General features: G+C 30.1%; 2 protein-coding genes and 1 long non-coding RNA gene across 8 annotated transcripts; all 3 read left to right on the plus strand.

Moving 5' to 3' along the window:
- The first annotated feature begins 1,607 nt into the window (after window positions 1-1,607).
- Window positions 1,608-9,638, plus strand: LOC112278363 (uncharacterized). 2 transcript variants are annotated; one of them, XM_024511714.3, is made up of 19 exons: window positions 1,608-1,828; window positions 2,305-2,324; window positions 2,947-3,353; window positions 3,561-3,722; window positions 3,915-3,980; window positions 4,196-4,345; window positions 4,599-4,712; window positions 4,883-4,984; window positions 5,118-5,303; window positions 5,533-5,622; window positions 5,793-5,927; window positions 6,101-6,223; window positions 6,374-6,459; window positions 6,852-7,242; window positions 7,372-7,593; window positions 7,733-7,810; window positions 7,958-8,347; window positions 8,548-8,926; window positions 9,063-9,638. In XM_024511714.3, the coding sequence occupies exons 3-19, from the start codon at window positions 3,060-3,062 to the stop codon at window positions 9,359-9,361; spliced, it is 3,267 nt and encodes a 1,088-aa protein (XP_024367482.1). In that variant the 5' UTR covers window positions 1,608-1,828; window positions 2,305-2,324; window positions 2,947-3,059; the 3' UTR covers window positions 9,362-9,638. The 2 variants fall into 2 exon arrangements, with proteins under 2 accessions (XP_024367482.1, XP_024367491.1); XM_024511723.3 differs by lacking the exon at window positions 2,305-2,324.
- Window positions 9,639-19,337: 9,699 nt separating this feature from the next.
- On the plus strand, window positions 19,338-24,162 carry LOC112294173 (LIM domain-containing protein HDR3). 5 transcript variants are annotated; one of them, XM_024544419.3, is made up of 12 exons: window positions 19,338-19,568; window positions 20,400-20,574; window positions 20,719-21,019; window positions 21,225-21,366; window positions 21,552-21,687; window positions 21,832-21,915; window positions 22,072-22,191; window positions 22,348-22,560; window positions 22,679-22,741; window positions 22,972-23,087; window positions 23,281-23,339; window positions 23,487-24,162. In XM_024544419.3, exons 2-12 carry the CDS (start codon window positions 20,440-20,442, stop codon window positions 23,771-23,773), a joined length of 1,656 nt encoding a protein of 551 aa, XP_024400187.1. In that variant the 5' UTR covers window positions 19,338-19,568; window positions 20,400-20,439; the 3' UTR covers window positions 23,774-24,162. The 5 variants fall into 5 exon arrangements, with proteins under 5 accessions (XP_024400187.1, XP_024400164.1, XP_024400178.1 ...); XM_024544396.3 differs by having other exon boundaries at window positions 19,547-19,721; XM_024544410.3 differs by lacking the exon at window positions 19,338-19,568 and adding an exon at window positions 19,630-19,798.
- A 1,107-nt stretch (window positions 24,163-25,269) lies between these two features.
- On the plus strand, window positions 25,270-28,408 carry LOC112274571 (uncharacterized). The gene is made up of 3 exons (XR_002967468.3): window positions 25,270-25,609; window positions 26,552-27,606; window positions 27,797-28,408. It is a non-coding gene; the product is annotated as an uncharacterized LOC112274571 (long non-coding RNA).
- The last annotated feature ends 43,681 nt before the right edge of the window (window positions 28,409-72,089 follow it).

The raw sequence follows: 72,089 nt of genomic DNA on the forward strand, positions 1-72,089 counted from the left end.
AATAAAAGAGAATAGGACCAAATAGAACATAATGAGAAAACCAAACTTTACTAAGAAAAATAATCTGAAGCTATACTTGACCAAATGTCCCAAATGGCCTTAGTCAGTCCTATTATACTTTGTTCAACTATTCTGGAACTTTTTAGGCCTGAGAGAGAATGGGCACCGTCGATTCTTGGCAACGGAAGTTCGATGGCCAGGATGAAGCCACACCTGCTGGGAACGGAGTGCGCTGTGGATTGGACCGGGCAGCTTAACAACGGGCAGGGATACTGAAACAAAACCGGCTGTGTCCGCTTTCCGGCTGTAGCTCTTCATTCTCCTGCTCTCTCTTGCATGCTCTCTCACTCTGGCTGTGTATGTCTTTGTGTCGTCATAGGATTTCGCTAGTGTCTCTGGCTCTCGCCTTCCTATGCATGGTAAAGCCAAATCAGTCGTCAATAAGGTGTTGCGCAATGCAATTAATGTGGCACTTCGTAAATTGTACTAGTCTTATGGTTGAGTAAACGTCGGTGTTCTGAGGTACTATGTGGTGCTCATCCTTGATTCCGGTTAGTCATGGTAGAGCACCTGAACGAGACTGACGACACTGAGTTTGTATGAGAAGCTTGAATGTTAGATTGACACGTGGAAGTAAAATTTGAAGAGTGTTAAGCTTTGATTAACATTTCCAGCAAATTGTATGAAAAGCAGTTTTCAACTTGCGTTCATGTCTTGCTCTTCTCCGCCCAGCATCTGCTCCTTTCAATTCTGTTAGCTGCCTCAGATCTCTGGAATTCAACCATACCCGCTACGCCAGATAGTTTTTCCTTCAGGTGTTGAAAATACAGGACTTCTAACACAGCCTATACATGGCACTGATGAGGTTTTGCACACGATGGTGGCTCTTAGTGGTGTAGATGTGCATCTCAGAGATGATGATTTTTGAACTAAACAGGAGGTCAATCTTTTCAGCATTAGGGATTATCTCATATGTGAAGATTTATTAGAAGAGTTTACGCACATACAAACAAACAAACAAAGAGGGATTGATAGAGACAGCCTTGGTGATGATGCACAATTCAGCATCATGTACACTAAATCAAAGGTATGTACAGTTAATTTGCTAAAACAATTGCAGATAATGAAATCTTTATCTACAAGTATTTCAACTCTGTGTAATTTTTTTGCCATTCACAATGGCTGAGCATCGCATGATTTATTTCATTTTACGAAACAAAAAAAATACTGTCCATATATCTAAGCAATCAGTTTGGATGTTGTAATTCTCGGTACGCATGCTGTTACTTTTGAGTGAAAAAAGTAACATGAAAAGCGGCATTAGTTAATATAATTTGACGTGAAGTGAACAATAGACACCTATTACTATGGAGCTGACATCGAGAACGCGCGGGAACCGGTCGAAGCCGTTGCCCGCGACCTGTTCCCGTAGCGTCGAATTACTGAAGGAATTTCAAAGGCAGCCGGATGCCGTCCCTGCGATTCCGGGAGATATTGCCCGTCGATTATGTCTTTTCCCAATCGACGGCCACGAGTCTCTTTCCCGTGCGTTCTGGCTTCGCCAATTTCGGAGGCTCTCGATGCCAGCTCCCCCCATGTCTCTTGCCTACACTGCCTGCTTCCATTGATCGTTCGTTGAACGTGTTTTCTTCGATAGCTTCTCATTAATCGTCCGTTGTAGGGTTTCCAACGACCGAACTCCACCTTGCTATTTTCTTCTTTGTCCCGCTAAGGTCCGCGTTGGATTGCTTTGGAGCTTCGAAGTTACGAGGACTGTCTCGGAGCTAGTACCTCGGAGCTTGGTTTGTTAACAGGAAAATTTGAGAAGGTGAGTTGAGCTGTGGGGTTTTAAAATTATCATAAATATCGAGCGCAATATTATTGTGTCTTGTGTTGACATTAGAATGGATTTTCAATGGTACTCTAGCAGCTGCATGGGAAGAGCGTCTGTGTTCAGCTGCTTTTGTTGCCGTTGACAAATTTCTGTTTGTGTTTTTAGTACGAAGAGAAACGTGTTATAGAGCTAGTCATTAACAAGGGATTTTTTGTCCTTTTTCGGATGGTTTAGTTTGAGGGTGTAACGGAGGTTTTAGGTCGGTTCGAGTACTTTGCCTTCGAGAGAGGGTTTCCCCAGGGTTGTTCATGCACATGCATTTGATCGTGATGAATTGCCTTAATTTTTCTTGGTTCCTTTGGAGCTCCTTTTGATGGAATGTACGTTCGTAGGTTAGCTTGGGGCGAGGTTCATGAATCCCAGAGTTCATTTATTTCGTGTTTTTAAGGTCTTGTCTTCTCACAATGCAGATTTGGGATCGAAAGACAAGGTAACGTTTCAGATGAAGGCTTAATGCTGTTGTTGCATACATTGATTATTTCCTCTAGCGTTTTGCCGTCCTCTCAAATGCTGAGTAGGCATGAAGCGGTGGAGCTGGTGAAGTGGGGTTAATTCTTTTTTTTTCTTTCTCGACATGTAATAATGATTTTTCCCTAATCAGCATCGTCAAGAATATTACTCACAATGTTAAATTGAACAAAATATATTGCCAAGTTCAAAATGCGGAGTAGAGCAAACTTTTGTGTCTTTTTTGTGATGCAAACTCATGCTTGAGTTATTATCACGCCTTAAATTCGAGTATTTGAATCTCGCCTCACGCCTTTCTTCGACGGATTACGGCTTTTCTGCGAAGTGATCGAACTCTCCTGTTTGTATTTAAAATTTTGTTAGTGATGAAGGGGTTGTTGTCACTGTCATCTAGTATCACAGTTGTTGTCTGCAGTAGACAACTACTTGGTATCCATTTCAGAGAATCTTTCAGGTCCAGCAGCATTTGTTACGCGTCTTCACTTATTGATCAAATGTGTTCAAGCTTAGCTGATGCTGTTACTTGCCGTCACATAGTCTGTGGTTTTGGTCATTTACTTCTAAAATGATATTTTCTTGTGCAGGTTAATGAAAGATCTAATACAGGAGCTCAACTCACTGAATCGGGTGGAGTTTTGAGAGGGGCTCATCAAACTCCATCCACTGTTAGTACAGGAGAATTGGTTAAGCTAGCAAGATGATGTCCAGATTTGGTTTTCGGACTCCCCAAAAACCGCCCAAGCTCGATGAGCCTGAACCGGAGCCTGAAAAACCAGTTGTTATACAAATGAAGCGGCCGCAATATGCAACCCCCACCATGAGTGGCGCAGGTGGTCCAGCTCGCCCTCTAAGGTTGGTGTACTGTGATGAGAGAGGGAAGTTTAAGATGGATCCTGAAGCGGTGGCGGCCCTACATATGGTGAAAGGTCCGCTTGGTGTAGTAGCTGTGTGTGGACGTGCTCGGCAGGGGAAGAGTTTCATCTTAAATCAGGTTTGTTTTGCGCGTCGTCTCTGATACATAACAGGGGCACCGCTGCATTTTGTACTCCTGTGTATGTCTATGTTTAATCCGATCATAAAAATAGTACCCTCCCAGTTTCTTGACCCTGTCACATCCTTATGTATTTCAGTTCGTAAATCTTGATATACTGTAGTAGTTTCTATTAGTGAATACGTAGCGTTGTTTGATTCTTTACAGCTTCTTGGACGGAGTAGTGGTTTCACTGTCGCACCCACACACAGACCTTGTACAAAAGGTTTATGGATGTGGAGTTCTCCTTTGAAGAGGACAGCACCTGATGGTAGTGAGTACAGCTTGTTACTCCTGGACAGCGAAGGGATAGATGCTTATGATCAAACGGTAAAATTTTCCTTCTAGACTCGATTTTAGTATTTCTGACTTTCCTGGCTTGATCCGATTCGTTGGAAATGGTTCTATGCATTTCTTTTATGTTAATATATTTTTTTGTTTCCATATGAAGAGTGTTTTGTACATGAAGTTTGTTTTTGATTTGGAGTTCTACTCATTGCCGAGCTTGTGTACACTGGACAGGGAACATATAGCACACAGATATTCTCCTTAGCAGTCTTATTGTCGAGTATGTTTGTTTACAATCAGGTAAGTCCTTTGCACAGTGATCATATTTTTCCTCAGTGATTTCCGTTGTTTTCTATATTTGTTCAAGTACCTTCTCATACATAACCTGGACGATCTTCTACAAATTCTGGCGGAATCACATAGCATCAGCATGTTAGGGACTCTGATATAATTTTCAGAAGCTTTTGTTTAGGTTCATGCAATTTTTACCTGATGTATTACTCTGGCTTCAATAGATGGGTGGAATTGATGAGGCAGCACTAGACAAATTATCTCTTGTGACGGAGATGACCAAACATATCCAAGTTCGAGCATCATCATCTTCTCAAGCAGCTTCAGCTTCTGAGATCGGACAGTTTTCTCCTCTTTTTCTATGGTTGCTTCGGGTGAGATATTTGTCTTCTAGTATCTTAGGTTTTCTGGATCTGATGGATAACTCACAGTCAGCAATGGCTTTGAATGAAAACACTTCTCTCGACTGTAGAAAGATGCATTGTTGTGTTTACATTGTGGTAGTTGTCTTTGGTTCATAAACTTGTTGGTTTTTCTGTTATAGATTATTTATTTATTTATTTATTTCTTTACTTTTGTCGTTTTTCTGATAGTGACATAATTGAGAACCATGTGTATTCTGCGCAGGATTTCTATTTGGACTTGACTGAGGATGGGCGTCGTATCACTCCAAGGGATTATTTAGAGTCAGCTTTGCAACCCATTCCTGGATCTGGAAAAGCCATTGCTTCAAAAAACGAGGTTAGTTCAGTTCATTCATATTTGTTAGCCTTTGTACTGTTGCAATCAAACCCAAGCCCAGGCCTCTACGGCTGCTGAATACGTTTAATTTTATGGTCCATTTGAAAAATCCAGAGTTAGTCGTGTTCATTGTAAAAGAAAATTAATTCGTTGCTTGGTGATATCTTCAGATACGAAATTCTATTCGCGCTCTGTTTCCTGAGCGTGATTGTTTTACACTTGTTAGGCCCTTGAACGACGAGAAAGAGCTGCAGAAACTTGACCAAATAAATGTGAGCTTGACTACACTTTCCTGATGTCTGTAAAGGGTACCATATTAATCTTTTTAGGAACTCTTGAGACTTTGTGATTTCAAGTTAATGCTGTAATGTAGCAGCAGTTTTTCTTATGGTGCTGGTCGTACAGATGGAGAAAATGCGGCCTGAGTTCAGAGCAGGACTAGATGCTTTGACGAAATACATATTTGAAAGAACGAGACCAAAGCAGCTCGGCTCTCTTGTGATGACTGGACCCATGTTTGCTGGGCTAACACAATCCTTTTTGGATGCGATTAATGCTGGTGCTGTTCCCACCATAGCAACTTCTTGGCAGGTTAGTCCTTATGGTTTTAAAAAATGTCGTGGATCAGTTTTTTCAGTATACTAATCTACTGTCTTTATTCATTCACATGCTTCCTGTTCTCGCTTGTTTATTAAAGCATCACTGTGCTTGGTTAGGCTTAGTTAAGAATTGCCTAGACTACAAGGAGTTGCACGAAGCTAGGATTGGGCGGTTGTGTGTTGATTTATTTTCCTGAGTATCGACTGGGTTGTCTGAGTAGAATGTGGAAGAGAACGAGTGCCGACGTGCCCATGATATGGCCGTTGAGAAGTATACTCAAGTCTTCAACAAGGATGTCAGTTATGATGAGGTGAGAGATCATCACTTTGTTGTAAATTTCTTGTATATCGCTTCTATATTTCCTAGTTGGCTACTTTAAGGGAGACGCACAGGGTAAAAGATCGAGAACTTCACGATATCAACATGCTATGCTTAGTAGATGCTGACTGGCCTTTGAATGTTGGTATCACTGAAATGGAGGCTGCTCTTCAAGAAGCACAAGAAGAAGCTGTTCAAGCCGCATTTTCTGTTTACAACTCCGAGGCTGTTGGAAATGGACCTGTTCGAAGAAATTACGAGAAGCAATTGCACGCAACTCTTAGAAGACAATTTGAGGTACATTCTCATGATCAAAATGGATCTATTGTCCAATGCTTGTGCATTTTTAGATCGACCTTCCGTAGCTTTTGAAGGTTTTTTATTTTTATTTTTATTTTTATTTTCTGTTCTCCATACCTCAAATTTCTCTTTAGAATGACACTTCATTAATTTCGTGGGATGTTTTGCAGGAGTTTAAGCGGAAATCGTCTATGGAAGCTGAGCTTAAGTGTTTAAGAGCAGTGGGGACTATGGAAGAGAAGCTTCGAAGTGCTTGCAATGCTCCTGACGCAACATTTGAGTCTGTTATCAAGGTGTAGTGGTGATTGCTACCCCTTCTTCAGGTTTTTTTTATTTTTATTTTCATTTTTATTTTATTTTATTTTATTTTTGTTCATCTTGAAGTTGTCTCTCATCATTTTCAAAAATGAGGTTCATAATAATATGAACTTTTTCTTTTGCAGGTTTTGGACGGAATGGTGGCTGAGTATGTAGCTCAAGTATCTGGTTCTGTCAAGTATCAGAAACTTGTCCAGTTCATGCAGAAAAGGTATAATTTACAATGTTTGATTTTATCATTGTTATTATTATTATTATTATTATTATTATTATTATTATTATTATTATTATTATTATTATTATTATTATTATTATTATTATTTCTTCTTTTGATTGTTAACATGTGCAATGAGTCACCGTAATAGTGACACTACGTGTCGTTGATAATTTTTTACCTTTTTAGATCGTGGTCTAATACCCTTTTGTTCCATGCGATTACGCGAGTAAGACTTTCTGATGAAATCCAGGATTAGTTTCGTCTCACATTTAAATTAGGATCTTGCGCATATTTACTCAGTTAATATCGGTCTAGCGACGATATTATCAGGTTAGAACTTATCTTCTTCTCTGCGTGGATTTGACATAGTTTCTGTTGGATTCCAGTTTAGCTGGTCCCATACACGACCTTGTGAAGCGAGCAAGTGATAAAGCAGCAACAGAGTATCAAAACCTTGTATTGAAAGGGCGATCAATGGGAGAACGTTTGGCTTTCTCAGCTAAACAGACTGAAGCTGCTCAACGCGATGCTCAAGACTGGAAGAAGCGATATGAAAATATCATGAATGATTATAATAGAGCTTCTGAGAATGCAGCTGCTCAATATGCTAACGTACAGAAGAAAGTTACTTCCCTTGAGGAGAAGCGTGCCACTCTTTTAACTCAGCTAGAGAGCGCCAAGAAGGAGGCTTTTGACTGGCAGAGCAAGTATGAGCAGAACCTTTCTGTGCAGCGAGCTGAGACTGATAGACTGAACTCTGAGGTTGCATCTCTCCAGGTGAAAAAAAAAAAATCATTTCGTCGCAAGTATCGTTATCAGTGACGTTAAGTATCTTTGGGATCCATCTTCCAGTGCTGCAGTGCTTCGAAATGTTTTATTTATGTGGTATGGTCATATGACTTACAGAATCGGGCTAGTACCGCGGAGGCAAGGTTGTCAGCTTTGAGAGAGCAGTCAGAGTCAGTGAAGGCAGAAGCTGCGGAATGGCAGCGAAAGTATGAGACGGTTGCTGCTGATACTAAGGCTGCTGTTGAGAAGACAACCGCGCAAAAGGAGCGAGCATTGAAGCAAGCTCAACTGCGCGAAGATTCAATGCGCGCTGAATATACTGCGAAAATATCTGAAAAGGTATAACCCTCCGTTCATTTCCATTTCCATTGAACTAGATGACCTGGAGGTAAAATGAAATTCATGCATACAAGTTCTAGAATATCCTCTACTTGGCTGGAAATCATTTACTGAAACAAGGGAAGCTTTTTTTTCGCAGGAGCATGAAGTGAAGGAATTGCAGGCGAAATTGGAGCAAGGGGAGTTCCGCATCAGTGGTCTGAATACCCGCTTGCATGTAATGCACCCTGAGCTTTTTGTTATTCCCATTGATTATATGAAAGTGTAAGCAACTATAAATTAGGTTATTCTTGGTGGAATTTGAGAACTATCGTGTTGAGTTCTGGAGACTTTTGACAATAGAGTGGATTTGCGTACTTTGCAGGAGCTTGAATTCAAAACATCTGACCAGTCTGAAGAGGTTATAAACCTACGGTCGGAGCTAAAGCGTGTACAACATGAATTAGAAGGCACAAAGTCACAGTCTATTTCTCTTAGAAGAGACCTAGAGAAGGCCGAAGAAGACAAGTCACATGCGGAACAACGCATGAATGAATGCATCAGGAGGATGGAAGAAGCAGAGCACATGAAGAAAATAGCAGAACGTGATGCAAAGCGTGCAATTGAAGCTGCGGAAAAGTCCCGTGCCGAAGCAGTCGTTGAAGGGAGAGAGAAGTTAGAGACACAGAAACTGGCTGCAGAGAGAATGACAGAAGTTGAGCGTATTCAACGGCGGTGTCAAGTCCTAGAACTGGAAAGGGATGAATTAGTCCAGGTACCAATTACATGTGTTCGCTGTTTTTGTTACGTGCTGTGCATCCATTTATTCATGTTTTTAGTGTAACTTGTGTTGTTGAGGCTAAATGATTTGCTTGTAGGTAGTCACTGCCAACTTGAGTATTATCATATACGGTCTATATATGGCTTCTACGCTCACTGAGTTTTTGCAATGCTTATTGCAATGGGTATTTTTAGAACCTTGAAGAGACCAGGCATATGCAGCAAGAGGCATTCTCTAGGGTCGCTGCATTGGAAATCCAGCATGAAGAAAGAGAGAAGGAAATGGAAGATTTGCTATCTTCTTCACGTGAGCAGCGTGCGAAGACAGTGGAGGCTTTTGAGCAGTTGTTGGCCAGTGAAAGAGCTGCTAAAGCTGAGGCAAGCCAAAGAGCCGAGTCTCTTTCAGTACAGATTCAACATATGCAGGGCCAGATTGATAATCTGCAGGGACAACTTACAGCAGTGCGCAACCACGAAACAGCTTTGGAAACCAGAGTCCGGGGTTTTACGGACACACCTCCTGGCAAGTCCCCAATGGGCCCCTCTCGTAGCAAAAGACCCTTCCAAGATGAAGGTGTGTTTTTGCTATCTCGCAACGTTTCTCTTAGTATCGTATGTTTGGTTTCATTTTGATTGGAGCTGATATGAGGTTTTATGTTTGTTTTCGGTCTGCATGCTATTTTCATTTACTAATGATGTATATGAACCAGGATTCGAGACTTCCGCACCGGATTTTGACAATGACAGCAGTGCCTTCAAGAGGAACAAGATGGATCATCATTTCGACAACGGTAGTAACTTGCATGAGGGTGATGAAGGTGGCAGTGCAGCGACCTCTAGCGAGATAGTTGAAACTACTAACTACCGGAAGTTGACTATTGCAAAGCTGAAGCAGAAGATGACAGAAGCTGGGTTTGGTGCCGAAGTGCTATCCACTCGAAACCCTTCAAAGAAGGACCTCCTTGAAATGTATGAGAGATTGATTCTCAATAAACCTCCTGCTCATTAAAACGATAGATTGCACACTGCGACAGTGCCTGCAGGTTCTGGTGACGTGAGCGACATCTAGCTTTAGTACGTTTTGGTTTACTGTAGATCATTGACAAAATTGAATTATTTTCTCATCAAATATAAGGATTAGGCAACAACTTTATTTAGCAGCTGGGTTTGTAGGTTCTTACAATACGCTATGCTTGTTCCAAAGCGTTCGCTAGCATCGAGTGTACTTGTGTTGTATTCTTTGTAAAAAGGTAATGTGTGCTCTTGCACATTCAATTTCACTGCTATATATCTCGGTTTCTTTAGAATTTCTTTAGGTGATCCTTATTGATATGTGGTTATTGAGTTGATTACATGTCAATTAGCTTTAATACCCAGTTGCATTGCTGTAAGACTAAGAGTAGGTTGAAACTCGGTTGTAATTTATGAAGCTATCAATTAAATCTATGAGTTTTAGAAAGGACTTTTTACTGAGTGAATGACAGTTGTCAAAACAATCATTATGTCATAGTCAGTAGTGTTTTTTCTCGTGTAGGTAATGATATTTGTCACCCCATTTTAGCTAATGATGTCTGAGGTGAATATATATATATATATATACACACATATATATGACAAAAAGGAGTATCAGTTTAGCACTACTAAAACATACATTGAACTTGTTTTATTTGGAAGATAACTATGTCTACAAAAATAAAATTAATAACTATTCTTGTTAACTTTCTTCAAGTTGGTCATATGTGGAACTAAAACTTAGCACAAATATTTGTTTTGTACATATTTGAACTAAGTAGTTTAAGTGAAATATTTTGAAGGTATGAAAAAAATGCAAATAATGAAGCAATTCAAAAAAATTTAAAAATTAATAACAATTTTAAGACATTGTTTGGTAAGCAAGTAATATATTGAAAAAAGTTGGATTTTATTTGTGAGATATATAACATAAATTTCAAAACACTTAACACAACACAAATTAATAATAATAAACTATAAAATAAAATAAAAATTAGTAAAATTTATTTAGAATAGGTCAAATTATAAAATAACATCAATTATTGAAGACAATAAAAAATATACAAAGGTTTGAAAAACAATTGCCAAAAACAAGAACTTTAAAGTTGCAAATAAATAAGTAAGACATATATTAAAATCAGGTAGCTAAAACAAAAAATAAAATATGTATGTTTTAGAAGAAACTACAATGACTATTATCAAAGACAATAAGATTGAAGATTCTTAAAACTAGACTGGAGGCACAAAAAACATTGACAATAGTAAAGAAGATCTCATTCTTGCCTCAATTTATACTATCTTATTACAGAGCTACATAACAATACCTTATAGATCAAATGATACATGTATAACTTGTATTTGATGTATAGTATAAGTTTAATGTGCAATATATGGCCAATTGGTTGACCAAGTTTTTAAACTACCTATCATACAAATGTAGAGTCAAATCTTCATCTATGAAACTTCTAAGAAGCTTTGTAACAAGATATTAATAATTTAATCTACTTTTATCAATTTCTACCTAATTTTACTTATCCAATTAAATATATTAGTAATTATAGATATTTGTGATATATATTTTTATTTTAGACAATAACTTCTACAAAAACTATCAAATTGCTTCATAAGTTGATGAAGTCCAACATTTGTCAAATGGTGTTAACAACAAACTCTAATCTTTCTTTTGCATGAAGGTTATCAATATGTCTCTTCAACCATTGATAACATTCCATACCAAAGCAAAAAGACCACCTAATTATTTGATCATTTTGAGGGTTTTATAACCAACTTCAAATAATAAATTTTGCATTCTATCACATATAGTACCACCTCTAATAGTGTCATCATGCATCATTAGTCTTTTTTAAGATCTTAGTAACAAACATATTATATCTTACTATCTATTTTTTAAAAAATATGTTTTTTCTAAGAATCTTCATTAAAATTGCAATATTTTTTAGGTTTGAACAATTTAAGTGCAACATTTAGAAATTCTGCAAAAAGACAACTATTGAGATGAATTTGCTAACTATTGGTATTCTATATTTGCAAAGAAATTCTACAAATTAATCTTTAAACTTGTTTCTCCTTCATTTATAGCATTTTATTGTGAATGGTTAGTCTTTGGTTTTAATGGATATACTTAATAAAAAAAAAACATATAAAAGTTCAAACATATTTGCTAAATTTTCACATGGCTACCATTTGTATTCATTAATATCATATTAATACTAATATACAAGATATTCTAAATCATTTTGGCATTGCTTTAAATCCAAGACTTTTTTCAATTAAAACTCTTAATTGTTGTTGACTTCTAGTAATAGACATCATAATTGTATTCTTCTTGGTATATCCACCATCTAATTAGATTATAAAGAAATACATAAAAAATAGATTTAATTTTTAATGACTTTGTTAGATGTATTGAAGATGCAATGTAGTTAATTTGTTTACGACTAGAAAATAGACTAAGTCTATAAAAATCCAATTTATTACAATGACAATTTGTTTTGATATTACAATAGAGTATCACATTTTATTATCAACTTGGAATTGAGATTATTCTTTTAAATAAAAATTTGTGTTGATCTTTTGTTATTTTTGAGCTTCATTTGATTGTATCTTTATTGTTGTACATAACATTAATAAAAAAAATTGCCATATCTTTTATTATAAGATTATTAACTTTTAAAAAGTTAAAAATATAAAATTACAAATAATAACCATAATTAGCACATAATGGTAATTATTTACTAAAAAAATATATTTATCATTGTAAATAAACTCTCCAAATCATGAAAAATTTGTCCAATTATCTTGATGATAGATAATAATATATTGCAAATACTACTCCAATACTTGATTTACTTGCTTAGTTTGTCTATTAATTTAAGAATATAAGGTTGGCAATAGTTTTATGTTGACCTTCAACATTTTATATAGAATTCTCTAAAATTAAGATAAAATATTAAAACTCTTTCTTTGATATTATATCTTTTGAGAATCCATGATAGCAAAAGATATTGTCAAGAAAAAACATAGTGGTTTTTGTTGATGTGATAGTTTTTGTACATGATACAAAATGCACCACATTATTTAAGCAATCTAGTATCAAAATATAGAATCATAAGAACTTGAAATTAAAAGATTGCTAATAAAATCAATAGAAACAAATGATTATGATTTTTTTGATATGGATAAAGTCTATAAGATCAATGACAATGAGTCTTTGACCTTAAACAAATATCATATGATTGCATAAAATTGATTATTATTTTTTTATTTGAAGCAATTAATTTTTTTTTGAAATTAACTTCAAAGTGTTAAAATATCCAAAATATCTTGTTGTAGAGAAATCATGATAAGTTAGAAGATCAAATAATTGTGATTCACTTTTTAAGATATATATATATATATATATATATATATAAATGCATCCTATAAAATAGAAAATTTTATTCTTAGATTCAAACTTAGAAGTATGATGATACTCAAAAGAATTTTTTTTAATGCTATATATAAGAAGGTCAAAGGAAATATTTAAATAATCATGATTAAGAAATATTTAATCAACTATTATTGTTGATTTATATAACTCAAACGTGAAATTTCTCTAGTTTCAAAAGAATTATTTTTATTGATCATAAGTTGCTTCTTGTACTTTGGTATAAGAAAAAAAATATCTATATAAAGTATCTTATGATTCTTTTTTTGACCAATTAATAATATCAAATATGATTTTAGATAAAAATATGTTCTAATGGATTTGGCAACAATTCAAGATATATGTTGATATAAAATACTTAAGATTCTTATCATCAAAATATACCATCATTAGAATTAAAGCTATTTTCAAATGATAACATCTTTCTTGAAATGAATCTATAATTGTAAGAAGATATTTTTGTGGATTTCATAATTTATTTTTGATTTCTAAAACAATTCTTAAATAAAAAACTATGAAATGAAGTTTTTGCTTTATTTATTTTTTTGACAACATTACACCTAAAGTAAAATTTGGTTCATCCATTTTTTTTAAAAAAACATTTCAATAAATAAATTTAGTATAATATTAGTTTTGTAATAAATATTGTTAAAAAACTTGAAATACTTTATAATTTCTTTAATTTAAGTAAGTTTTTTTTATAAGTCAAATGTGTAAGTAAAATTATAAATAAAAAGAAGTTCTTAAAATAAATCTCATAATAATTTTAAAAATATAAAAAAAGATTAAAAATTATTTATTATTTTTGATATTTTTTTCAAATCCATGGTAGTTTATATTTTTATTAGATCCATTATAACACCATAAAAAATTGACTTAAATTATATAAACTATTCATTTTTTTAACCTAGCATAGAATCTTTCATTTCTAAGTTTATGAAATACAAAATAAATATGTTGCTTATGTTTTATATATTTTTAAAATGAATCAAATTGCGTGATTTTTTTTGTATTTTGACAATTAGGAGTATGGTTATAAAGGTATTATGATATACTTGTTTAATTCTTAGTTTTGAATTAAAAAATTTGATTATCACTCTTCATAGAAAATTCAATTACTGAACTTAATGTTTGAATGTTAAGTAAGTTCATCATCAAATCATTATGTCATATTATAATTCATAAAAAAATTGGTAAATAAATGAAGAATAATCCTACTAGATATTAGTTTTTAGTTTGTTAAAATTATGAAGTATATAATAATACAATATAATTTATTTAGCATAAGATCATAATCTTATTAGTTGCAACACAAATTACATCATGCTTTCTAAATATGGATTAAATTTTATCTAAAAAAATTCCAAATTATTCAATAATGAATCATATTATTTTAGGAAGGATAAAAACTATAATAAAGCATTTTTTTTTTGATGAACCTAATCTTTGATCTTAAAATTGAGTAGTTTTGATATTGAAGCTCAATTACTAATTATAATTGATTGATAAATCCTCACAACTTTGATCTTGTACCATCAAAAAATTTAAGTAAGAAAATATTTTATTTAATATAGGTGGTAATGCTTGTAAGATGTTCTACCATATGAGAAGTTATTTGTAGACATGTAGATATTGAAGTAGCTTCATTCATCTACACATCTTCTATTTTAATCAATTTTAATGGTATTTTTTGTAATAAATTGAGTTGATGCATTACAAATACTAATACTTTGATTTTTTTTGAATTTGTGCTACTATATTATATATTTTTACAAACTTGGCCATGATAATAGAATAAAAAAATATTGCATAATATTTAGAATAAAAAATAGAAAAGGATTAAAAATAATAAATATATTTTTGAAAAAAATATAAATTTAAAAATAGATAATCTATAATTTCTAATATGCCTATCTTTTGTCAAGAAAAAATAGGTAATCTACTCTTCATTAAAAAAGATAAAGCTTTGATATTAAATAATAAATATGGAGGCAAGAGTGAAGCCTTCTTCACTCTTGTCAACACCTTTCTCATTCTTAGTCTAGTCTCAAGAGTCTAAATTCTTCTCGTCTTTGGCAATAGCCATTCTAGTCTTAATACTATAATACTTTTGTAGTAAATATTTATTCTTCTTAAGTTATACATGAGTGTTTTGAGATTCTTCTTGCCTTGATTCATATCCTTGATAGTCTCCCATTCCTAGTTTTCAACCTCCAATTCTTATTCTCTATTCTCATCCCTCATTTCTTATGCTTTAAAATTAATCATCACATAGTTTGGATGGTATGGCTTTAACAACATTAAGATATGATTTAATAACTCCCTATTTTTATTGTTTTTTTTAATACAAATTTTTTCTATAAATTAATTATAGATGCAAGATCTATTTTCAACTTACTACTTGGTGTTTTTTTCTATATTTTTTTTTATATAAGATTAGTTTTTGTAGCCTCTATAAAAGTTGATTTTTATGCAATCTAACTTAAACAAATAGTTGGCGATAATTTTTTTTTAATATCAATTTTAGCTACAACTTATAAATTTTATCAAAAAAAAAATTATCTCTTATATATTAACAATTATTAATAGAAATAATTATTTAGTATTGATTTAAAGTGACCAAAAATTAATCTCTAAAGTAAAGCAAAGTTTAGAAAAAAATTATTTTTGATCTATTGAATTATAGACGTATTTATATCTATTAAGTGCCAAAATTTGATCTTTAAATTTATTAAATATTAAGTTTTATTCTTCTTTTTAATAATACATAATATCAATTCAAATAATTCTAATCATTAAATTATTATTCAATAAGTAAAACTTTTAAGATTAACACTAGTATAAATTTGGCCAAGAATATAAATATATAATTTATTTTTGAAAAGATAATATTTTTATTTATAAAAAATATAAAAAATATAAATAAAATATAAATAAAATATAATAAAATTATAAAAGTAAGAAAATTAAAATAATCTTGAATTAAATTTGGAATTTAACAAAACATTTAAATTGATTGATAATAATTTCAATCTTGCATCTCTATATTTTAATTATTAAAAATGCCATTGAAAAATCTCTTGAGAACTATGGAGCTTATAAGCTACATATCTATGCTATAGATTATTTCTATAGTGGCACTCTAAAAGTAAGAAACTTAAAAGAAAAAAAAAAAAAAAAAAAAAAAACTTCTATAGCAATTTGTCACGGACATTCATAGGTACTCTAGTAAGTACCTATATGATTAGGTAGAAGTAGGTAAAAGTAGGTAAAGATAGATTAATTTCATAATACCTTCTAGAGAAGCTTCCTAGAAGCTTTATAGATTTTTCTTTGACTTTAAATGTGTTTGTAGTTGATTGGTAGGTTAGAAACATGGTTAACAAGTTCACTACATGTTGGTAGCTTGCAAAACAAGTTAACTATGTGGTGCATACATAGAAAACTTGCCTTGTAAATTAGGATACATATCTTGCAAAGTCAACACATTTTGTAGGTCCTATAGGACATTGCCACGTAGCTCCTAGTTAAGAGTATATATGGAGGCAAGAGTGCAACCTTCTTTATTCTTGTCAATGCCTTTCTAATCCTTAGTCTTGTTTCTAGACTTTCTTCTTTTTTTTGGCTGTAGCCATTCTAGTTCAATAATATATCATCTTTAAGTGACTTTCTAATTCTTTTTAGTGTCACAAGAGTATATTGGAGATTTCTTTCTTTAAGATTCATGTCCTTCACACAATTATAGGCATTAAGCAAAAAATAATACAAAAAATGGTGTAGAGAATTTGTTTGAAGGAAGTCCATGTGAATTAATTGATAAAGAGTAAATTTAATATTTATTCTTACATTTATACATAGCCACTCTAGAAAAGTTAGAAGATTTTTTAAATTGAAATACTATTGTTTCTATTCTTTTCTATTTTAGCAATAATAAATTTATTTCTTACTAAAATTAGAAGTTGACAATTAAAATAAAATCTTTAGATGAATTCTATGACTTCCAGACTTACTCTTTTATATTCTTATTTATATATTTTTTTAAAGAAAGAACAGATTTAATATGTAACAATTAATAATATTATGAATATAAAATAAAATTTTATATTACTTCATAAATATAACAATTAATTTTTTTTAATATTGAATAGATAATATGTTCATTAAGAAACATTAATTTTTTTTCTTTAAGAAATGTATGATATATATTTATATAGATATGTTTTCAAATACAATGTTATTAATAGAATGCTTTATTGACAAAATATATGTATTTTTTATTTAAAAAAATATATTTATCAACCAAATTATATAAAACTATTTGCTTCTACTAACATCTATGTTTAATTCAAATTAAAAGAAGAAAATTAATAAAAGTATGCTTACACAAAAAATCAAAACAATTCTATACTAAATCTTAATTTGATTCTTAAGATATAAATCTATGTTTTAATATTCAATTTACAAGAAATATATTTTATTATTTTAAATGAAAAAATAATTATATTAAAGTAGATTTAGTATGATCTTTTGATAAAGACAAAATTTTATAACTTCAGTTTTTTTAAAATAATTAAAAAAAATTTATCTAATAAATCCTATTTCTTACAATCTAAAAATAGATCTTTTGTAGTGTATTGTAAGAAAATATCAATAGTGTAAAAATTCTTTTAATCTATTTAGTTAAATAATTTAAGTAAATTTAATTGAATAATTTAATTAAATTCAATTAAATAAATAAGTAAATTTGAAAATAAGCTAAAAAGATTCGATTTGTGCATATTTTCTAATATTTATTATAAAATCATCATAACTTACAACTAATTAAATATCATCAAATAAGTTAAAAAAGACAAAAACAAGACAAAAACTATAGAATAAAAAGACCTTATCTAGAAAAGATCATGCAATGCAATATACAAAAATAATATTATAACATCCCATGACACATGCTTTGAAATTTTAAAACACTTGCTCCGAACAACACATGCTTTGGAATCAGCTAAGTGCAACTTTATTTGGTTGACTCAACATCAACCCCACCTTTATTGGCACACTAACACCGACACCACCTGCTTGGCAGAAGACGTAACTGACGACTTAATTTCAACCTGGGCTGCAATGATTTAGCACCTTGAATAGAATAACGATTTGTTTGCAATAAATCCAGAGTTTATCAACACTTATTCAAGTCGTACGAGGCCCCCTAATCTGTTGGTTTGTCGGTGGAAGCAGATGAATGATCATGATTCCGAGAAATGAGTAGCTTTTAGCTTGAAACATTCTCGGAGCTACCGTTCATGCCATGATTTGCAAGCAAGACCTGATGCTGTGTAAATCGAAGTGGACCGTCATGATGTGCTTTACCGCAAGGATGCTCTGAAAGATGTGTGACACTGAGATTCAACTTGTTTTGGTTTCATAGATGTGCCCATATTTGAACCAACTCGTGGTGTCTGTTTGCATATATGTACATAAATAAATAAATAACCATACATTTGTACGCGTGTGTCAGCGTGCGCGCCGTTAACTTTCAAAGTCGTTGAGAATATCAGGTAGGAAGCGGGGCGAATTTAAGTTAACGAAACAGCGAACTATACACGGACAACCTTCAGCAGAACAGCGACTTGGGTGCATAACTCTGGAGAATGTGGGGACCATCTCTCGCTTCGAAGGGGCGCGAGCTTGATGTGAGAAGGGTGGTGGTGGGGCTTAGAGGAAAATGAATCTGTCGGGAAAAGTGCCAGGTTCTCAAGGGATAGAATCAGGGCGAAGGACGACTAGAAAGCGGGCCTCATTAGCGATTCCAGTGCTTGATCATCGGCGCTTTTGCTTGAAGGGATATCCCAGGCGGGTTTGACAATCACGGCAGTTGATGCATTACAACCTGTGATATGGTGGAGCGTGGAAAATCATGCGTTATACTGAAGTGGGGAAAAACAAGTTTTTGTGTACATGGCATGAATCCCAATACTCGGTCAAGAGTCACGACAGGCATGCCGCATTTGCAGGGTTCGAAGTCCTATCAGAGAGCAGCACCTGGGTCAACTGTAGAGGGGTGGTGAAAAACCCTTTCTGAGTGAGTGACAGGATGCAAACATGTATGCGGGAGCTTTATCTATTCATCACTTATGTTTAAACAATTGCTGTTGCGGTGGGACGGTTGAACCATGTTCTCAAACTTGGGTGGCTAGAACCCAATCCCGGACGATCGTGTAGACCCGTGGGACCTTTCGTTGCTTGGACCTGGTGATGGTGGTGAAAGTTGCTCGTGGTTAAAGAAGCTTCTAGATTTTCACGGGGATGTTCGTTTCTCAGCTTCTGCACCAGGATTGAGAAACAATCTTGTGACTCCCAGACCGCGAGTTTCGAAGCCAAAGTGCACCACATACGTAGGAAAAAAGCCCTGAACTTCATGGCCTCTGGCATATCCTCTCATAGTTTACAGATCTTCTGCTACAGTTAAATGACAATCACTTGATAATCATATTCAAACCTGACGCCGAAACATTCGTCACTTATGACCCCATATTTCTAGGTTGTCTCGAAACACTACAACCTTCAACCAGGCTGACGATACCTCGATCATCGCCTGAGTGCCAAAATACCCTCGATGAATGTATTATACTATTATCCAGTTGAACATCGTACTTGTTATCGAATTTGGTTGCCACACCAACGGAAAATGTTCTGGTTAGTTCAAAGATCTCATCAAATTCGTGAATCATAGTACGATTGGAAGGACCAGGCGAAAAATATGGTAATGTGCCACCGTCTAGCCTACATTAGCTCTTAGAGTCTCTTCATTTTACTCTCTTTTCACCATCTAGAACACTCCAATTTTACGCTGTCCATCGCCGTGGCTGGGACGACGGCTCGTGAACCATCGCTTGTGACAAATCTTTGGTTGGTGGTAAGCTGCTGTACGTTGTGGTGGTTCTTCTGAGGATGCAAGCACATGCAGAACGATTGGGTATTTTAGTTTCGCCGGTTAGTTTCGATGATTTTGATTTGAGAGAAACCATGTGTGTTTTGGTTGTCTTGAAAAGGATTTTGTATTCTTAGACTTATTGAGCGGTCGTGATTGTGTTAGATCGTCATGCTAGTGAGCAATTTATTGGGCGTTAATCTTTTCCCATGATTATCTAGTTTGTTTCGGCTGCTCGGTCGAAGATTTTACATAATAGAGTTTATTCCCTGTTGGGTCCGCCTCGAAACAGATTTCGGTTTGGGCAGGGAGGTGGGTTTAGCTTTATCGATTTGCTAGTTTGGCTTCCACCTGCGTCACTCAGCTCTGGGACTGCTCCTTTCGATCATTTTCCAGACATTTGTGAATTCTACTATCCCCGGTTAGCCCGAGGTATCGTGTCTGCATGTCAACCAAAGCGTAGAATTGCAAAAGTCGATGGAGAAGTTGCCGAGTACAATTAACGCATGGTTACGCTTCTCCTGGAGTGGGGATCGTTAGCTCAGAGCTTGTTGAATGATTTTTGTGAATACTCTTTGCTCGGTAAAATTGATGCTTTAGTCCGAAGTTCAGATTCATTCTTCTTAATCGTTTTAATTTTATCTTTTAAATTTTTATTGGCAGACATATCTTCCAATCCACTAGAGTGAATTCCTTTGCCCAAATGGCGTGGCTCGGCAGACTCTTCGATACTCCTGGATCATCTACTTATCACTACCGCGAAGGCGATGCGTATACCCAGTACTCAAATGTACCCCATCGGAGCTATGAAGGCTGGCAAGGCCCCAGTATCTTCTCGGTAAGATGGTTTCGAAATCGATTCTCACAAAGTTGCCAAGAACGTGAGCAGAAAGTATATAAACCGCTCATGCAGTTAGATCAAACGCAGAAACCACGAATTTTGTCAAATTACTTAATTAAGAATAAAGCATAATGGTGGCAGGAACCAAGGCGAGAAGAATGGGCTTCGAATGTGGAGGAGAAACCCTCTGACAGTAACAGCAGCCAGCCATCATACCCTAGCGACATACCATTATATAGCTACAACATACCACTAAACTCCTATGACGAGCCCTCATATTCCAACGACAGCTCGCCATATGAGATTGTGGCACAGTCACCGCCCAACACCAATGACACCCGTACTTATCACAACGAAAGAGTCTCCTATCCGCAGATCGATGCCGAGAGTATAGAGGCCACCAACCTCGCCATTGCGCTGTCTCTCTCTGAAGAAGAAGATCGTGAGTAGTGCACCAATTCCTTCATTAGGGTGGTTTTTTCATAAAAATTTCTAATTACGTTGTTGGATGTCGACTAGTACGCTGGATGACTTAAAACGATACAAATGTGACCTCATTACTTCCATGACCATGGCACAGATGCTTGGTCTTTGTAACAGCCAAGTGGCTAATGAACATTGTCCTTTGGGTTTCGTAAAATTGTCAGGAAGAAGAAGAAGCAGAGATGTGCCGAACACGGAGGATGATGAGAGCCTAGCCAGAGCTTTGCAGGAGAGTATTTATCTCGAGCAGAGTGCACCTCGGAAAATTCCCGCTAAGCCCCCTGGCTTCCGCCCTATAGTGCAAAAGTTCGCATCTGTTCATCCTTCACTGCTTCGTTTTCACATCTACTTAGCTTCAGTGTTCTAGCCTCATCTTAGGCTGCTACAGATTCTCTCCTTGTTGTGCCTGGACATGGAGCTCTCCAAGTTGTCCAATTCATCTGAGTAGATTTCGCTGGAATCTTGTGATAATGTTGTGTTGCTACTTGCAGTCCAAACAGGACGAACCCTTGTGCTGGGTGCAAGAAACCCCTTGGATATGGGCGTTTCTTAAGCTGCTTGGGGAAGAATTGGCATCCCAGCTGTTTTGCTTGCAAATTGTGCAGCAGACCTATTGCAGAACGCGAGGTATTGACTCTGCTACAATTGTTATTCAAATTTACCTTACAAAAAGCAGTAGGTGCTATGGATCTTCGAAGCAGTTGCAGTACAGGAATAGTATGCATCATGGTTCTGTTCTTTGAACGTGCGATTATTTTGTTCTGACTACAGTTTTCCGTCCAAGAAGGTGAACCCTATCATCGAGACTGTTACAAGGAGTTGTTTCACCCTAAGTGCGAAGTTTGTCTCCAATTTGTGAGTCATCCTATCCTTCTAATTGATTAGAACTATTGAGATAAGTTCTTCGCACAATTGAAGTGCTTAATTGTCATGTATCAGCATGTTTAGTTTGCATCATTTCCTTCATAAGTCTGCGGCAGTTTCTGACAGAAAATCACGTGACATTTGCAGATTCCCACAAATGCAGCTGGGTTGATAGAGTATCGATCGCATCCATTTTGGAATCAAAAATATTGTCCCAAACACGAGGCGGATGGTACGCCACGCTGCTGTAGTTGTGACCGCGTCGAGGTAGAGCACCTCCCACAAACACCGAATGCTCTTAATACTTTTCATGTTGTTTCTAATAATACTAACTCTAATCAGATAATTCTCGAAATCGTATTAGCGCACTCATGGAAACTGTACTGAATGGTTGACACTGAGCAAATTTCCTGGCGACTGCAGACCCATGATGAGCAGTATGTACCCTTAGCGGATGGACGCAAGCTCTGTTTAGAGTGCTTAGAAACTGCGGTCTTTGACACCAAGGAATGCCAACCCTTGTATCGGGAGATACTAAAATTCTACAAGAACGTGGGGATGATGATAGATCAGGAAGTTCCTATGCTCTTAGTTGAGCGCAGTGCCCTCAATGATGCACGAGAAGGCGAGAAAGAGGTATGAACTCCATGTCCTCCTTTACCCTTTATAAACCTGACTGCGTTAAGGATATCTGTGAATGAGGTGAGAAAACATAATTACCCACTTTCATATATGTGATGAATTTCATTTGTAGGGAATGCACATGACGTCGGAGACACGAGGCCTTTGCCTTTCAGAAGAGCAAACTATCACAACGGTTAGTCTCGCACACTTTTCCACTTGTTACATTATACATACTTGCGACGTGGCATAGTTAACTTAATGCTTCTCTCAATATTTTCCTTAAAAAGATATGCTCAGCAAATTCTGCCACCTTGTCTGGAATAGTGCACCATAGGATCGTTCTCCTCACGTTTAGTCGAGCGCGACTACGATCAGTTATTTTGATGTTCTCATGACCCGGTTATGTCTGTAACTTGTAATCAGGTGTTTGGAGGGAAACCAGTTTTCTCCAGAGGTCCTTGGAGTTTGTGGACTGAGCCAAGACAACTCCGCCGCCATTGTGAGGTCACTGCCATCCTTGTTCTCTACGGCCTCCCCAGGTAACGAAACGCAGGAACATGAAGGGTTAGACCTCCATCGTAATCCAGAACTTCAGAAAGACGATTTCTTACCCTGCATTCTATAAAACCTTTGGCGAATTTCCAGATACCTACATAAGAATTTTGCAGAAAAGCTCAAAACCGATTCTATGACAGCAATCATGCTAATTAGCTCTGAAATTGGTTTTTGCAGGTTGCTCACAGGTGCAATCTTAGCTCACGAGCTTATGCACGCATGGCTACGTTTGACAGGTGTGGTACTTGCCGAGGCTCATGCACATGTCTTTGCAGAGCATCCCTACCTGCCTACTACGTAAACCCTAATGTTCACCTTTATTATTTTAAGCTTCATTTATTTTCTCTTGTTGAATTATTGGCGGATTCTTTTGTTGTTTTCAGGAGGGTTTCCTCATATGTCCCCGGAAGTGGAGGAGGGCATCTGTCAAGTCATGTCGCACATATGGCTATCAGCAGAGCTCAAGAGATCCCAGAACAGAACCTCAACAAATGCAACCAGCCCTGCTCAAGAGCGTCTAGGAAAATTCTACCTCCACCAAATTGCCAACGACACGTCTCCCATCTACGGAAATGGGTTCCGCCGGGGACTTAAGGCTGTGAACTATCACGGACTTGTGAGAGTTCTAGAGCATCTTCGAATGACAGCAAACTTCCCACCAGGCCCATGAATAAAATACGTTGCTGTTTTCTCTGATCTCTCTCCCTCTCTCATCACAGTCTTGTTGTGAAAGCTTTCACAAGCTTTATCTTTCATTTTAGACATAGGACAGTTGGAATACTTGCAGAAAGAGTTCTTAGGATATTCAGAGACTTCGTATGAAGCAAGTGAAGCTTGAGTGTAGAAATGGAATTGGAGTCTCACAATGCTTTCAGTGCAGTCAGTCTCTTTGTACAGAGTAGGTGTAGAACTCTGGGAATTTGTCCTCACCTGGACTCTTCCAGTCTAGCTTCTCGAAGCTCAGTGAGATACTTATATGGCGGTGCCATTTTTATGGTTGCAATATACGCCAAGCATCTAATATTGGCCTGCAATGGATAATGCTTTTGGTTGTATCTACTTAATATTCTTCTTCAAAAAATGAAAAAATCTCCAAGAGTTAAAAGTTGTTACAAGACAGTGTCAAAAGAAAAACAATATGTGTTTTATAATCAAACAGATGAAGGTTACATTGTTTAAAAAGAAATCAATTTTTGGAAATTTTTGTGAAGATATTGTTATATAAAAGTGTATATTTTTTTAAAATAATATAATTTAGTGTTTAAGAAAAAAGCACTCAATTTTTTTTATAACATAAATAGTCAAATAGAGAAATAAAAATAAATAAAATCAAAAAATCTTATTTGAACTATAGATTTTTTGATTTAAGAAAAAAATGAAATTCAAACCAAAGAAATAAATCTTAGGTACATATAATACTTTCTTAATCTTATAAGACAATTCATGTACAAAGAAAAAAAATCTACATGGTTTTGAGATTGTCTTTAATTTTTTTTAAATTATTTAAGAATACCTAATAATGCTTAGCATAAAAGATATCATATAAAATTAAATTAAAACACTATATAAATTTTTTATTTCATAGTACAAAATACTATGCTGAAATTAAATATTCTTCAATTGAAAGTAAAAAAAGATATATTTATATAAAATTATATTTTTCATATTAATATTAAACAATAATAACTTAGAGATCTAATTTATTTAAAACATAATAAAAAAATTCACACAAGTCTACTTAGGTATTTACCATTACATATTGTCATCTTAAATGTTAACATGTCTATAAATCTTTATAATATTAAACAAAATTAATAAGTACAACGTATAAAATATAAAAAATTAGCATTATGTCCTATTCACAAAAATTATATATATATATATATATATATATATAATCTTCTAATTTTAAAGCTACATGTATGAAAGAAAAGAAAAGAAAAGAAAAAAGAAAAAGAAAAAGAAAAACATCATATCTAAAATTGAACATTACAAAATAGTCATATAAACATTCAAGCTACAACAACTTATAAGAAACATCTTTCCTATTCTCTTAAGAAAGATAATGGTTCCAATGTAAGATAGTAATATTTTTTTTCAATACAACAAAATAAATGATAAACAAGAACCACTTGTTTCTTTGATTCCATTTTTTTGTGTATCTTGAGTTTTCATTTGTATCCTTATTTGTTGTATTAGCATACTTGTTGCATTGATAGAAGAACTTTACCACCTTGTGCTTTTATAGTCACAATGAGTTGGATTGCATTGCAGTTGTAAACATCAACTTTCTATAGAGTTGAGAGACTCTATGTCCCAAAATGAAACCTTGGTATGCGATTTTTGAATGTAGAGCAATATTGTATTGTCTCTGATGTTTTTGGAAAAGTCTTCTGAAAGGCACTCCGGGAATGAAGTTTGTGTCCGTAACATGGTAGCGAGGAGTTCATGCCGGGTTGATCTACTCCCGGATCGCTCTGGAGCGGCATTACGGGTCTGCCTCAAGGTGGGTGGGGGGTTGGGTCTTGATTTATGTTGGCAATTGTGTACAATGAGAAGCTGCAAGCATCTGATGAGGTTAGGGGTTTTGAAGAAACGTGGGATTTAGGTGGTTCATGATCTGCTCCCGGAAGTGATGCTAATGCTTCCTTTTCTTCTGTGCATCCCCCTTGCACTTCCCTCAATGTCGCCTTCCACGCTCCTCACTCTCATCAGCTTTTCATCACTGGCCTCGTCTAGCTGCTGTTTCTCCTTCTTTGGGTCGCTTGATTCCATTTTTGATTTTGGAGTAGAGCTTTTCTTTAGGTTTTTCGACTTGAATGTCCTCAATTTTTTCGCCAAAATTTCTTGGGTTTTGCTCCCCTCCGCGGCCAGTGCCCCTGACCTCAGAGTCAGACAACACCTTTTATACCTTTAATTTTTTTGCTAACTCTCAATCCCTCTCTCTCATTTTAAGATTCCGCTTGCATAATGAGGCTGATCAAAGAAAGCAGCAGAACCTTATTCGGTTATACAAGTCATCGCTTACGAACTTCTTTCGTGAATTGCCTCTTCTTCCTATCTCAGGTTGCTGTAAGAGTAATTGTACTTGGTTGAACCTAAGCATACTGTTCAACTTTGTTGTCATAACATGAGAACAGCTTCAACTTGTTCACTAAACCTTCATGGTTTTTGTTTTTGTGCAATCGCTGGAGTGTCTTCGCACTTGGTGCAGTCGGAAGCATGTGCCAGCCTCTACATCACTAGTTTCTTTTGCTTTCCGATTTGATCAGTCATAGTAGTTCCTCTGTTGTCATAACATGAGAACAGCTTCAATTTTTTTAAGGCTATTTAGAGTGTTTGAAGTCAACCGCAGTATTCAACTTGTACAACCAGTGTTAACAGGAATTGGGTTTGCGTGCCTTACGTCTGGCTCCGATCACTCACTGCATATCTATGTGTCTGCCAGATCAGGCTGAAACGGATCACCTATGCACTTCCGAGAGTTTAACATGGACGCCGTAGTAGTTGGCGACGTGTCTCACACCCCTCTGAAGGAAAATAGAGCTGATGTAGCGGAAAGGTGAATCACCTCTCAGACTAGCACAACTGCAACCTTCTCGCAGAGCAGCTCCGCAAAATCTTTGCAGCCGGGGAATCGACCCCGGTCAGTACTGTGGGAGGGTACTATGATACCACTACATCAGCTGTGCCCAAGAAAGGAGCCGATTTGATAACTTTTAGCACGATCAAACCAGGTCGCATCTCGTCCAGGTCGTCGTGCGCAGAATCACCCACACACCGTCCTTATGGAGAGGCTAAAATTTAGCTTTTGGTCATCCCGCATCCATCTGTCGTCGTCAATTTTCAATGTGCAGAGAAACACTTACAGCACTGCATCTTTCACACTGGGCAGGTGATCATGGGATCTCCTTGTTTTGTAGAGTCCCGCCGTGGCTGATCTTGCTAGTTGGACCTAGGAACCCGACAACCCAGTGGTGGATGGCATGGAGACCGAGCTTGGAGGTAAGCTGCCCGTAAACAGCCTGGTCTAGGGAATGTTATTGACCCATGTAGGGAATGGAGATAAGATAAACTAATAAGGACACCGAGGAAGTGCCGATTCTGTTTTCTCGTCCTAAAAGTTGTAAGCATAGACCGTACAGTTGAGGACCTGCAGTCTGAATCGGCCGTGTCCGCCGTGACTGTCGAACACATTTGTCTCACCCACTCCAAACCGTAAGATCATGATACGGTTAAATTCAGTCATCGCCTTCGGTTTAACCTTCATTTTGAAGGTGTCATGCCAAAATTTTCAAAAAGAGATACTGCTCTATTTTCAATGTATCCGGCTTCCAATCCTGGTATCCAGCTCTCCCGCCATGAAGCAAACCAACCCACTTGGTTCCACTATGCACCTGACCTGCCTTAAAGGTTAATCGATGCCAAACGTCGATTAAGGTTAATCGTCGCAAACACCGCAGAACTGCAGATATATCAACACTTACCTATGAAGGCTTTTCGGTAATGTTTGGAGATCACGTTTTGTTCTAGGACATATTGTTCAAGTTTCGCAATTTGACAAGTGGTATTACGAGATGTCTTTAACTGTAATACCACTGTAACTTGTGCTTTTAGCTTCTTAAAACTAATATTAGATTCACGTGAATGTGAACTAACTGAAAAATCATATTCTTTGGGGTTTGTGTGGTAGGTAAGGAAAGTGACTTTCAGGGCCTCCAGATACTTCGATCGTGGTATGTGGAGGTTCCGACTTTATGCCAGTTAGGACTTCGAGGCCGAGGTGGGCCCGCTCAGAATTTAACTACGAAGGGTTTGGAAACAACCTACTTAGCTAAATTGACAGTCAGGAGAGAAGACGGCGATGAATTGAGCCATGACGTTTGCGAGGAGTGCTAGGAACTGGAGTATACAGCTGCTGTGGGCCTCGCAGCTTGTGTGGGCGGTGATATGATCAGGCACAGTCTGGTCCAAATCTGCACCCGTAGTCTCCAACTTAGGGAAAGATTCAGTGCCGCAAGAGCCTTCAATATTGTATCCTGGGGGATCGCAGCGTCTTTTGCACGCCGACAATGAGGGATGGATGCGAGATGCGCGACCAAAAGGAAAACTGAAGTACGTCCACAGTTGGCGGAAGATTAGAATATATCTTTGTTTCTTCTAATAATTATAAATTTATCTTTAGTTATAATAATAGTAATATTGAAGATTGTATAGAGAATAATTCTTTACTTATTGTGATTGGATTATTTGTTAATGTAAAGCAACATTGTATTGAATCCATCATAAATTACACATTGAATCCTATTTAGCCTATATCAAATTGTTATTTTAAGTATGGCGATAGAACGACACTGCTACTTGTGTTGTTTTGTTATCTAAAGTGAGTTGGCAGGCTGACGGAATAAGTGTTGCTGATGTCATATGCCATAGCAGTGTGTTATATTTAAATTCCCTCTCGCTCTGTAGTCCATGAGACAGATTTTATCGAGTAGCTATGTTGAGGTGCAGGCCATTATCGACTAGATCAGCGTCTGAAGTTAGGCTGCAGACGCAACATTTGAACGTGGTATAATCTTGATTACTTTTGTGAATAATTTCTTGATTCTACATCTAAGACTTAAGACAATTTTTGTCTGTTGCGTTTGTTCTTCTTCTGACTTGGAGTAGTGGGAGATTATTTTGTTAGGGATCTGGTTACTTGTTACTTTGATTCAGCGTTCATGTGATTGGATCCTACCCTGCACCTGTGAATGGCTTGATGAGTTGTTGAACAGATTTAGTTCTGATAACAATATGCATGTAGTTAGTTGCAAAGGTTGTAGTGTGGGTATATAGTCAGCTGTAATATCAATGTTTTGACTTTATTCTCTACTAAAGTGGTCTTGAATTTCTATATGCTTTGTTTGAGCATGAAGAATTGGGTTATCTACAAGTTTAATACAACTTTGGTTGTCACTGAAAATGTAGGTTGATTCCATATCGCAGATGTGTTTTTGTAATACTTGCTGTAGGTGGATGACATCTTTTGCAGCCTTGATGAGTGCTTGGTATTCAGCTTTGAGTACTTGCTATTAAACTTTGGTGGTAGAAAGAACCACAATTGGATGGCATTTACTTGACCAATTAATAGGTGCATCTCCAAGCTCATGTAGTATTTTTGAGATTGGTCTTTTAATATCTAGGCATTGATTATAGTCAGCATTAATATATATTACTAAGATTGTTGTGCTTGTAGATGGAAAGTGGATATTGTAGTTAGAGGTCTCTTTGAGATATCTTAACACTTATTTGGCAACACTTGGATGAAGTTGTTGTGGATTTTGTAGAAAACAATGTAAGCAACTTATAACAAAGCTGATATCAACTTTAGAGATGAGTGCATGGTATAGTAATCCTCCAATTAGAAATTGATATTGTCTTTAGTTTGTACCTATCTCTTCCATAAATTCTCATAGTTTTGTATTAATATAAATAAGTATATTTATAGGCTTCTAATATAGTATATTGAATTTGGTTAATAATTTTTGTATGTATATGTACTGATATAGATAAATCCTAGTATGATTGCAAAAAAATTTAGTTTCAAGGTATATTATTGCTTTCTCAAGCTCTATCATGTCAAAAGTAATGAAGAAGCAAGTGATAAGCTTCTAAATTCCAAGTTGATTGTTTCCATTAACAATAAAATCATCAACATAGAAAAAAAACCATTAATGATTTATTATTTATAATTAAGAGGTAGAGATTCAAATTAGAGGTACTTTGGTTGAAATTGATGATATAAAACTATGAGTCAATATATTCATATCAAGCATACAAAGCTTGTTTTAGGCCATAGAAAACCTTCTTGAGTTTACACTTCTTTTCTTTGAGCCTAATTCTTTAAATCCAGTAAGTATCTGCATGTGTACTTCTTATTCAATATTTTCATTAAAAAAAATATTCTTGATGACGAGTTGATTCAGTTTCCAATGCTTTTGTATGATTAATTGCCAAGGATATGAATCTTGAAGAAAGAGAATCTTCAATACACTCTTCTATCACTAAAGAAAACTAAAAAGTCACTCAAAAGGTGATATAATATTAACTAGAATGGCTATTGCCAAAAACAAGAAGATTAGAAAGTCTTAAAATAAGACTAAGACTAGAAAGGTGTTGATAACAATGAAGAAGGCTTTACTCTTGCCTCCATATATACTATCTAACTAAGAGCTACGTGGCGATGTCCTATTGGACCTCTAACATGTATTGACTTTGCTAGCCACATGTCTTATTTTGCAAGGCAAGTTATCTATGTATACACCACATAGTTGGCTTGTTCCACAAGCTACTACATGAAGATAACTTATTCCACAAGCTACAAATACATGGTTAGCTTTTTGGCCAAATTTCTAATCTACAAACACATCTAAAGTCAAAATCATGTCTATGAAGCTTCTAAGAAGCTCTTATAGAAGACTTTATGAAATTATTCTATATTTACTTACTTCTACTTAATCATATAAATAACTATTGATGTAAATATATATGTCTGTGATATTACCCTCCCTTCTAGAGACGAATTCCATGAAGAGTAGTCTTCATATGTTGAAGAAGTCCAAGATGTGACAAATTATATTTGCTACATACTACAATCTTTGCTTTCTTCAAAGATTGTTGATAGGTCCTCTCAACCATCTATAATGTCCCATACTAGGGCAAGAAGACTACCATGTTATTTGATCATTGTTGAGGCCTTTGTAACTTCCTTCAAATAAAACATTTGAAACACCTTCAGGAATTGTTTCTACATCTAATAAAATCACTAAACAACAAGAGTCTCTTCCAAGGTTGTGATATCAAACACGTTATATCTCGCCATCTATTCGAGGAAGGACATGTCATTCTTGGAGATCTTCATCTCGATTGTTGACAAATAGGAAAAGGTCGTAGCCTACAATAATCTAATTTATTACAAAGACGAATAGTCTTAATATTACGACAAAATAACCATACCTTGTCACCCATATTATATTGTGGTTGCTCTTTGCAATAGGCATCCGCCTTAGTCTTTTGTCGTTCTTGAGCTTCCTTTAATTGTATCTTCATTATTGTATGTAGCTTTGACAAGCGATTTGCTAAATCTTTCACCACAATATTATCAACTTTTGAAAAGTGAAAGGTATCAAGATGTGAATGATAACCATAATTGGTAAAGAAACGTGTTTGTTGAGTGGAAGAATGTACCAAATTATTATATGCAAACTCTATCAATGGTAAAAGAGTTGTCCAATTATCTTGATGATAGTTGATGGTACATCTCAAATATTACTCTAGAACTTGATTTACCCGTTCTGTTTGTCTATCAGTTTGAGGATGAAAAGCTAAAAAAAGCTTTATATCCACCTTTAGAATCTTGAATAGGGTTCTCCAAAATCTTAATACAAATTGAGTCCTCCTATCCTATATAATATCCTCTAGTAATCTATAATAGTGATAGATATTGTCAATGAAAAGCTTAGTTGTTTCTTCACTTCTGATAGATTTTGTACATGGTACAAAATGTGCCATCTTGGTAAAATGATCTACTATCATAAATATAGAGTTATAAGAACCTAAGATTGGAAGATCCATGATAAAATCCATAGAAACAGAAGACCATAGTTGTTCTAGAATAGATAATGGTTGAAGAAGTCTGTAAGGTCAATGACGAGGAATTTTTGATCTTGAACAAACATCACAAGTTTATACAAAATCTTTGACTGCCTTCCATATTTGTAGCTACCAAAAATCTCTGGATATTAATTTCAAAGTTTTATTGTACCCAAAATGTCGTGTTGCTGGAAAGTCATGATGAGCTTGAAGAACACATAATCAAGCTTCACCTTTTGGAACATATAGGTGTCCTTCGAAATATAATAGATTATTCTTGAATTCAAACTTGGAAGTATCATGAGACTTAAAAGAAGTATCCTTGATATCCTTAACAAGAGGATCAAAAGACATGCTTGATTGAATTTACTTCACAAATGTTGAATCAATAGTCAATGTTGATTTTATAGCTCGAAGATGAAAATACTTGGGCTTCAAGAGAATTGATCTTTATTGATCAAAAGATGCATCTTCTTCTTTTGGTGCAAGATAAAAACATCTAGAAAGAGCTTTTGATAGACCTTCTTATTTTTCAGGTTAATAAGTGATCTTGAAATTGAATCTAGATAAAGATATGCTCCAACGGGCTTGACAATGATTCAAGATACGTATTGATATGAAATACTCAAGGTTCTTATGGTCTATATATATGGTAACTGGACTTGAGGTGCCTTCTAGATAATGATGACATTCTTGAAATGAATCTACGATTACAAAGAGCTCTTTTTCATGAATCTCATAATTAATCTTAGTTGTTGAATATTTCTTCAAATGGAAAGCTATTGGATGGAGTTTGTCTTTTATTTCCATTTATGATAACACAGCACCTATAGCAAAATTTGATGCATCTATTTCAATAAAAAATACCTTGAAAAAGTCAATGCAATATAAGATTGGTGTAAAAATAAACTCCTTGTTTAAAGCATCAAATAATGCTTTTGCTTCTTTATTCCACTCAAGTTTGTCTTTATAAGTCAAATGTGTAAGTGGAGCTACAACTTGAAAAAAATTCTTGATAAAGATTTGATAATAATTAGCAAAGTCCAAAAAGCATTGCACATGTCATACTATTCTGGGAATCTTTCAATCTATGATAGTTTGAACCTTTTTGGCATCCATCATAAGGCCTTTGTTGGAAATGATGTATCCTAAAAAGTCAACTTGAATAGTGAAGAATATACACTTTTTCAACTTGGCATATAATCTTGCATCTCTAAGTTTCTATAACACGTGACAAATATAAAGTTCATGTTCTTCTGTGTTCTTAGAGTAGATTAGAATGTCGTCTAAATAGAAAACAACAAAATCATCTAAAAACTCATAAAAAACATCATTCATAAGATGTTGAAAAGCGGCCAGTGCATTCATGAGTCCAAAAGGTATGACATTATATTCAAAATGTCCATACCTAGTTCGAAAAGCAGTCTTCCATTCATCTCTTTCTTTGATACGAATTAAGTTGTATGCTCTTCGTAGATCTATTTTGGTATAAATCTTTGCTTCATTGAGTTGGTTAAGAAGTCCTGAAATCAATGGCAAAGAATATCTATTTTTGATGGTGATCTTGTTGAGTCCTAGATAATCTACACACATTCACAGAGATCCATCTTTCTTCTTCACAAATAAGATAAGAGCCCCAGCTGGAGATTTAGAATGGCATATGAAGTTCTCAGCCAAATTCTCATCAATGTACTCCTTTAATGCAGCCAACTCATTCTGCAATAAGCTATAGATTGGTCAAAATGGTAGTTGAACTCTTTCTTGCAAATCAATTGAACAATCATAAGGTCAATGCTTGGAGAGAATATCTGCATTCTTTTTTTCAAAAACATCTTGAAATTCTTGATATTGGTTAGGAATACCACTCAACATTGTTTTACCATTAGAAATGGATGTAGCATATATAACAAAAGATGATCCTTCTTTTGCAGCATGCATGAAAGCTTTTGTACGTACTAGTAAAGATTTGGACATACTGGACTTACATACTTCTACTTTACTAATATGATCTTAGATTATAGTATTAAGAAAGTTAAGGTTACGAGAAATCCAATCTATTTGAGGGTTATATTTTTCTAGCCATGATAATCCTAAAATAATTAGATTAGAGGGAGATTTTATTACATTAAATATTATTAAGTTGTTATGATATTTAATTGCTACATCTAAAGGAATAGTTTCATAGGTAACGTTTTTGGAAGACAACGAATGACTATCTATGATTTCTATATGTACGGATTTAACTTTCTTCACTAAAGGTATTTTTTGATTTTTGGCAAAATCTTTATCTATAAAACATGCTGAGGCTCTTGAATCTAATAAGACAAAGACTTTGTGATTATTAGGTCATAAATATACTTCTATTATAAAATAAGGTGAGGGATCTGAGGAGAAGATAGAACCTTTATTAGGTGTTGCATATGATTCTAGCTGCATGGTCCCTATTGTAGCTGAAGAAACTCATTTTTCGACACATTATCTTCTTTGGTAATTGTGCTCTTCATTTTATAATTGTGTTGCTTCTTTGGACAATGTTGAGTAGTTTTCTTAGCTTCTTTACTATGAAAACACAACCTTTCTTGGCGACGTCGAGTCTTTTCCTACTTTGTGAGAGGTTTAAAATGTATCATATTGATTTGCATTGGTTTTGGCTTTGAAAAATATGTTTTAGAAAACTTGTGAGCTGTTGTAATTACTTGACTTATTCTTCTTCAATCAAATCTTCATTTTTGATGCCTTTCAAATAAATAATTGTCGCATGGAATGACTTGAATAATAAATTATTTCAAAGATTTTACTTTCGGTATTGTTAATAACAAATCTTTGATGCTATCCTTCAACCCATATCAAAATTGGTTAATAAGTGTTTTGTCGTTCCAGTCCATGTTGCAAGCAAGATTTTGGAAATTAGCAGCATATATAGTAGTTGATCGTGATCCTTGCTGTAAGGATAAAAGCTTAGTCTTTGCTACTCGTTCACAATCACTTTTTCCAAATGTGGCCATAAACACTTTTAGAAATGAATTCAAATTGTAAAGGAGTCGTGAATCTTTTCCATTAAAAGTACAAACCAATTGAGAGCACTTCCTGATAGTAGTGCGCCTATAAATCTGACTTGGGTAAATCCATTAGGATATTGGAAAGGGTGCAACCTTAGATAGAGCTTGACTTGTTGCAAAAATCCTCGAAATTTTGATCTTGTTCCATCAAACTTCTCAAGCATACTAATCCTTGTCCTTGTCATACTTGTAGAAGCAAAATTCTCTGGATTTGGTTGTGATATTCATTTACTTGCTTCTTTCAACTGCACAACTTCTTGCCGCAGACTCTGAACTTCTTCCATAAATGTAGGAATAGTACTTTCATGATCCACATTGGAAATACATAAAATTTACACTCTTAGAGTATTGACAAGCTTATGAAGATCTGCTATAGTTACAAATCTATTCTCACTTTCATTGAGAGTAGCATCCATAATCTTTCCTTCCATAGACAATTCAAACGAATTCAAAAGTTAAATTAGATGAGGATAATCCGCAACCTCTAAAAACAAATCCCACAAAGAGAAATAATCCACTCTCTTTAAAGAAAAGATCAGTATTAGAAAATAAGATTTTTTGTTTAAAGATGAATAGTCCATAGTCTTCAAAATATAACAATTGAAGTGGAATAATTCACTCATTTCTAAAACAAGAAAAAAATAATATGTTAGCACTCTTGTCAAACTATCAAGGATATGAATCTTGAAGAAAGAGAATCTTCAATACATTCTTCTATTACTAAAGAAAACTAAAAAGTCACTCAAAAGATGATGTAATATTAACTAGAATGGCTATTGCCAAAAACAAGAAGACTAGAAAGTCTTGAAATAAGACTAAGACTAGAAAGGTGTTGACAATAGTGAAGAAGGCTTCACTCTTGCTTCCATATATACTATCTAACTAAGAGCTACGTGGCGATATCCTATAGGACCTCCAACATATGTTGACTTTGCTAGCCACATGTCTTATCTTGCAAGGCAAGTTATCTATGTATACACCATATAGTTGGCTTGTTCTACAAGCTACTAGATGAAAATAACTTGTTCCATAAGCTACTAATACATGGTTAGTTTTTTGGCCAAGTTTCTAACCTACAAATACATCTAAAGTCAAAACCGCATCTATAAAGCTTCTAGAAAGCTCTTATAGAAGACTTTATGAAATTATTTTATATTTACCTACTTCTATTTAATCATATAAGTAACTATTGAGATAAATGTATATGTCCATAGTCGGGGTAGAGAGAGTTTGCCTCAAGAAAACACTGGGCTTTTGGCTGTCACTAATTATTCAATCAAGCTTGAAAATAAGGGAAGCCCTAAGTTTATATATAATTTTTTCCTTTTGAGTAATTGCATCCACTACACAATCCTCAAGTAACCCACAACTTCCAAAATATGATAAAATCTTCTAAAACCTTGTTTATTCTTATGTAGAGATTTTTTTGAACTTCAACACCTCATATCTCCTAATCCGACCGTCTAAACAAATTCAAATTTTATATGCGGTACTGATGTATTCTTATTAACTTCTACAACAAATTTCAACCGCAAATTTGTTGCAGATCTTGAGATATCTTGAAAACCCTAATAGCCGCTTCAAACCCTTGTCTTTATACATCCGTGTGCAATTTTCTTCATATCTCACAAAATATAAGCTCAAATGCCACGAAATTTGTATGTATAGCTTTTTAACACAAAAATTTACATTCTCCAAAATTTTGAGGCAAAAATTCATTCGAATACTCAAGTTATGGCTCCAACCATTACTACAAACAAAACCGCTTACTTACTGCCTTTGATTTGGAAGCGCTGCCTTCAACTCCTTACAACTCCATATGAACTCCAAAAGCAATAACTTTTTTTTGAAAGATGTAGGCCTTGAAATTGCCGTTCCACTCGCATCTTCCGATCTTCAAAATCTATTGTAAAACTCCTCGTACTTTCAAAAGAATAACAGTATGTCTTAAATAAACACCTTAACTTCAAACGGCTATAACTTTATCACCCTAACTCCAAATCTTCTAATTTTTGTATACAAATTGTACCCCAAACCCTAAACTTTACAACCTTAGCTTGTAATCTCCAAATGCCTTCGAAAGAAGAACCCTAATCCCTAATAAGGCCTCGGGCAGCCTCCTTGAAGCCCATTGGACATGATATTCGACCAATAGGAATGAAGTTCTCCATTCCTTGCCTTCATCCGACCATGCCTTGCTTTCATCCCTCTCAATTAGCCTCCTACTAGTTTAGATTTTTATCCTTAGGTTTCCACCTTCTTCTAAGCCTTCATACTAAACATTTAGGTCTTATATATATATTTTTTAATGTCAAAATCAAAAGAAGTAAAGAAACAAAGTAAATTTTTTTATACCAACTTCTTTTAATTTAATCTACTAGCCACTCTGACACACATCTAGATTTATTAACATATAATATGTTCTAACTAATTTTTACATACTGTAAGCATTTACAATATGATATCGTGACATTAATGCAAAGATTGAATATATAGTATTCCATCAAACAACCACAACATAAGTGTGAAAATAATCTATGTCATATATTTATTTAAAATCATTAGCTATTAAATAAGCTTTCAATGTTATTGACTTTCTACCTCTTTTTTATTTGATATTATATATCTATTTTGCAATAATAGATATTTCGTCTCAAAATAAACTAAATATGCTCCAAGTTTGATTTTTGAAAATAAAGTCATTTTTGCTTTGCATGACTACTTATCAACTAACTATCAAATACATTCATATTTATTTAGATAAGAAGTACAAAGTAAAAAGTGAATATAAATAGGTTTGATATTGTCTTGTAGCAAAGCTTCTTAGAAGCTTTATAGATATATATTTGAATTTATATATATCTATAGTTGATTGATAGGTTATAAATTTAGCCAATAAATTAGCCATGTATCATATATATAGATAACTTGTGGTATAAGCTAACAATGGAGCATTCATATAGAAAATTTACCTTACAAGTTAAGATACATGACTTACAAATTGGATATGTGTTAAAGGTCCTATAGAACATTGCTACGTAGCTACTAATTAGATAGTATATATTGAGACAAGAATGAAGCTTTCTTTATTTTTGTCAATGCCTTTTAGTCTTTAATCTTATTTCAAGACTTTTTAGTCTTTTTATCTTTAAGAATAGTCATTCTAATTTAATACTATCCCATCTTTGAATGATTTTTTAATCTTTTTGAATAACACAAGAATATATTGATCTTTTAATTCTCTAAAATTCATCTCTTTAATAGTTTGACAAGAATACTAATTTATTGTTCTTGTTTTGTTTTTAGAAGTGAATAGATTACTCTATTTCAATTATTTTATTTTGAAGGTTATGGATTATCTACCTTTAAACTAACATTTAGTTTTTAAATAATAATTTTTTTCTTAAAAAGAGATGATTATCCTTCTTTATAGAAATTTTTATTTGGTATTAGAGATTGTATGTAACAAGATATAGATAAGATAATTGTATAAATAGTTAGAACCATAGAAGTTTCTATAATTGGAATGATATTAGTGGATTAGATAGGATCCATTGTAAAAAATTCTAAAAAGAATTTAAAGAAATTATTTAGGTGAGATCGACTACTTAAGAACATTCTAGAAAGTCCAAGGTGGTAGGATAAGATATAAATAGGATTAGCCAAGGCCTTTTGAGGCATCTCATTAGTTATGATTTTGGATCCTTTCTCTTAGTAAAGTTTGGTTTTACATCTTTTTGTTCAATTTTCTTTTTTTTCTATTTCTATTTGGTCAATTTTTTCTTTTGTATCCTATTTTTTTTAGTTATATCTAGTTTTTTTTTGGTCTATTTTATCCTATTTTGAGATGAGGCTTTATATTGCTATGGATTACAAGGGTCTTGGATTTTTTTGACATAGTTTGGCCCTATTTCATTGTGGATTACTTTCTTCTATTTTAACTTGTAGATTTTTTTGAATTGTCTATAGAAGGAAAAATAATGGATAGTACTCTTTTTAGAAGTGAAAATAGATTTATAACTATTATAGATTTTTATGGGCTTATTAATACTTTTAGAATGAAAATCTCATATATTTCTAATGTAAATCATAAAAGTATTATTTCTATGGATATAGAAGAAATCAAAAATAAAAATTCAAAGACTACACTAAAAATTTTTGCAATTGACAAAAGTAAGTAGATCAAATTTATAATCAAATCTCAATAGCTTTGCTACTACAAGTATAAAGGAGGTAAGGATAAATATGCCAAAGAAATTTGATGGAACAAGATCAAAGTTTTAAAGGTTTCTACAATAAGTGAAGCTCTATCTAAAGTTGCATCCTTTTAAATTTCTTAAGAGTTTTATTCAATTTTGATTTATAGATGTGACTTTTTAAAAGATACCAAGAAAAAAGATTTGATTGAAGAAGTACAAGTCAAGTCATAGCCACACTGTTTAAATTTTTGGAAGCTTATTTATTCAAACCAAAGCCTATAAAAATTGACAAGGTATGTTTTAAACTTCTTATTGAGCAAGAAAAGATTCAACATTGTTAAGAAGGTTTTTACTTATATTGTAGAGAACCCAAGTACACTACTCAATATTGTCCAAAGAAGCAATATAATTACAAAATAAAAAGCATGGTTGCCAAAGAAGACAATGTGTCAAAAATAACTTTCTCTAGCTACAATGGAGACCATATAGATGGATTCTTATGCAATATCTAGTAAAGGTCATTTTTGTTTTAGATCCCTTATCTTGTTTAATATTAGAATTTTTTTTAGGACTAAAAATCATAATTTTTTGTATCTTATTAGATTTAGGAACCTTAGCATATTTTATAGAGAAGGATTTTATCAAAAACATGAAATATCTAAAATCAAGAAAATCAAATCTATGCATATAGAAATTATAGACAGTCATTTGTTGTCCTTTGGAGATATTATCTATAAAATAATTCCTATAGATGTAAAAATTAAAGATCATAATAGCTTAGTAATATTTAATGTCATTAGATTTTTTTTTTCAATCTAATTATTTTAAGATTATTGTGATTAAAAAAATATAGCCTTTAAATAGACTAGATTTTTTATAACCTTGATTTTTTTGTAATTTAATCTAAGATTCAACTAGTCAAGGAAAAATTTATAAGTTTAATATAATCAAATCTTTATTAATAGAAGCACGAGCTTTTATACATGCTATAAAATAAGGATTAGCTTTTATTATATATGGCACACCTATTTATGATAGAAAAAATATTTTAAGTGGTATTCTAAGCTAATATTAAGATTATCAAGATATTTTTAAATAAAAAAAAAAAAATCTTCTAGAGCATTGTCTTTATGATTTTTCTATCAATCTTTAAGATGGAAATATACTCCTTGACTAAAAACTTCATATATCATTTTAAATCTCTAATATGACCTCCTATCTTATTTATGAAGAAAAAAGACAAATCTTTGTGAATGTATATGGACTATTAAGGATTCAAAAAGATCACTATTAATAATATGTATCTTTTATCTTTAATTTTAGAAATTCTTGATTAACTCAATTCAACAAAGATCTATACAAAAATAAATCTACAAGGAGCATACAACATAATACACATCAAAAAAGGAGATGAATAGAAGGTTGTGTTTTAAATCAAGTATGGACATTTCAAATATGATATTATACCTTTTAGATTTATAAATGCACCAACTACTTTTAAAAATGTAATGAATGTTATTTTTTTGTGAGTTTTTTGATAATTTTTTTTTATCTAGATGATATTTTAATCTATTCTAATAACATAAAAGAGCATAAAATTTATATTTTTTATATATTATAAAATTGAGAGATACAAGATTATATGCCAAGATGAAAAGATATATATTTTATACTACTCAAGTTGACTTCTTAAGATACATTATTTCAACAGATAGCTTTATAATAGATCTTAAGAAGGTCCAAACTATCATAGATTAGAAGATTTCAAAAATAATCAAAAATATATAATATTTTTTGAGATTTATCAATTATTATTAAATCTTCATCAATTTTTTTTTAAGTTGTGGCTCTTCTTACATATCTCATATGCAAAGACAAACTTAAGTAGAGCAAAGATGCTAATGCATCTTTTAAAGCTTTAAAGACAACATTTATTTTTATACCAATCTTATATTTTAAAGACTTTTTTAAGATATTTTTTTATAAAAATAGATATATTATATTTTTTTATAAATAAAATATTGAAAAAATAGAAATAAATGATAAGCTCTATCCAATAGCTTTCCATTTGAATAAACTTTTAATAATTAAGATCAATTACAAAATCCACAATAAAAAACTTCTTACAATTGTAGATTCATTTCTAAAATGGAATCATTATCTTAAAGGTACTTCTAGTATAATTACTATCTATATAGATTATAAGAACTATAAGTATTTTAGAATAATATATATTTTCAATTGTTGTTAAGCTCGTTGAAGCATATTTTTACTAAAATTACTTATCAATTCAAAAAATAGTAAGATTTATTAGATATTCTTTTTAGATATTTTTATCTTACATTCAAAGAAGGAAATATAGCTTTGAATAAGAAAAGAATTATTTTCTTGAAGTCAAAGTATTTTCATCTTCAAGAAATTAAATCAACATTGATTATTGATTCAACTTTTTTCAAGCAAGTTCAATTAAGTGTGTTCTTTTATTTTCTTATTTATGATATTAAAAATAATTATTTTAAATCTTATGATACTTTTAATTTTAAATTTAAGAATAATTTATTCTATTTTGAGGGGCGATTATATATTCTAGAAGACAAAGTACAATTACATGTTTTTTAAGCTCCTCAGAACTTTTTGATAGTCTGTCATTTTGGATAAAGCAAGACTTTAGAACTAATATCTAAAGATTTTTGATGGCCTTAAATGTAAAAGGTAGTCAAAGAATTTTTATAATCATGTGATGTTTGTTTAAAATTAAAATCTCTTTATCATTGATCTTATAGACTTCTTCACCCATTATCTATTTTAAAACAACCATAATCTTTTATTTCTATGGATTTTATTATGGATCTTCTACTCTTAATTTCTTATGATTCTATATTCATGATAGTGGATTATTTTACCATGATAGCATATTTAGTACAATATACAAAATCTATCACAAGTAAAAAAATAGATAAGCTCTTCATGACAATATCTATTGCTATTATAGATTGCATTAGGATATTATATTGAAAAAGAAAATTTAATTTGTATCAAGATTTTAGACAATTATTTTTAATATTTTAAAGATGGACATAAAATTATCATTGGCTTTTTATCTTCAAATCAATGGACAAATAAAGAAAATAAATCAAGTTTTAGAATAGTATTTGAGGTCTACCATTAACTTTTAATAAGATAATTGGAAAATTCTTTTGCCATTGGTAGAGTTTATTTATAATAATATAGTACATTCTTCTATTGAATAAATATTTTTTTGTACTAATTATGATTATCATCTATAATTTGATATTTTTGACTTTATAAAAATAAATAATATTTTTACAAAAGATTTGGAAAAATCTTTTATTTGAGCTACATATAATAATGAAGGCATAATTAAAAGAAGATTTGAAGATAAAAGAATGACAAATGACAATTATGGATGTCTATTACAAGGAACAAATTTAATTCCAGGTTTGCAATAAGATATGATTATTTTTTTATAATATCAAGACTTGCTACCTTTGTAATAAGCTAAATTATCATAAGCTTGGATCATTTTTTATTTATGAATAAATCAATCCAATTACTTATTGTTTATATCTATCGGAGTCTACGAAGATCTATCTTATATTCCATATATATCTTCTTGAACCATATAAGATAGTGAATATCTTGGAAAGAAGAAAAATACCATTTTTTCTTCTAGAAGTGAATAATAATTAAGAATTAATAATAGAAGAAGTCTTTAATTTAAGGTGTTGCCAAAATAGGTTATAATATCTTATTTATTGGCATAGATATGATTTTAGTGAATGCTTATGGAAATTAGCAAAAAATCTTACAAAGACAACAAAGAAGATTGATGCTTTTTATCAACAATATCTATAAAAATTAAAATGAAGAATAAAACATCTATAAAAAAAAGATTTAGAAAAGATAGTATTCTATTTTTTTGTAGTTTTTGAATATTTTAGGTATTAAAGAGATGAAAAATAATGTGGCGTGCATATAAAAAACTTGCCTTGCAAATTAAGACATGTATCTTACAAATTAGATACATAATGGAATGTTGTCATATAGCTTTTAATTAGATAATTTATATGGAGGCAAGAGTAAAACCTTCTTTATTCCTGTCAATGCCTTCTAATCCTTAATCTTATTTCAAGATTTTTTTAATTTTCATATCTTTATAAATAATCATTCTATTTTTATATTATATCATCTTTGAGTGATTTTCTAGTCTTTTTGAGTGATACAAGAATATATTGATATTTTAATTTTTCAAGATGCATGTTTTTAATACCAATATAAAAACTAGCTTCAACATAAGTAAGTGGCTTTGTAATTTCTTTGATTGTTAATACACAATGGTGTTTCAACCAAATATATAAATTATAATTTTACTTTGGATATTGGTGAATAATATTTGAGTCATGTATTGAAGGTGTTGTGATATCTTTATGATCTATAATTATAGGAAGTTCAAAATAAGATGAACATTATATACCATCATAAGACCTTTGATTGATTTATTGTTAAGTTTTTTTTTATATTATTTTAATATATGTATATATTCAAGATAAGAAAAAATGCAAATGTTACTTACATTTGATTTTTATTGGTTATAGCATTCTTCTAGAAATCATATATTCTAGTTGATTTGTATAATATAGATTTTAAAAAAAAAATCTCAAATTTATTATATGATAAGTTGTTCTTACAAATAACTTTTACTTCTTTTAGTCTCAATATCTCTTGTATTCTATCTTATCTTGTGAGATAACCAAGACTTTTGTAATTTAAATAACCAAAAAAAATAGTATCAGAGATCTATTGTGTTGTTGGTTTAAACACTATTTATAAAGAAAGGTGTCAGTGTGAATCTTATACTAGCCATTGTTTACACCCCTCTAATCTATGGCTATTATTTTTTACAACTATTTTGTGTTTTTTTCACCAACTATGGTCACACTTTTTATGCCTATGTTTTTCATTGCATCTAGTATTTCTTTCTTACTTATAACATAATAAGTAATACTAAAGTCAAGATATCACAATTTTTGTAATCATCATTACTAGATATCTCAGTAAGTGTTGCTTCTATCATAATTTTTCTTTTATAGTAATCTTCTAAAAGTACACTATAATAAACTTCTACATGCATACTATAGGCTTTGTTTCTATTTTTTTACTAAGTTGATGTATTGACATTGATTTGATAATAGCATGTGAGATGATTTAAACTCCCACAAATGAGGCAATTATCTTTCTATCAGCATGGCTATCTCTAATATAATATAGAACATCCCTAATTTCTAATATTCTTCCATCCACCTATAAAATAGTTTGATCTACTATAGTACAAGTGATTCTATTTTCTAAGATAATTTGAAACAAGATTTTTATTTAAGATTCTTTATAATAGATAAGGAGGTAATAAAAATTAATAATTATTAATATTTTTTTTATAAAAATGACTTCTACTTATTTTGAAGAGCCATAAATTAAGAAATTCAAAGTGTATAAGAAAAAAATTAGTATAAATATCTTTAGAAAAGAATTAAAATTAATTTTTAGCAAAATTTACCTTAAGAAATTCAAAATTATTACTCAAAGAGGTCTTGTTATAAAACTAGGCTAAAATCAGATCTCAAGGCACAAAACTATGTACCTACAACAATTCTAAGGCTATATAGGTAATTGAAGTGTGGAATTTGAGAGTAGACTTGTGAAAGATTCTTTGGACATTAATTTTAAGTGATTTGAATTTGTATTGACTTTAAAAAGGCTTTGCAAAGTTATAGTTGTTTTTGGAGTGACTTTGAATTTTGAAAAATATAAAGAATTTATATTTTTCAAAATTATATAAAATCGATAGATGATCTATAAGTAAATTTATGTGGTTGCATGATTGGTGTTATATTAAATTTTTGTTGTAATTTTGGACTTGATCTAATGATTTGTTTCAAGATTGTTGGAATTCAAACATACTAAAAACTTAAGAATTGAATTTTTAAAAATCAGTGAAAGTTTCTAAAATATATAGCAATCTATTAGTTAGATTAAATTTTAAAAAATCACAATAGTATTTGACTTAAATTTCTATAACTTCAAGCAGTTTGAAAATAATTGAATGGTGTTTGTGAGCCCAAATTTCACTACTCAATAAAACTGAAACCACACAATAAGTTCAAGAGATAGAATAGAAGAAGTCTCAATTGTATAATTGCTAAGTTGATTTAAATCTTAGTATTAACAATTTAATTAACTTTAAGTCTTCCAACTAATGGTTACTAATATAAATAAATAAAAAAAGATTTAATGAGATTATTATGGTTTTTAAGGCTATTTGCATGATCTCTACTTAAATCTCATTGGGTTATTTAATATCATTTATATAATCTTTAATTACTAAATTTTATGTGATTACAAAAGTATAATTAATTAGAATAAATAAATAATTAATTAATTAAAACTTATAAATTATTATTCCTTAAATAAATGATGGTAAAAGTCCTTGATCAAATTATTACCATTAATCTATATTAATAGTAAAAAAATCTTGAAAGTTGAATTAAAAATAAAAAATAAAAGTAAAAATAAAAATAAAAGAAAAAAAAATATTAAAGGCATGAAATTTAGTGCAATTTAATGAAATTCATTCCATTAGACGCTCAACTTGAAGATGCACTTACTCCAAAAATTTCACAATAATCCAATTTAGAAGCACTAAGAAATGTCTTTCAAAGATGGATGATCTAAACTGCCAAGGCAACTGATTCTTTTGTACTCAAAATTCCACCAAAATTTCGCCCTTATTCTAATCAAGTAATCCTTATCTTATTAGAAAGCTAACACCAAAGTCTAAAACCAAAAAAATTCACATTGAAATTCAAAAAATTGAATGACTGATTGAAAGAAATCTGAGGCTCTTGAATGCTTAGAATATTTGGAAGGCCGAGAGAGCTATCTACTACTATGACCTATGTCTTAAAACCCAATGACCATCATTCACTACTCAAGACCCATGCATATACAACCTCAAGTTTACAATGAGATTAAAAATCAAAAACAAAATTAAGATTAGGATTTAGAGCCAAATTTCAGCATGGCTTTGCCCTTCACCAAAAGAGGAGAACCCAGCCACTCTTATACAATTGAGTGGTGGCTTGTGGGAAGGCGGCAACATCTCCATCCTTAATCTCTAAGATCCCTAATGTAGATCTATGGCCTTCATTCATATAAGAGCTAATTTCATTACCAAGGCTGATGGTTCTTGTAAATGGTCAAAAAAACATTTTTTTTGGTAAATCTAACTTCACCATTGTGTGCAAAAAATCTTTTTATGCTAAGATCAACTACTCACATACCTCAATCTATGCCCACTTGTAATTTTTAGGAAAGTTTTTACTTACAAGGATCTTGGCAATTTTTTGTAAAATTCTTTAAAATGAAAATTACATTGCTCTACTTGTATTTTGAAAGAAAGGGTGCTGATCTTGTTTTCTTCACTCCACAAGGTAAATCCGGTGCCACCATTGCATTAATAAGACTTCCATTAATTAGAAGAACCACCATGCCACTTAAATTTGTTAAATTTGGGAGAAATCTCAAAACTATCATTGCTAAACTTTACTAAATCTTTTAGAAAATTATAATTCTAACTCACCTTAAATCATGTGAAATGATTATAGGTGAACTCATAGGCTTTTAGTCAATCTTCATAATAATGACTAACAACCTCTAAATTATTAAAACTAACTAAGTTGATATTCTAATTTTCTAACTCGTATCACTTTGGTCTTAATTAACCTAATTCAAGGAATTAAGCTATAATTTATACCATCGAAGGTTGTAATCCTAAAAATTCTATAAAATTAAATTCCACTTATCAAAAATCATGTTAGATTAGGATTTATATGACTATGCTCAATTAGCATAAAATAAAAAAAATAACAAAAATTAAAATTCTAAAGCATAATTGAAAGCTCACAGTACTATTTAGAAATATCAACATTGAAAGATTAGTACTAAAATTGCAAGAAGAGGCCAGCCAAAACCTAAGTAGATTTTAGGATTTATCTTTTATTTAGTAAGTTTGATCTTTTTCAAATTGATTGTACTTATTGTTAATATAGTAGTTGAAAGATATACAAATATTTAATTAAAATTATCTATTACATTATTAATTACTAAAGTTTTTACGATTACAACCTTTTATAATATATTAAGATTGGTTAAGATTTTGTTTTAGGATTTGATTAGGATTCAATTAGAATTTAGTTAGGATTAAAGATTTGATTAGAATTTGATTTAAAATTTGATTAAGATTTAATTAATATTTTATTAGGATTTGATTTAAAATTTAAAATTTGATTAAGATTGAATAAAATTTAGAACTTAATTAGAATTTTGTTTAAGCTTTGATTGAGATTACATTAGATTTTGATTAAGATTTATTTAATATTTTAATTTTTAATTTTTTTAAAAAAAAATCATTATTTTATTTTTTTAAGATTTCTTTATTATATATATTTCTTTTAGATTAATTTATGATTTTTTAATATTTTTCTTATAATTTCTTTAAGACTTTATTTAAATTTAATTAAAATTTGATTAATATTATTAAGATTTAATTGAATTTTTTTTAAGATTCTATTAAAATTATTAAGAATTTTTTGTAGCAATTTTTATTTTATCTTCCACAATCAAGTACCTAGTACATTTTCAAGCAAATTTCCTAGAATACAGCAAAGTAGGTGTTAGTTTTTGGTGAAAAATCTTCTACATATATTTCTTCTTAAACCATGCAATTATTTTAAAACACCATATATTATAATTGCTATTTTTTTCTAGTTTGTTGGTTTTAGACATCAAGACACTTATTTAACCTTCTCTTGCCATTAATCTAATTCAATGGTCTTTGCTTATCTGTAGCTCATATATAAAAAATTATGCTTTTGTAAACAAGAAAAAACAATGTAATTTACCTTTGATCTTTCACTTTAGTCATACATAAGAAGCACAGTTCACCTACAATAAGCGACTAAATATTTTTCAACATGTATCACTTGTGAAAACAGGGCTCACTGAACAAATCTATATTAGATAGCATATTTTAATACCATGTAAATATAAAACAACATTATATTGAATTCATCATCAATTATGCATTGAATCTTATTTATCCTATATTAAAGTATTATCCTTAGTATGGTAATAGAACGACACTATTATATGTACCATTTTGTTATTTGAAGTGAATTAGTTGGTTGACACAATAGATATTGCTAATGTCATGTGCCATAGCAATGCATTATATTTAACATTATTTGATATTATTATTGTGTAATGCAATAAAACTAAAAAATCTACCTTCATAGAATTCTATATTATTTTTAAAAATTATATTTTATTTTAGAAAAAAATAGCCAATGTTAGTATGATTATTCATCTTATTCAATATAGATTTCATTATTTAGAAAAGAATTAAACTTAGTTTGATTAGAAATTAAAAATAACTTTAATAGTGCTTAGACTTGATTTTTTAATTTAAAATATAGATTAAGAAACAAATTATTTATTACAAAGTTGAATTGAAGTTGATTAATTACATTATTCTTTATGTTAATTTAGTCCATAGAAACAAAGATATAAAGCTTTTCAATAATATATGTCTAATCTTGTAGAATATGGTTTTATTTTTTATTTTTTAATTTTTAATTTTTTTTTGGCCATTCTATTTTACTTTAAAGTCTTAATAGTCATGAACTGTCTCATATTTCAATGTATTTTTAGATAAATGGTAGAATTTTAGAATATAAATTTATCTTCTGTATTTGTTTTCAAAATCTACTTACAATAGTTGGTCTATTTTTCTACCATAATATGAAACTTTAAAAAATAATCTAAACTTTGATCATAAGTATATGTAAAAGATATCTAAGATTTTTTTGTTAAGAACATCTATGAATAAATAGAAATATCTTGTATTTTAAAAAAATATTTTAGAAAGAAAATTATAAAGATATCTATCTATATATATATATATATATATATGAAAGAGTGGTTATGCATGAAAAGCTCTATTAAGAACTTGAAAAATCTTTTAACAATGCTATTGCCTTAAGTACATTGAGACTTTTATAGTTTAAGTGTCTCAATTGTAAGTACAATAAAATAGTTAGTAGTATGTTATTTGTTGATTTGTGCAGTTTCAATATCTGAAGAGGTTAATTTTGAGTTTTCTAATCTTTCTTTTATCTTTATTTGTGGTTCTTCAAAGAAGTTTTACTCAAATAAATTTAATATATAAAGCTTATTTATTGGATACTTAATCCTTGTATCTACTATTAAATATGATTTTTTAAAATAAAAATATTAATATTAAAGATCTATATCTTTTGTACATCCACTATCAATAATATAAAATAAATATTTTATTAAATTCTTGGTACATATTAAGCTCTTTCTAAAACTATGACATTAATAAGTTGATGGAATCAATATCAAGTATGACATAGACTTATCTACCTATAAACCTCATATAATTTGTAAGATGAAATTTAACTCCATAAAAGATAATATAATCACATATAGAAGTATTTTTATACACTCAAGTTAAATATCTAGCTTGAATTTAGTTTTATTATAAGTAACTCAAAATAATTTAAGATTCCTTTGACATTATAAATAAAATCTTTCAATAGATTCTTACATTTGTTTTCTTTGGTGAGATGAATATTCTATATTTTAATAATAATACTTATACTGTCTTTTTAAATTTAAAATAAAAAATTTATTATAATGAGATAAATAGTGCACTTATTGTAAATATTTTTAATATATATTATTTTTTTATTTTTTTTAAATCATCAATTTCTTTTATTCCACTAACTTAATAAGACCTAATCCATAAATAATCTTTTATTATAGATTCTCCAAATTTTAAACATTAGTAATTTTAATTTTATTATAACATATAATTTTTATTATAAATTTTTAATCTATTAATAGAATATTAATAGATATTTTTAAGTAGATTTTTAAATATTTATTATTAAGATAAAAAAAGAAGTTAGATAAGTATTTTATAAATCATTATTTTATATATATATTGCTATATAATGGTTCTTATATTGTAGATTATAACATTTGTATACTGCATGAATATATACATATCTTCTTACTTTGTCACATGAAGATGTTTATATTTGTTTAAGACTACTATAGACATAAATGGTGTGTGTTTGGAACAAGATATGTAGAAATCTCTAAGCCTTGCAAGGCCTTTTAATATTGATAATATTGTAAAAAATATCTAAATTAAATGAAGATTGGAAGAATTCTTTATTTTTTCATATCTTCCATTGATCAACTTTTAATCTTTGGATGATTGGTTTGTTTTTTTTCTCTTCCAAAAACATTCATCGAGCTATTCATGATGTCAATCCAAAAGATATTTACTTTCAAGGATATCATATAATATAATTAATCATTACTTGTAATTCTAATAATAAGTCAACAATGTTTTTGTAAAAATATGTGATTTTTTGAAAAATATTATTATTATTATAATATAAGATATGATCATCTTAAAAAGACTTCTAATAAAAATCATTACTTATTTTAAAAACATGTAGTGTTGAAAATTAATTCTACCAAAGATGTAGTTTAATTTACTTAGTAATAATTTAATACACAAATATTTTAAGTTCTTTTAAATATATAATTACTAATTAAACTAAAAGCACATTCTAAATAATCACACATCTTCAAATAAATCTATGATTTTAAAGAATTTTTAAATACATATCTTATAAATAGTCTTTATTTCCAAAATAATAAAAATAAACATCTTTTTAAAACTTTAAAATAAAGTAATAGCTATGTAAGTAAAATTAAATTTAATAACTTTTATGAAATTTTGAAAACACACATAATTTTATTTTAATTGTATTATATATTTTTAAGTCTTGAAAAATATTACTTTATAAAAACCCATTCACTAAAATTGTAATAGATTATACATATCTAAGATTTATTTATTTTACTTTGCTCTATATTATAGCATGAATTCAATTCTAATTCAAAATATTATATTTTTAATAAGATAATTATAATTTATATTCTATTAAAATAATATATCAAGAATATAGATTAAGAAAAAAATCTAAATAGATAATATACTTTAATATTATTAGAAATATATATATATATATAATATAATATAAAATATAAAAAAATAAAAATAATTATTGCTAATTATAAAGAATCCCTAAATTCTTAAATTAAGACAAGAATATAGGAAAGATGATTATATGACTTAATCTTATTTTCATCTATTGTAGCTACTAAGAAGATCTTAAAGAAGCTTTTTAGGAATCACAAGGCTTGTGGCCCAAGCATCAAGTTGTAAATGTCATGGACATACAAAATTTATCCAAAGAAGAAGTATTAGATAGAATTAACGTGTATCTTTGCATCATTTTTAATAATATTTTAGTAGACACACTTCATGACATCCACTATATTTTTTCCTAATTCTAGAATTCATAATCTTTTTCAAAATAAAACTATAATTTTATTTCAAAATAAATTTACAATAAATATAAATTATTGCAACAATCTCTTTTAAATAACCTTAAAGCAAATGGTGTAGCATCTTTGAGGATAATAAATAAAGTAACAAAAATGATAATAATAAAGATATATTCATTTTTTTTTGGATCATAACAAAAAAGAAACTAAAGATTGTAGAAATAAAAATAAGACACCAAGCCAAATCCATGAATGGACAAAAGTACATATTCAAATTATTCAAAAACCTTATATGAACTAAAAAATGTGAATTAATTTTAGATAATGTCTTTTTTATAAATATGACTAAAAGATTATATGAAATAGAAATTTTTACTATATTATAAAATTAAATATTTTATATAAATATAATTTTTTATTTATATTTTCCATAGATTCTTATTAAAAAATTATAGATGTAATTTTTTTTAAAATTTTAATAGTAATATTCATGTTGTAATATCATGTTATGCCTATTATTATTATAATTATTATTATTATTATTATTATTATTATTATAAAACCTATTACTACCAAAATATTAAGCTATATATAAGTTCTAATATATATATTTCATTTATATTTAGTTTCTTCTTTTATTTTTTACCGACATCAAAATTCGTATTTTAGAATAAATTAAAACTATTAAAATATTATTTAACTTATATCTACTAAATAAATTATATTCTACCTATTAAAATATTCATGTATGTAGAATATAATTTATATTCTACCTGTATAAAATATTTAAATCATGTACATAAAATTAATCAAATAAAATCTATATAAATCAATATGTAAATTTTTAAAAACTATTAAATTAAAATAAATAATAATATAAATAAAAATATTTAAAAAACTAAAATCAAGTTTAGAATATATAAAAAGTATTGAAAATATAAATTTTTATTTTTATTTCTTTTATACATATATTATGTATTTAAAACCTAAAAATTCAAACGCATAAATATATTCTTTAAATACGATGATGTTTTGATTTTAAATTAATATTTATTATTCATTGATAATCTTAAAATTTAAAATTAAATTCATTTTTTATTTATGTATTAGTTTCTAATATGATTGAGAATTAATTTGAAGGATTAAAAAAAGAATTAGGTCAAAAAAAATTAAAACATATGATAAAAGTAGTTTCTTTACTCAATTGTAGATATCAAGAATTTTCTTAAGCTTTTATTTTTATGATTTTGTAATATTTATTTTATTTTATATGTATTTATAGTTGATTAGTACGCTAGAAAGCAAGCCAATAAGTTGACCATGTGAGACACATTTTGGCAAATTGTGCAACAAGTTGGCCATCTAAGATACGAAAAAACTTATCTTTTAGGTTAAACACATGTATTATAAGTTAGACATGTGTCTAAAGTCATGTAGTATGTTGCCATATAGCTTTTAGTTAGATAGTATATATAGAGTCAAGACTGTAGCATTCTTTATCCATATCAATGTCTTTGATATTTATAGTCTTGTTTCAAATATCTCTAGTCTTTATATGTTTGATAATAGTCATTTTAATTTTAATACCTTAATATTTTAAAATGAATATCTATTCTTTTAGAGTGACATTGAAGTAAATTAGAATTTTTATTATTTATATCCTTGTTAATTTGATAAGAGTGTTAATTTATTATTCTTTTTATTTTTTTAAATTGAATGGATGACCACACTTTTTTATTGTATTTAAAAGATTGCATACTACTCACCTCAAAATTAAGATTTTTTTACATTTCCAAAAATGATTTTTTTTTTTTAAGAACATAGACTACTTTTTTTTTGTAGAAATTTTTATTTGATATTAAATATTGTGGATTATCCTCTACTAATTTGAATTTTGGATTTGTTAAATTTATCTATTACAAAGATGGAAGGAAAGTTTATAAATAGTATACTTGATAGAAGTGAGAATAGATTTAAAACTATTGCATATCTTTTTGAGCTTATCAATATTATTAGGATTGAAATTTTACATAGTAGCAATGCTAACCATTGGGATATTATTCCTACACCTATAAAAGAAATCAATAATATAACTTAAATTCTTCTCCAAAAAGTTATATAATAAAAAGAAGTAAGTCAATCAATCTTATAATTCAATTGAAGAAGTCTATCTCCTATAAGTATAAAAGAGATAAAGATTAATATGCTAGAAATATTTGATAGAACAAGATCAAAATTTTAAAGATTTCTACTATAAGTTAAGCTCTATCTAAAGTTATATCCTTCTTAATTTCTTGATGGATTTACTCAAGTTGAATTGATAAGTGCACTTTTATCTGAGAGTATTGTTTTTTAATTTGTACTTTTGATGAAAAAAGATTTCCAACTCTTCTATGATCTAAATTTATTCTTTGAAGTATTTATAGCTATATTTAGAAAAAATGATCAAAAAATGGTATCAAAGATTAAACTCATATTTTTACAACAATTCTCATGTTCAACTATCATATATGCTGTAAAATTCCAAAATCTTGCCTATAACATAGATTGAAATTAAAAAAAAAAAAAAAAAACCTTCATCAATCAATTTTGATATAGATTAAAATATAATATTACAGATTTATTATTGAAAATATCAAGAGTAGGTTTATTAGAATAATTTATTACTCAAGCTATTGCATGTGATAATCGACTTTTAAAAGATTCCAAAAATATAGATTTAATTGAAAGGAAATAAGTCAAGTCATGTTGGTAATTCTTAAGTTTTCATAAATTTATTTATGAAAGTTGAAACCTATGTTCATTGATATTATATATTTTAAACCTTTTATTGAGTAAGAAAAGACATGATAATATTAAGAAGAATTTTTTTCATATTGTGGAAAATCTAAGCTCATTATTTAATATTATCTAAAAAAATAATGCAATCGCAAAATAAAGAGTATGGTTGCTAGAGATGATAATGTATTAAAAAATAAGTTTTTCCAATTATAATAGAAATTATACAATTGAAATCTTATAAATTACCTAATAAGGATTATATTTTCTTCTTAAATCCTTCACTTTGCTTTATAGTGGATGTTTCTTTAAGACCATAAATTCACAAAGTCTTTGTTTTTTTTAGATTTAAGAGCTTCATCTTATTTTATTGAAAAAAAAGTGTCTTTAATTTAAAAATTAAGTTTATATATATAGAATTCATAGAAAGTCATTTATTGCCTGTTTGAGATTTTTTCCATCAAACTATTCTTTTAAATATATTAATTAATGATTATAATAGCTTAATAATATTTAATATAATTAGATTTTCTTTCAACTCAATTATTTTAAGTTTATTGTGGTTTAAAAAATATAATCTTTAAATAAACTTGATTTCTTGTAACTTTGATTTTTTCTATGATTTAATTCAAAATTATGTTATTTAAGTAAAAAAATAATAATTTCAATTCAATCAATTCATTATTAATAGGTACAAGAAATATCATGTATGCTACAAAAAAATAATCACCTTATGTTATATATGCCACATACATTTCTAATAGCCAAAAGATTTCAAGTTACATTTTAAGGCAATATCAAGATTATCAATACATTTTTCAGAAGAACAATGCAAGTATTCTTCTACAGCATTGTCTTTATAATTGCTCAAAAGAACTTCAAAAAAGAAATCAAATATTATTTAGACCAATCTACAGCTTATCATAAAATAAGTTGGTTGCACTTAAGAACTAAATTAACAAAAATATAGCTAAAAGCTTTGTATGCCATTCAAAATCTTTGATAAGAACACCTATCTTATTTGTGAAGAAAGACAATAGATCATTGCAAATGTATGTGGATTATTGATGACTCAATAAGATCACCATCAAGAATATATATCTTCTATCTCTAATTTCAAGAATTTTTTTATTAATTGAATTAAAAAAATATTTATAAGAAAATAGACCTAAGAAGAGCATACAACTTGGTATGCATTATTTTTAATTTTTGCATCAATCTTATATTGAGTCAATTTTTCTATTTCATTTTTTATAAAAAAAAAATATATGAAATTTTGCATTAGATGTGAATTTGTCATAAATAGGTATAAATGACAAACTTCATCTGGTATTTTTTTATTTAAGAATTTGTTTAATATCAAAGAATTACAAGATCTACAATAAAAAAACTTTTTGAACTTATAGATTCATTACAAGAATAGCACCATTAACTAGAAGATGCTTATAGTTTAATTATTATATATATTAATTATAAGAACCTCAAGTGTTTTATATTAGAATATATTATAAATCTTTACAAAGCTTGTTGGAATATATCTTTGACAAGATTGGAACTCAAAATCATTTGTTAGCAAAGAAAAAAACAAGGTTTATAAAATACCATTTTTAGATATTCTTATCTTGTACTAAAAGAAGGAGATGTAATTTTTTATCAATAAAAAATAATTTTTTTGAAGCCAAAATAATTTCATCAATAAACAATGAAATTAACATTGACTATTGATTCATTTTTTTTTTAAGCAAGTTCAATCAAGTATGTCTTCAAATCTTTTTACTTATGATATTAAGAATAATATATCTAAATGTTATGATACTTCAAAATTTGAGTTTAAAAATAATTTATTCTATTTTAAAAGATGCTTATATATTCTAAAAGATAAAATGGAATTATGTTTTCTTCAAACTCGTCTAATTTTCTAGATGCATAATATTTTGGATATAACCTTAGAATTAATATCACGAGATTTTTAATGGACTCAAATATGAAAGGAAATTAAAAAAATTATACAATCACTTGATACAAGATAGAAAATCTTTTGTGATCAATCCTATGGATTTTTTTAGCCATTATCAATATTCAAACAACCATGGTCTTTTGTTTCTATAGATTTTATCATGAATCTTTTAATTTTAAATTCTTATAATCCAATATTTATGATAGTAGTATCATTTCACCAAGATGGCTTATTTTATTTCATATACAAAATCTATCACATGTAAAAAGATATTTGAAAATAATTTTTATAATATTTATTATTATTTATTAAAGACATGATTCTTAAAGAAAGAAATCCTCAATACACTCTTAAGTCACTCAAAAGATTTATAAAGTCACTCTAAGATGATATAGTATTGAACTAAAATGGCTATTATCAAAAACAAAAAGACTAGAAAGACTTGAAACAAGACTAAGGACTAGAAAAGTGTTGATAAGAGTGAAGAAGGCTTCACTCTTGCCTCCATATATACTCTTAACTATGGGTTATGTAGCAATGTCTTATAGGACCTCTAAAACATATTGACTTTACAAGACACGTATCTTAACTTGCAAGGCAAGTTTTTTATATGTATGCCACATAATTAACTTGTTTTGCAAGCTACTAATATATGGTTAACTTATTGACCAAGTTTCTTACCTATTAATCAAGTACAAATATATGTAAAATTAAAGCAGTATCTAAGAAGTTTTTTTAGAATGTACTATAAAATTAATCTACTTTTATCTACTTTTATCTAATCATATAGATATTTATTATAATATATATATATATATATATATATATATATATAGATATAGATATTTATTATAATATATATATATATATAGATATATATATATATATAGATATAGATATTTATTATAATATATATATATATATAGATATAGATATTTATATATATATATATATATATATAGATATCCATGATATTACCTCCTCATCTAAGAACAACTTCCACAAGGAGTAGTCATCATGTGTTAATGAAATTCAAGATGCAGCAAATTGTAATTACTACATATTCGGATCTTTTTTCTTTTCAAAGATGGTTGATAGGTCCTCTCAGCCATGGATAGTGTCTCATACTAAGGCAAAAAGACTACACTGTTATTTGATCATTGTTGAGGCCTTCATAACTTCCTTCAAAGAAAACATTGGAAACACTGTCAAAAGTTGTTTTTACTTCTAATAAAATCACCAAACATTAGGAGTCTCTTCTAAGGTTGTGATATCAAACACATTGTATCTTGTAATCTATTCAAAGAAAGATATGACATTTTTGAGGATCTTTAGCTTGATTACATTATGTTGAAGGTTGTGACAATTGTAATGTCTCATTTGATAAGTCAGCAAGTGAAGACTTTTGAGTTGAATCTATTAGTTGATGGTTTTCCATCTCCTTGGTGTTACAAATACTTAGAGGCTACAAAAAAGGATAAAAAAATAAAATTCTATCTTCTTTGGATCTTGTTTCTTTTATAGCAAAGATTTACTATTCTTCATCTTGATTTTGATGGATGTTATTGATGAAAAGCCTCAACTTTCTTAGCTAAATTTGTAAGATTTTTTATTGACTTCTATATAGATTCACTAATATCATATCTGTGCCAATGAATAAGATATATCAACCTAATTAGGCATTGCCTTGAATCTAGTACTTCTTCTATTTCAAATACTTGATTATTATGCACTTCTATAGGAAGACGTGGTATTTATCTTCTTCATGAGATATTCATTGTCTTATGTGGCACAAAAAGAGACACGTTGTTGTATTGTAATATAACTATATGGTAAAAGATAATTATATGGATCTTATTATAGAAGAACCAAGTTAATAGATAAAGTAGAAAAATATGGATAAAAGATAGGAAGGTATTAAAACTTTTAGTAGTAATGCTGCCTTTTTAGAAAAAATAGCTTCTACTTACTTTGTAGGGCCAAAAATAAGGCAAAATAAGGTACATTAGAAAAATAAATGATATAAACATCTTTAGGAAGAAGTTAAGAGTAAATTCTAACAAAAATTACCTAGAAAAACTAGATATTGATACTCGAAGAGGGTTGGTTATCAACCTAGGTCGAAATCAGACCCTGAGGCACAAAATCGAGTCTTGATGACAACTCGGCAGTTCTTTTGTAGATTGGAGAGTGGGATTTGATGGCAAACTAAATGGGGTTTCTATAAGCATTAGTTTTGGACGATTTGGAGTTTTTTTTAACTTTGTAAGAGCTTTACAAAGTCAAGATTGTTTTTGGATGACTTGAGTTTTGTAACATAAAATAGGATTTAAGTTTCTGGTGATTTCAAGAGTTTTGTAACAGATCTACAAATGAAATTTTGTGGATTAATGGTTATAGTTGTGTTTAATATGTATTGTGAATCTTAGCTTGATCTAATGGTTAAATTGAGGATTATTGAGGTTTAAATAGGTCAAGGTCTCAAAAAATAGGTTTTTAAGATTTCTTACAATCTACTTATTGGATTGAAGTAAAATTTGTGTGAGAGGATATTAGACTTGTTTTTCTATGTGTATGAGAATTTTGAAATCATTCGAATAGTAAAAAAGAGAGATATTGGCTCTGAGAGATTGGCATCAAGGTTGGAGAAGGAGGCCAGACAATACCCGAGCATGTTTTTGGAGTTATTGTCTATTTGGTATTTTCGATCCTTTTCAAATCTTTTGTCCTTGTTTTCAACTTAGTTTTTAAGAAGTATTCAAAATTTGAATTAAGATCAATGTTTCATTCATTAGTTATTGAGGTTTAAATTTGTTGTAGAAATTACTAAGGTTTGGTTAAGATTTGGTTTAAGGTTTAGGATTTGGTTAGGATTTGATTTAGGATTAGAGTTTGGTTAGGATTTTGTTAGGATTTGATTTAAGATTTAGGATTTGGTTTAGGATTTGGTTAGGGTTTGAATTAGGATTAGGATTTGGATAAGATTTGGTTAGGGTTTGAATTAGGGTTAAGGTTTGGATAAGATTTGGTTAGGATTTGGTTTAGGACTTAGAGTTTGGTTTAGGATTTAAGATTTGATTAGGATTTGATTAAGGTTTGTTTTAGGGTTGGTTAGGATTTGATTTAGGATTTAGGATTTTATTAGGATTTGTTTAAGATTTAAGATTTAATTAATTTTTGGCCTAAAGTTTGAATGAAGTCGAATAGGATTTTAACTAGGATTAAATTAAGATTGAATTGAGATGTATTTGAGATATATTTGTGATCATTCTAATATTTCTTTAATATTTTTTATTATTTCTTTGTAATTCCTTTGAGGTTTCTTAGAATTTGATTAAAGCTTGCTTAATATTATTATGGCCTAATTAGATTTTAGTTAGTATTCTATTAGAATTAGGATTTTATTCTTGCAATTTCCATTCTACCTTCTACAACCAAATGCATGGAGCATTCTCAAGCAAGAATTCATATATTATGACAACGTGAAATATAGAATAGATCTTCATAGACTCAGATATTGTATTATGTGTTGTCTAGTTTAGAAATCCACAGGGTATCTCACTTTAAAAGGTAAGATTGTGTTTTAGAAGTATCTAAGAATTATAATATGTTTCACTCTTAGAAGAAGAATGTAATTTAAATTTTAATTCAAAGTACTTAAATCTAATACAAAGTACTCAAAAACATTGTTTTTAGTAATCTCAACCATATGCAAACTCCAATTACCTTATTACTTTCATAATTAGATAATTTTGATTTTTCTTTGTAAGTCCTAATCTGAAGCAACAAGCTTTAGGGAGCTGTAGCTTCTAATCTAACCATCCACTTGAAGTAAAATTTTGCATACAAATACTACTATAAGTCTCCTATGTATTCAAAGAACTCATCTTAATCCAACTTACAGATCATGAAAAAAACGCCCAAAAACCACACTAATGTTACTTAGCCTTCAACTTAAAAGTTGATTCAAATGTTCTAGTGGTGATTTCTCCTTCTTCAATTGTTAACTTCAACTCAAAAATGGTTTATAGCTTGATCTGTAAGTCTTCTAATACCATGCTAAATTTCACTTTGATCCAATTAGTAGAGTTTTAGATATCATAGAAACCCTACCAAACCTCAAACTACCAACTTTCAATACCTTCTTGTATCAAAACTTACATATCTCTCAATCTCATTGTTAAATTATCACAAAATTTCACATATACTTAATACATCTAATTAACCAATAATTTTTAAATTTTGAATTGTAGATGTGATACCAATTTTACAAACTAGCTAAGAGTGCTAGCCCTAATTGTATTGTATAAATTCCAAATCACCAATATAAACTCTAAATTTTAATAACAATTTCAAAGTCAAACTAAATCCTACAAAAATAAGTCTTATGTCTTTACAACAAGCTCTAAGCTAGGTCTCCAATCTCAATTCTTGATCTTTGATTGTCTTCTATATTTTTTCCTAAACGGTCATTTTAGTAACTAGAGGTTTGATTTCAACTCTATTTTACAAATGGTCGACCCTTGGATATCAATCTAATCTTTCTTAAGAATTTTTAACTTCAATTTTATCTTTAAATCAATCTTAGTATCAACCATGTTAATTATTTATCTTTTCTATCTTAATTTTACTAATTTATGGTCTTTTTAAGATAATAAAAGAATCTCTATAACTTAGAAGGTAAAATTACTAATCAATCTTTAACCTACTAACTATTAAGATAAGAAAATAAACTAAAAGGTTTTTATAAAAGCTATGTTTAAATATCTTAAATTATTATTAAACCAAGATAATTAAATACTAATTAAAATTTTATTTTTTATTATATTTTTATCATATAATCATATTACAATATAACATTAATAGATGTAATTAATAAGCAATATGATTGATTTGTTTACAAATAAGAAAAGATCCAAGCCTTCAATAGTTAAACTTCTCACAAAGACAAGTAGTCCTGATATTACAACAAAGTAGCTATACCTTATCACCTACATTAAATTATGGTTCTTCCTTGCAATAGGCATCAATATTGATCTTTTATTTTTCTTGAGCTTCTTTTAATTATGCCTTCATTGTTGCATGTAGTTTTGACAAAAAATTTGCCAAATCTTTTGTTGCAAGATTATCAACTTTTATAAAATCAAAAATATTAAATCATGGATGATAATCATAATTGGCAAAAAAGGTATTTATTGAATAGAAGAATATATCAAATTATTGTATGAAAACTTTGCCAATGGCAAAAGAGTTGTTCAATCATCTTGATGATAATTAATAATATATTTTATATATTGCTTCAAAACTTCATTCACTTGTTTGTTTTGTCCATCAGTTTAATGATGAAAAGCTAAAGAAAGCTTTATATCCATCTTTAGAATCTTAAAAAAGATTCTTTAAAATCTTGATATAAATTAAATCTCCTTATTTGATATAATATCTTTAAGCAATCTGTGATAACAATATATGTTGTTAAAAAAAAGCTTAGTCATTTTATTTTACTTGTGATAGATTTTTTACATGATACCAAATGTACCAACTTAGTAAAATAATCTACTACCACAAATTTAGAATCATGCAACTCTGAGATTCAGAGATCCATGACAAAATCTATAGAAACAAAAGACCATCGTTGTTTTAAAATAGATAATGGATGAAGAAGTCTATAAGATTGATGGCGAAGAATTTTGAATTTCAAACAAATATCACATGATTGTACAAAGTCTTTGACTACCTTCAATATTTGAGACTAGTAAAAATCTTTTGGTATTAGTTCCAAAGTCTTATTGTATCCAAAATATTTTGCTGTTAGAAAGTCATAATGAATTTGAAGAACACATAATCTAGTCTTGCCTTCTAGAATATATAATCATTCCTCAAAATAAAATAGATTTGATTTGAACTCAAACTTGAAAGTATTATGAAATTTAAAAGAATTATTTTTGATATCATGGACAAGAAGATTAGACGACATACTTGATTGAATTTGTTTTATAAAGGTTGAATCAATAGTTAATGTTGATTTTATTGCTCAAAGGTGAAAACGCTCTAGCTTCAAGCAAATTATTTTTTGTTGATTATAAGATGCATCATCTTCTTTTGGTGCAAGATAAGAATATTTTAAAAAAAATTGATAAATCTTGTTGTTTTCCAAGTCTATAGGTCATCTTGAAATCAAATCTTAATAAAGACATGCTCTAACAAACTTGGCGATCATTCAAAATATGTGTCATCATGAAGTACTTGGCAAAACCTAAAAAGCATTGCACATCTCTTATTATTCTTGAAATATTCCAATCTATGATAGTTTGGACCTTCTTCAAATCCATTATTAGCCCTTTGTTGGAAATGATGTATCTTAAGAAGTCAACTTGAGTAGTATGGAATACTCACTTTTCTAACTTGATATATAATCTTACATCTCTAAGTTTTTTAAGACACAAAAAACATGAAGTTCATATACTTTTATATTCTTCGAGTAGATTAAGATGTCATCCAAATAATAGACAATAAAATCATCAAGAAATTCAAAAAATACATAATTTATTAAATGTTAAAAAGTAGTTGGTACATTTGTAAGTCCCAAAGACATGACATTATGATCAAAATATCCATACTTGATTTGAGATGTAATTTTTTATTTATCTCTTTTTTTAATGCATACGAAATTACATGCTTCTTGTAGATCTATTTTTATATAGATCTTTGCTTGATTATATTGATTAAAAAGTCTTAAAATCAAAGATAGAAGATATATATTCTTGATGGTGATCTTGTTGAGTCTTTGATAGTCTACATATATTTGTAGAGTTTTTGATAGTCTACACATATTCCATCTTTTTTCCTTACAAATAAGATAGGAGGTCCAATTAGAAATTTAGAATGGCATGTGAAATTTTTAGCAAAGTTTTCATCAATGTACTTATTGAGTACAACCAACTCGTTTTGTGACACGCTATAGATTGGTCCAAATGGTAGTTGAGTTCTTTCATAAAGATCGATGGAACAATCATAAAGATGATGCTCTAAAAGAATATCTATATTTTTCTTTCTAAAATCAACCTAAAAATCTTGATATTGATTAGAAATACTACTTGATGTCTTTCCACTATTAGAAATGGTCAAAGCATATATAGCAAAAGATGATCCTTTGTTTGCAATATGCATAAAAGCTCTCCCACCTATCAGTAAGGATTTGGATGTACTAAGCTTATATATTTCTACTTGACTAATAAGATTTTGGATTAAAAAATTAAAAAAATTGAGGTTACAAAAAATCTAATCTATCTAAGGATTATATTTTTTTAACCAACATAATCTTAAAATAGCCAAATTGAATGGAGATCTTATTACATTAAATATTACTATGCTATTATGATCTTTAATTGTTACATCTAAAAGAACAATTTTATGCAAAAAATCTCTAAAAAATAGCAAACAACCATCAATGACTTCAATATGTATAGGTTGTGAAACAAGACTAGACTATCTCAAAAATCCAAGATCCTTCTAATCTAGAGCAATATAAAGCCTCATCACAAAATAGGACAAAATAGATTAGAACAAAACTAAATGGAACTAAACAAAATAGGACATAAAAGACAAAATTGAATAAATAGAAACAAAATAGAATAGAAGTGAATAGAAAGATGTAAAACCAAATTTTACTAAAAAAAAAAAGGGTCTAAAGCTATACTTGATCAAATGCCCCAAAAGGCCATGGCCAGTCCTATTTATACCTTATCCTACCACCCTAGACTTTCTAGAATGTATCTAGGTGGTAGGCCTCACTTAAATAATTATTCTAAATTCTTTCTAAAATCCATCATGGAATATTACCTCATCTACTAACTTAATTCCATTCTAGAAACTTCCAAAGTTTTAACTATCTATACAATTATCTTATCTATACCATGTTATAATTAGTCCCCTTCTACTAATGCAGTGTCGGAGTAGAGAGAGTTTGCCTCAAGAAAGCACTAGGTTATTGATTGCCATTAATTGCTCAATCAAGTCTTGAGATAAGAAAGACCAAGTTTATATATATATATATATATATATATATAACACACTTTTAGGTGCTATTACATCAAATATATAAGTATTAAGTTTCCAAAAACACCTAAATATAATAAAACCTCTAAATCCTTAAATATCCTTATGGAATATTTTTTTTGAACTTCAAAATCTCATATCTTCCAATCGGACCATTCAAACACAATCAAATTTTATATAAAGTATTGATGTACTTTTAAAAACTATTACAACAAATTTCAATTGCAAATTCATTGCGGATCTTAAGATATCACCAAAATTCTAACAATAGCTTCAAACCCTAGTTTTTATACATCTACATGCAATTTTCTTCATATCTCACAAATTAAGTACTCAAATGCCACAAAATTTGTATGTATAGATTTTTAATATAATAATCTACCTTCTTCAAAAGATTTGAGCCAAAAATTCATCCAAAAACGCAAGATATGGCTCCAACCATGACTATGAAAAAAATCACTTACTTACTGCCTTTGATTTGGATGTGCTGATTTTAACTCTCTATAGCTTCTTCATCCAAATTCCAAATTCATCAAAAAAATATATCAAAAATATAGTCAAGGAAGTTTTCTCTTCATCTTAATTGCCGATCCTTTTTTTCTCTCTGTAAACGTATATTATGCCCCAAAGAATGACAATAGGTATGAAATTGACACCTTAATTTTGAGTGCCAATAACTCCTTCATAAAAACTCCAAATCACAAAAAATTTGCACCCAATCCGTATCCAAAAATCTAAACTTGCTGATCCTAGCCTCCAATGCTCAAATGATTTCAAAAGACAAACCCTAATCCCTAATATGGCCTCGGACAGCCTCCTTGAAGCCTATTGGGCATGGCCTTCAACCAATAGGAATGAAGATTCTCATTCCTTGCCTTCATCCAACTATGCTTTGCTTTCATCCCTCCCAATAAGCCTCCTACTAGTTAAGATTTCCTTCTTTAGGCTCTAATCTCATCTCAAGGCTTTATACTAAATATTTAGGTCTTATAATTTTTTAAAATGCTATAATCAAAAAAGATAAAATTCAAAATAAAGTTTTTTATATCCACTCTCTTTAAATTAATCTATTAACCATTCTAACATATACCAAGACTTATGAATATATTATATGTCTTAACTATATTTTATATATTATAAGCAATTATAATATGATAGTAGAATGTCCTTGTTTCACTCCCAATTCTATCTTCGAATTGTCTCTTAGGAATAGGTGAGATTTTATGCATGTTCCTACATTGCATCATGAATGGAATAACCTTTCTAAAAATCTTTGTAAGGAAGTTGTAGACATCCACTACCACCACAAAGTAGCGATGCTCCAAAATGCTGTCCACTTCATATTCATGTTCGCTATCAGCTACAATTGGTAGTGGCGATGGTTGAAGTCGATCCAAAAAGCACTTTGGTTATGTGTGAAATTCCTTCAATCATAAAATATGAAAGATTGAATGGACCTAAATATGTGGCAAAAGCCCAAGGTGGTATGTGATATCAAAAAATACTACAGAAATGCAGAAAGGTCCAAGCCACCGAGGTACTAGTTTACAAATTTCGATTGATGTAACATGTGGCAAGTTGGCATTGGAGAGTAACACCTAACCACCATCTCAAAAGATCTTGTGTTACAGATGGTTATCTATATACTACTTCTGTCGATTCTATGTAGCAAGGATGTAGTGTCATGCCTCTTGTAAGGCCGTTATAAGCCATTGTATAAATTCTTCCATTATTAGATTCTTGGTGTCAATGGAATGATGGAAAGTTGTTCATATAATTGGATGCTGATTGGTATTAAGAAAAAATGGTGAATGATCAGTACTTACTTGAATATAATCATTGTAAACAAACTCCAAAGGCATCAAGTATTCATCTCAATCATTGTGATGAACCACCACAAATATCCACAACATATCATCCAAGGTCCAATTTACATGCTCTGTTTGTCCATTTTTTTAGAGATGGAAGGCTGTAGACATGACAAGTCGTATGCTTCATAACTTGAATGAGGCTTGCCAAAAACTTCCCTTGAAGCATGGATCCCAATTTAAAATGATGACACAAATTAATTCATAATGATAAAAGATAGTATCAAAAAAGATTCGTCCAAGCATTGAGGCATCAATATTCGAGCACACTACGACCAAGTGAAGTTGCTTCAAGAGCCAATCTACAAAGACGGCAATCTTGATGTTGTATTACATGAAGTCTTGCTTGAAAATGCAATAGACATTTGGTTGGAGAAGATAAAAGGAATTTACAACAAGTCTTAACTACTCTAATAAAATTGTATATAAATTGCTATAGAAGCTTAAAAAACATAATCAAACATCAATTAAGTCAAATTATTATTTTATTTTATTTTATTTTATTTATTTATTTTTAAAATAAATTATAAAAAAAATACAAGGATATCCTAAAGAAATCTAAAAAAATTCAAAAGAATCTTAAAGAGTCCTAAAAAATCCTAAATAATCTTAAAGAATTTTAAAAAAATCCTAAAAAAAACCTAATCCTAATTAAATCCTAATCCTAATCAAAACCTAAATCCTAAAAAAATCCTAATCCTAACCAAATCTTAATTAAATTTTTAAATCTCAAATAAATTTCTAACAATCTTACAATAGATTTAGAAATTCAATAACTAATGTTTGAATTCTTTATTTTAATTCAAATTTCACATATTTTTTTACTAATTAAGTTAATAATAAGTATAAATAAAATAAAAAAAAGATTAAAATTATCAAATAGACAATAACCTCAAAAATGTGCTTAGGTGTTGGCCGACCTCCTTTTTTGACCTGAATGTCAATCTCTTAGAGACAATTACTCCTAATTAAATTATTAATTTTCTTTCAAACTTTATATACTTATTAGAAATTAAGTTAACTACCTCTATGAAAATTTTTTCTTTAATCTAACTAGCAGATTGATAGATACCTAAGAAAATCTCACTAGTCCTCAAAATCCTAAATTTTGAAACCATAATCCACAAAAACCTTCATGCTTTTTAATATAACCATTCGATCAAATCTAAATTCATATCACACATCAAGCACAACTACATCTACAAACCCAAGAAATTTTACTTATAGATTTATAAAAAAATATAACTTATATGGCTCTTCTATAATAAGTTCCATATTATTATCTTTCACCATATATTCATGTTATAATATAATAGCGATGTGATTATGAAGCATCTACAACAAGCACGTAATGAAATCCATAGACACTTACTTCTAATGTGCCATAGATAGCAAAAGTGGCTACAATAATCCAAAAAACACTGCATTGCATGTTTTATTATTTTGACATGACTTTAAGTGTACAAAGGCTTGAATATCACAATCCAAATCTATCCAAAACCATATCCTTCAGATCCATTCAAGAATCTTCTCTCATCCTAGATGTCTAGATATTGGGATGTTATGTCTCTCGTAAAGTATGCATGTCTAAAATTTAGCATTATTGGGAACATAAATTTGCTTCTTAAAATAGAGCAAGCCATCATTAAGAGAGTAATCCTGATATTGTATATCACCTACCTTCAGCCAATCACTAACCATCTTGAAATAAGCATCTCAATGTATAGCTTCTTTCCATTCTATCTCTTTGATTAGATTTGGAATGACACTACTAATGGTAGTAATTTTTACCTTGTCTCTTGATTTGTCCTTTAAATCTAGTCTCTGTAATAAATTATCTAATAGAATATATTGTCAGCCTTACTTGTATTCAAGCTCGATATCAAAAAGTTACAACTATTATTCTACTTAACAATGATGCCATAATTTCATATTTTTTAGATGCAAATCAAATAGCAAGGATCGATGGTCAATCCAAACAACCATTGGCTTTTCCAATAGATAGTGTCGCCACACCTTTCTGGCATGTACAATCGCTAATTATTCTTGATCATATACAAAGTAATTATGCTCTATCCTTCTAAGCTTGCATGATTCATATGCCACAAATTGAAGGCCCCTACCAAAGTTTTGTTGAAGAATTGCTCCAATAGCAAAGTTGAAAGCATGAATGTTAAGCATGTAAAGAAGATTAGGATCATATGGTTGTAATATTAGAGCAATAATGAGTGCTTCCTTCAACTTATCAAAGACGTTTTACTACTCCAATTTCTATTCAAATGAGACAATAAAATAGGTTTATCAATGATGCAATAATGTGAGCAAATCCCAAATAAAATGGTAATAGTATCTAACAAGGCCTAAAAATGACCAAACTTCAAAAGCATCATTGGAAGTTGGCCAATCTTCCACTACTTTTACCTTATCTTGCTCTATACGCATGCCTTCAAAAGACACCACATACTCCAAAAAGGTGACTTTTAACTTCCAAAGTTCACATTTTGATTGCTTGTAGTAGAAGCGACTATTTTATAATCAACACAATACTTCTTGTAGGTGTTACTTATACTCTTCAGTGGTTTTATTATATACAAGGATATCATCAATGAAGGCAATTACATAATTATCTAAAAAATCTCAAAACAATCTGTTCATTTGACCTATGAAAGAGGCTAGAGCATTGGTGATACTAAAGGTTAAAATCATCCATTCAAATTATCCATAGCGCTTATAAAATACCATCTTTTTCACATCTTCACTCGCAATAGGTTTTTGTGAATAGCCACTCCAAAGATCCAATTTACTAAAGATGGTTGCACCTTGAAGTTAGTCAAGAAGATCATCCATGCATGGAAGTGGATATACATTTTTAACAGTCTGCTTATTGAGGCCTCAATAGTTAATGCAAACGCAAAGTCCACCATCTTTTTTGAATGCAAAGAGTACAAGTGCTCTCTATAGTGATATGCTTTCTCTAATGAGGATTTTCTCCAAAAGTTTTTTCAATGTCTTTCACATCTCTTTAAGTTTTTTTGGTGCTAAGCAATAAATTGATCAACTAGTTGATTTGGCTCCATGTAATAGTTTTATTTGAAAGAGAGCATCTTAATCATGAGGTATGTAATTAGGTAGGTGAGTTGGAAAGACATCTTGATATTCTCATATGAATTGCTTTGCCTATTCTATATATTTGATTATCTTTTCCACCATTGACGCAAGATTTGGAACCACCATATATACTAGTTGCTCATAGTATATTTGCTTCTTTATAAAAGTAGTCCCTATGAGTAAGTCTTTGATTACAGATTGTATTTTTTGTTTACTTGATGTGGAGGTACAAAGAGTCACCTTGCATCTTCCATCTTCAAAAGAAATTATCCTTGCTATCTAATCAACTGGCTTATTTCTCATCTTTAGCTATAGAATACCAAAGATAATATCATATCTTAACTTTGTCACCTTGAATCTCTCTCTTAAGACGTAGGTGTCTGTCAATCTCAAGGTTTTTTTTTCTCATATCTTATTCAATACGTTCTCTCAGTCATTTGCAAAGTATATACTTTCTCTTTTGATTGTTATAGTTTTATTTCCGAGTCAATCGACAATTTTAGTTGAGATGCAATTTTCTATAGAGCCACAATTTATAAGCACTCGACATGGTTGTCCTCTTAGTAGTTCTGTTAGATATACCAGTTAACTCTTTTTATAGTTATCTAAGGCCATGCCATTTTTCTCTGAGAGATAGTAGCTACCTAGCTTAAAAGCTGTTATATTTGAACCTCCCTTTGGAATTCTTCCACCATATCTTTCATATTCTAATTTCATCGCTAGACTCTACTATTTCATATTCTAATTTCATTGTTAGATTCTATATTCTTTTCACCTTTCAATTAACTTTTTAAGAATAGCATGTAATAGACTTAATACAATACCGAGTGTGACTACAACAATTGACTTTGGACTAAATGATGACTATTGACATGCTACCAAAAGTAAACTGTATAACACTTGCTCTGATATCAATGAAATAAGACCAGACTATCTCAAAAATCCAAGATCCTTCTAATCCACAGCAACATAAAGCCTTATCATAAAATAGACCAAAAAAAAATTGAATGGAACTGTAGAAAATATGACATGAAAGACAAAACTGAGTAAACAGAAACAAAATAGAATTGAACTGAATAAAAAGATGCAAAATCAAATTTTACTAAGATAAAGGGTCTAAAGCCATGCTTGTCCAAATGTCCAAAAGGCCTTGGCCAATCCTATTTATACCTTGTCCTATTACCCTAGACTTTCTAGAAAGCTCATAGATTATAGGTCCTACCTAAATAACCACCTTAAATTCCTTTTTTGGAAGGTTCTATATTAGGCTCCACCTTAATAACCACCCTAAGTCTTTTTTAGAAGATTCCATGGTTGGCCCCATCTAAATAACTATCCTAAATTCTTTCTAGAATATTCAATGGTCGATCCTACATGGTCCACTAATCTAACTCCAATTCTAGAAACTTCCATGGTTCTAACTATTTATACAGTTATCTTATCTATACCTTGTTACATGTTTAGTTTTCTTGATTAACAATATCTCTAATTATTTGACAAAATCTTTATATATAAAACAAGCTAATATTCTTGAATCTAATAAAACTAAGACTTTGTGATTTTTTGGTTCTAAATAAACTTCTATTATAAAATAAGGTGAGAGATTTAAAGAGAGAATAGGACCTTTATTAGGAATAATGCAAGATACAATTTGTATGGTCCCTATTATAGCTAAAGAAACTTGTTTTCCAATACATTACCTTTTTTGGCAACCATGCTTCTCATTTTGCAGTTGTATTGTTTCTCTAGATAATGTTGGATATTGTGTTTAGCTTCTCTACAATATAAGCATAAGTCCTCTTCATGTCGTCAAAGCTTTTTTTTGCTCCATAAGGAATTTAAAACATACTATATCAATTTACATTGGTTCTAACCTTGATGAATAAGTTTCTAAAAACTTGAAAGCTCTCATCATTATTTGACTTATTCCTCTTGAGTCAAGTCTTTATTCTTGATGTCTTTCAAATAGTTAATTATCACATGCCATGGCTTAAATAATAAATTATTTCAAACATTCTACCTTTAATATTGTCAATACTAAATCTTTCATCTTATTCTTTAATCCATATCAAAATTGATTAATAAAGGTTTTATTAATCCAATCTACGTCATAAGCAAGATTTTGGAATTTAATAATATATATGGTGGTTGTTTGTAATCCTTGCCATAAAAATAAGAACTTGGTTTATATTACTTTTTTTTAATCACTTTTTTCAAATGTGGTCGTAAATACTTTTAAGAATGAATTCAAATCATAAAAGAGTTTCAAATTCTTTTCCATTAAAGGTGAAAATCAAGAAAGAGTACTACTTGATAGAAGTGTACCTATAAATCTAACTTGTATAAATCCATCAAGGTATTAGAAAGGATGGAACCTTAAATAGAGCTTGACTTATTGCAAAAATCCTTAAAATTTTAAACTTATTCCATTAAACCTTCTCATACATACTAATTCTTATCCATGTTATACTTGTAGAAGAAAAACTCCCTACATTTAGTTGTGAGGTCAATCTACTTACTTCTTTCAACTATATAACTTCTTCAAATAAACTCTGAATTTCTTTTACATATGTAGAAATAGTACTTCCATGACTCACATTGGAAATACATATGATTTCTATTTTTAGAGTGTTGATAAGTTCATGAAGATTTATAATATTTTTAAGCCTATTTTCACTTCTTTTGAGAATAGCATCTATAATTTTTCCTTCCATAGACAACTTAAATAAATTTGAAAAGTTAAATTAAAAGAAACTAATCTATAATCTCTAATATTAAATGAAAATTTCTACAAAGAAGA

Source organism: Physcomitrium patens, chromosome 2, assembly GCF_059467195.1.
Source record: "Physcomitrium patens ecotype Gransden chromosome 2, ASM5946719v1, whole genome shotgun sequence".
NCBI classification, from domain to species: domain Eukaryota; kingdom Viridiplantae; phylum Streptophyta; class Bryopsida; order Funariales; family Funariaceae; genus Physcomitrium; species Physcomitrium patens.

Coding starts and splice junctions, on each gene's coding strand:
- LOC112278363 (XM_024511714.3), top strand. CDS start 3,060: ATGATGTCCAGATTTGGTTTTCGGACTCCCCAAAAACCGCCCAAGCTC. Junction 4,713..4,882: donor CCATTGCTTCAAAAAACGAG/GTTAGTTCAGTT, acceptor TGATATCTTCAG/ATACGAAATTCTATTCGCGC. Junction 6,460..6,851: donor GTCCAGTTCATGCAGAAAAG/GTATAATTTACA, acceptor GTTGGATTCCAG/TTTAGCTGGTCCCATACACG.
- LOC112294173 (XM_024544419.3), top strand. CDS start 20,440: ATGGCGTGGCTCGGCAGACTCTTCGATACTCCTGGATCATCTACTTAT. Junction 20,575..20,718: donor AAGGCCCCAGTATCTTCTCG/GTAAGATGGTTT, acceptor TAATGGTGGCAG/GAACCAAGGCGAGAAGAATG. Junction 21,916..22,071: donor GCGAAGTTTGTCTCCAATTT/GTGAGTCATCCT, acceptor TGACATTTGCAG/ATTCCCACAAATGCAGCTGG.